The sequence below is a fragment of the Mizuhopecten yessoensis genome, unplaced genomic scaffold (genome assembly GCF_002113885.1).
Source record: "Mizuhopecten yessoensis strain PY_sf001 unplaced genomic scaffold, ASM211388v2 scaffold4403, whole genome shotgun sequence".
NCBI lineage: Eukaryota > Metazoa > Mollusca > Bivalvia > Pectinida > Pectinidae > Mizuhopecten > Mizuhopecten yessoensis.
Genome location: NW_018405529.1, coordinates 288,691 through 360,779, shown reverse-complemented (window position 1 = coordinate 360,779; position 72,089 = coordinate 288,691). Strand labels below are relative to the sequence as shown.

General features: G+C 34.9%; 3 protein-coding genes across 5 annotated transcripts; 1 reads left to right on the top strand and 2 right to left on the bottom strand.

Annotated features, from left to right (window-relative positions):
* Nucleotides 1-96: 96 nt before the first annotated feature.
* LOC110448962 lies at nucleotides 97-10,703 on the bottom strand. Its single transcript, XM_021495488.1, has 9 exons — nucleotides 10,393-10,703; nucleotides 5,681-5,801; nucleotides 5,118-5,218; nucleotides 4,048-4,189; nucleotides 3,864-3,958; nucleotides 3,478-3,583; nucleotides 3,094-3,178; nucleotides 1,748-1,943; nucleotides 97-1,527 (listed from the first exon to the last, which is right to left on the bottom strand). The coding sequence occupies exons 1-9, from the start codon at nucleotides 10,531-10,533 to the stop codon at nucleotides 1,420-1,422; spliced, it is 1,095 nt and encodes a 364-aa protein (XP_021351163.1). The 5' UTR covers nucleotides 10,534-10,703; the 3' UTR covers nucleotides 97-1,419.
* Nucleotides 10,704-12,301: 1,598 nt separating this feature from the next.
* LOC110448961 lies at nucleotides 12,302-46,039 on the bottom strand. 3 transcript variants are annotated; one of them, XM_021495485.1, is made up of 7 exons: nucleotides 45,887-46,039; nucleotides 27,776-28,388; nucleotides 17,472-17,692; nucleotides 17,108-17,196; nucleotides 16,105-16,222; nucleotides 15,685-15,810; nucleotides 12,302-15,454 (listed from the first exon to the last, which is right to left on the bottom strand). In XM_021495485.1, the coding sequence occupies exons 2-7, from the start codon at nucleotides 28,384-28,386 to the stop codon at nucleotides 15,327-15,329; spliced, it is 1,293 nt and encodes a 430-aa protein (XP_021351160.1). In that variant the 5' UTR covers nucleotides 28,387-28,388; nucleotides 45,887-46,039; the 3' UTR covers nucleotides 12,302-15,326. The 3 variants fall into 3 exon arrangements, with proteins under 3 accessions (XP_021351160.1, XP_021351161.1, XP_021351159.1); XM_021495486.1 differs by lacking the exon at nucleotides 45,887-46,039 and adding an exon at nucleotides 34,223-34,311; XM_021495484.1 differs by lacking the exon at nucleotides 45,887-46,039 and adding an exon at nucleotides 31,885-32,612.
* Nucleotides 46,040-46,358: 319 nt separating this feature from the next.
* Nucleotides 46,359-57,508, top strand: LOC110448960 (ubiquitin-associated domain-containing protein 1-like). The gene is made up of 10 exons (XM_021495483.1): nucleotides 46,359-46,695; nucleotides 49,037-49,095; nucleotides 49,396-49,506; nucleotides 49,703-49,805; nucleotides 52,073-52,181; nucleotides 53,034-53,139; nucleotides 53,351-53,467; nucleotides 54,518-54,604; nucleotides 54,915-55,053; nucleotides 56,258-57,508. Exons 1-10 carry the CDS (start codon nucleotides 46,440-46,442, stop codon nucleotides 56,794-56,796), a joined length of 1,626 nt encoding a protein of 541 aa, XP_021351158.1. The 5' UTR covers nucleotides 46,359-46,439; the 3' UTR covers nucleotides 56,797-57,508.
* The last annotated feature ends 14,581 nt before the right edge of the window (nucleotides 57,509-72,089 follow it).

The window sequence follows — 72,089 nt, the reverse complement described above, 5'->3', positions numbered from 1 at the left end:
GTATATTTATCTTGTTATCAGCAATTTCTGTGCAATCTAACCTTAATTTCTATAGTGTCTTGAAAGTTAAATAAAGACACAAGGACAATTTTTCCCCGTTTTGTAAATTTTATTTTTATCTAGGATAAATCATAATAATTCAAAAAGAAAAAGTGACAAATGGAGTTACTTAAGACAAATGGCATGGTACTTTGAATATTAATGAAACTGAACACACTAGCTCGGATCTTAACAAGCAAACGCTTTTGTTTAGGTCAATCTAACTGAGAAAAGGTAAGAATTAATAAATCAATATTAGTTCAATGCCATCCTTCGGACAGATGCTATTGTAAGCATTTTGAAATATCTTAAATTGCTATAACCGTCTGATATAAACATTTTAATTCATTTGAAATAAAATAAGAAATTTGGATTCCGTTTTATTCACTAGATATTTATGACATGCTTTGAATCACATGAATATAACAATGTTAACATCAATCGCTGAAGAAGAGTTATTGCAAGTGGGACCGGGCCTTGTGTTATATCAGATATGTCATAATTAAATAACAGATTCATCAAAAAGCAGATTCTCTGCATACAAAACTGTTAAGTGATGAAAAACAAATAAACAGTTTTGGTAACGAACATATTAACAATGTTCTAATGCTGATACGGCAAACAATCATAACAACATAGCGCATAACAAATTACATTTATATGTTAACTGGTAGCCCAGACATACTTACATTGATCAGGTACGTAATAGTTACATGATAGACTCATCAAGTAGCAGAGTCTATAAACGTTTAAGTGGTGAAAAAAAATACAATTCTACTTACGCACTTATTAATCAATGCTCTATGCTGAACTGGCAAATGATCATCACATCATAACGTAGAACGAACTACATTTATAAGTTATCTGATAGTTGAAGATTTTAACATCTGAGTGTAATTTACATTCTAAAAGTAGCTTCTCTATAGAATCAACGAACTGAAAAAAAACCACCCAACAATTTGCACCTGAAAACACCTTAACATTTTGAATACTGACTTGTCTTTTATCCGGTTTGACAATTGAAACTATACCGTTCAATCCATATCTGAATGCAAATTATGTTTCCTACTCACTTTCTTACTTTCAATATAAGAAACTATATCATAGGTCTGTGATTAGATAACTGAAATGATATGAGTAATGAATATTAGCATTAAATGGATAGCACTTACTGAAAACAACATGCTTTGGTATCTAAAAAGGTTACTCGCTAGTACACAAATGTCACTTTCCGGACTGAAAGCGAAGTATTTTAAATTCTGTATTTTAGTAACACAAAACCTAGCTTATATTTTCCGACTAATAGAACATAAGATAAAGATAATAATATCCTGCCTTCCGAGTATAGCTTCTGATTAGAGGATATTGTTTTAGGCGGGTTTACATGAAGGGTTTGAATGCCTCTGTGTGTTTGTTGTGGTTGACAATTTCCCAGCGTCCTATCCAGGGTCCAGTGATGGTGGTATCGAAAGGATCGTTGGCGTCCTCCTATAGTATTAGATAAAACAATTTACTGTACGATCAGCATTACTCTATTTTGTAGTTAGATATAAGATGTTCCGTTTAATCAAATGTCCATTCAACCAATTATGGTGACACTGAAGAAAGCAATATCTTGTATAGAAGGTGTATGCTTATCCTAGCGTAATAGACAATCAAAAGCTATATAAATGTAAAGCAACTTAAAATAGATACAATAGATAATTACCTGTCTGTAGTATCGTTTCTGCCATTGTTCTTTTCTGTCAAATGAGAAAAACTTCTCAAAGTCTGCCTTCATACTTGGGTCTTTGGCGGATCTCATTGGGACCCCTTCTCCCAGGCCATAGAATCCCCAATGTTCACTGGGGGACTGCCACCGAAAGTCACAACTCCACCGGATGTCGTTTGACATATTCTCCAAGCTTCCGTACGAAAGAAGTTGAAAAAATGTATTAACACGGCAACTTGTAGGCTATCTACTTTCATTGATGATGATATGATGATGATGATGGTGATGATGATGGTTGAGGATGAGTTCTAGATGAAGGTATTATTATCATGCTTTTCATGCTGATATGTCTACACAGTTGCTGTGTGATATATGAACAGTGCTATATAGAAAGCAAAAAGAAAACAATGCTTTATGTGTTGATATGCTGCAGAATCCCATGCTGACTAACAGTGAGCTTACTATATCAACATGGTATGGTTTTTAGTACGGGTATATTTTCAAATGATAGATCTCAGGATTTATTTTGCTTTGACATGTACAGTCAATTCATATATACAAACTTATTTGTGACTTGTATGTTTTTTGAAAAAAATAGATATGAAACGCGAGACTCAAGATGCGACTTATGATAGTTATTAAATGCTGACAATCTCTAATTAAAATATACAGGGTCATTTGATGTAATGAACCTCTTTCTTAGAAGTTTACTCAAATAGTTATGTTTCGAGAGTGATGAAACATGTGCTTGAGATTACAAGATTGTTGATAATGATATGTATATCTAACCTTACAATAAATCTTTGTATGTTTATTACTTTGTCACATGTCCTATCCTGGTCGTCAAGTTATTGTCAAACGTGACATTTCCGTCAGAAACACTTATGTACGTCTATGTTAACAACTGTCCATGTCCATGAACTTATAACCTCACCTTACAAACAACTATATATAGCAGAATGAACGGTATGCGTAGCCAAGGTAAACGTAACAAAACAACGTTAACGAACATCAAACAAAACTTAAAGGGATGAAAGTGATGAATGGATAAGTTATGAACATCCACTGCTCCAAGACATTTATCACGAGACATGTCTGTAAAACGATAAATACATAATATAAAAAATGAACAGTTTATAGACAATAAACAGGTGTAAAACTAGCATTGGCCAATACCAGGATATAAACATTAGCATTATAATGTCTTTGCCATTTGTTTAGCAATGTGTAATATCGTAGATTTTAATAAACATGATAAAATAGCTGTTACAATGGGTGATATTTTCAGAACTTAACCCTTTATAAACTAACGTTTGTTTACACGTTGTCTAGACATGATATACCTTCTGTGGGGTGTAAGGTTGTGGAACAGCAGGAATCCTCCATAATCTATAGGACATGTCTCCAGGTCTTTCTTCATGTCGACATCTGTGTTACGAACAAGCCGTATCGTGTACAGATTGACTAAACGATAGTTATTTGTCAAAACATCAACCATGTGAATTATACATAGTTTATGTATCATATTTTATCCTGTCTGATTCCATGCATGTAAAATTGCTAATATAATACATCTTACTAGATCATATAACCATTTCCTCTTTAATAACCGTTCATCATAAGTGCCCTTATCGGTTTAAGTCAGCTAACGTTTGTTTCTTTTCTTCCTCCGGCAGTTTGATTCGCCGAAAGACTTTTCTATTTCTTTCTACGACAGTTTGACTCACCTAAAGACTTTTCCATTTCCTCCTCCTCCAGCATGACATACCACGTGGGACCACGGCAGCACGTGTGGTTTGCGACCTTACCCTTCCTGTGTCCGTTCTTCACAACCTTGACAGTTAAAAAAACACGTTTTGATTGTTATTTTCCATTCAATATATTTAGGCAAAGCGTGCTTTACACAAGACAAATACCATTCATAAAACGTCTTAAATTATACAACATGAAGCCATTTTACTTTTAATTTTAAACGAATATCTGTCTTTACAGGAAACTGGTATTAAAATTAAAATCAATATGTGTTATCTAAATCATATAAAGTGTTATGTATAAATGACATTACTCAGGGGCGTTTTTGACGTGACATAGAAGGATAAACGTCATTATCTACCTGCATGCATCCGTTTCCAGGTATGGCATCCAGGAAAGGCACCCAGGCGGTAACTATCATGTGGTCGTACGACTCATTACTGAAATAGGCACTGTCTGAAAAATAAGGATTTAAAATCTACACAAAATGAAATTACAATATAAGAAACATGAAGGGTGTCTTCCACATAGACAGTCTAGCATACCTTGATGCCACGGAATGCTGACAGCGTCACTCTTAGGAGTTTTTGTCCTGAGGTTCCAAACTGGATGTCCAGCGATATCTGGCCCTAACAACTGTTCCATCACGTTTAGCATTCTATCGTTACTCCACACATCACAGAAGGCCTGTCAATAAAGGACGTGTTGTAATTGGTAGTTAATAAGGCCGGTCAATAAAGGACGTGTTGTAGTTGGTTGTTAGTAAGGCCTGTCGATAAAGAACGTGTTGTAATTGGTTGTTAGTAAGGCCTGTCAATAAAGGAGTGTTGTAATTGGTAGTTAGTAAGGACTGTTGATAAAGGACGTGTTGTAATTGGTTGTTAATAAGGCCTGTCAATAAAGGAGTGTTGTAATTGGTTGTTAGTAAGGCCTGTCGATAAAGGACATGTTGTAATTGGTTGTTAGTAAGGCCTGTCGATAAAGGACGTCTTGTTATTGGTTGTTAGTAAGGCCTGTCAATAAAGGACGTGTTGTTATTGGTTGTTAGTGAGGTCTGTCAATAAAGACTTGTTGTAATTAGTTGTAAGGGAGGCCTGTCAATAAGGACGTGTTGTTATTGGTTGTTAATAAGGCCTGTCAATAAAGGACGTGTTGTTATTGGTTGCTAGTAATGCCTGTCAATAAAGGACGTGTTGTAATTGGTTGTTAGTAAGGCCTGTCGATAAAGAACGTGTTGTAATTGGTTGTTAGGAAGGTAAGGCCTGTCAATAAGGACGTGTTGTAATTGGTTGTAAGTAAGGCCTGTCGATAAAGGACGTCTTGTTATTGGTTGTTAGTTAGGCCTGTCGATAAAGGAAGTGTTGTTATTGGTTGTTAGTGACGCCTGTCGATAAAGGACGTGTCGTAATTTGTTGTTTACATTTTTGTCTTATACATAATATTATATATAGGAGGCCTGTCGGTCAAGGACAGTTTTGTAATTGTTGGATGAAATTTACAATATTGTCTTCAATATATGTCAGAAAATGTCTGTTGATATGTTGACAATATTGTTAGGTTGGAAGTATTGTTTTCTGTGTATATCTGGGAGGGCTGTTGATGTAAGCTCACATACCTTTGGCATTTTCTGTGACTTGAACAAAAGAATGTTGGATCCTGCATGTTCTTTTTCTAGTTGAGTCAGTCTCTGGAACAAGCCGTAATCTTCATATTTATCTGCAAAAAAAATAAGAAAAAAATAAAATAAAACTATATTTGTATAAATGACCATAGGAATAACGCGTTTAGATATCATAACCTCCAAAACAGCGCTGGCTTTTTTTGTAAATGCTCATTTGTGATTGGTCTTATAAAGAAGTTAAACATTTTCCAATTGTCTTTCAAATTAAAATTATAATTATGGAATTACTAGTGCATACGTATAATTAATGCTTAAGTTAACACTGACATCTTAAAGACACATATATATTTTCTCTACTTCCAGGTACTCCAGCGCTGGATGGTAATATACTCGTATCGCTCGACATATTTAGTGCAGTAGAAACAAATTAATGTATGACCTAAACTTATCACCTAAGCATAAACATAAATGCATGGAGCTTTTTTAATATCAAACGTTTTGTTAATTGATGCAAAGTGCTCGCTGTTTTAAAATCCAGTTGAAGGATAAACGGCTACCTTCGATTTTGCCGGCGTCATAAAGTTTGTCGGCTAGCTGGTCCACCATGACAGAAATAGCATCGCGACACGGGTCCAGTTCCGTCTTCGTGTCGAAAAAGTCATTGACAGCCACATATCCCTGGAACAGGATCAGCATCTTATTTACATACCGCGTAAACAAAGCCTTTGATGGTCAGTAGTCCAACTACTGTCGCTACCAATACAGTTTGCTATATTCGTCGCTACCAATGCAGTTTCCTATATTCGTCGCTACCAATACAGTTTCCCAATTTCGTCGCTACCAATACAGTTTTCTATATTCGTCGCTACCAATACAGTTTGCTATTTTCGTCGCTACCAATGCAGTTTCCTATATTCGTCGCTACCAATACAGTTTCCTATATTCGTCGCTACCAATACAGTTTGCTATATTCGTCGCTACCAATACAGTTTCCTATATTCATCGCTACCAATTCAGTTTCCTATATTCGTCGCTACCAATACAGTTTGCTATATTCGTCGCTATCAATACAGTTTCCTATATTCATCGCTACCAATACATTTTCCTATATTCATTTTAACTGTTTGTCGATTTTACATATTTTTGTTTTTGAATCCATGCAAAGTGTCATAGAACCGATACATTCTATTTCAAATATTTTATACTTAATATGTAAATATCTTGTAAACAAAGAAAATAGCTGTTCGAAGAGATATGTCATGAAGAGAAACTTATAACAGTCGCCATATGTACTAATCTTCTTTTGCAGTATTAATGTTATAACGAGGGGCGCTCGTTCAATCTGATTAAAATCATCTGTTTGTGCCGCGTTCAGGGTCATGTTCAAGTGACCTTTAGATGAACCAATCAGAGGCGCGCTGGCAAAAGTTTGTCAGCGAATCGGAATATCATGTTTGATAGATAAATAGCGAGGGGTTTCGAACAGATTAGTTTTCCAAAACAAATATGGCGGCGGGAACTGACGTTTCTACGACGCCAAGGAAAACATACCCATTGGGTAATGATTGCCATGCAGTCTTTCTTCTCTAATAAAGCTTCGAATATCTGTTTCTGTTCAGGTTTCAGACGATCAATCTCAAATAACTTCAGAACTTTCGCATCATTCTCATCAATGTCCGCCATATTTGTTACAACTCCGAGCGCCCTTTTGAAAGAGGGTCTCTGATTGGTCAAAATTTAATGAGTATTTATAAATAAAAAGGTCACCTGAACGTGACCCTGACCGAGGCACACTCAGATGTTCAGGCGTAGTACGAAGTTAACGAAGCCATGTAACATATGATTTTAATCAGATTGGGTGCTCGTTTTACGAAAAACATTAGCACACTTTTATATAGTAAATGAACGTAAACCAGTGATAGTGTACGAAAATATGTCTAACCATTGTTGACCACACTTATAGTCAGTTCATTGTGATCCAGGTACTAAATTATCACACGCGTGGCCAGTTCACTGTGATCCAGGTACAAAAGTATCGCACGTGTTGCCAGTTAACCCGTGATAATACTTTTGTATAACAAGGACACACGTTTGATCATTGGTTTGGTTTTATTTAATTTAGCTTTCTATCAACAGTTAAGGTAATTTATAAAGGCATGCTGATCACCGGTGAACATATGATTGTGGTAAATTAAATACTATGGTGGGCGTCATGACGTAGCCTCGTGCAATAATGGCGGAAAGACCATACAACCATGCGTAAATATATATGTATTTTTATCATATTTTTCAATTTATTGTTGTAAAAGATCAAACTGATCCACCTAGATTGTAGATACATTGTAAAAAGAATGTTCTAAGTCCGTCTATATAGCTACTTTATTGACGAGGAAGACGGAAATACAACACAACAACGTCGTTTCATCCCGTTAGTATAGTTGCAATACTCTTCACAAATACAACCTAAGATCATATGTCGATAAGTACCAACGAGAGTTGTAATCCCCGGGAAAAGGGGATTGGAAACGTTTTGAAAATATTGCCTTAAGAACGAGGCTATCGAACGATGATGACTTTATTAGATTTAGACGAATTCATTCGACGTACCATCCCTATGTTCTGTGGGCTGCTTGCACATGTACGAAGCATATTAGACAAGTGTACTTCCTGTGTAATGTTTTGACCTGTGTTAATTCACATCAAATCCGACGGTGTACCTGTTGTCAGATAGACGTCCAAGACACGACCCGCCATATATGTGTGTCGTGTCAATCAACCAGGCCAATGAAAAGCCGCTTTTTGACTGATGCTTTACTTGAGTATGGATCACAGGTTTATTGTTATCTAAATGACAAGGAAGACGAGGACTTCTTGTGTGCACTGTTTGGTGCAGAGTCCCTAGTCCCAGACTTGCCAGACCACCCCACCAGAGACGATTTCAGACTTAAGTGTGCAGCCTTCATCAGGGAAGCTATGCAAATCTAGTAAAGCAATAACTGAGCAGGCACTGCTACTCATCTATTTGCTGAACCACAATTGTGTTTTCTTACCAATAATATATAAATTAATATAACATATATTGAACTGTGATGACATATGATGATCATTCGAAATCGTATGGTCTGAAAAAGCCTATTATGCTATTATCCTATCACTAATTATTGATCAATTAGTATGTGTTATAATAGTAACTGAGTATCGGCTAAAATACTAGCTGAATATTGGTGGTAGCGCATAACAGTGATATGTGCGTGCGTGTGTGAGGAAGGGTGCGTTCGTGTGTGTGTGAGAGAATGTGTGCGTGCGTTTGTGAGGTGTGTGTGCTTAAGTGTGTGAATGTGAGTGCGTGCGTGTGTGAGGAAGGGTGCGTTCGTGAGTGTGTGAGGATGTGTGCGTGCGTTTGTGAGGTGTGTGTGCTTAAGTGTGTGAGGTTGAGTGCGTGCGTATGTGAGGAAGTGTGTGGTGCTCATGTGTGTGTGTGTGCGTCTGTGTGTATTTGTGCGTGTGAGAGGATACGTGTGTACGTGCGTGCGTGCGTGTGTGCATGTGGGAGGGAGAGAATGTGTGTGAATGTTCACCTGAGATTTATATTCACTGAACAGAACCAAGGAAAGTGTTTTCCTCAGTGTCTACTGTTATTGAAAATGTGTGTATATATATATATCGTGTGTTTCAATGTCTACTGTTATTGTAAATGTGTATATATATAAATCATTTGTTTCAATGTCTACTGTTATTGTAAATGTGTAAATATATCAATCATGTGTTTCAATGTCTACTGTTATTGTAAATGTGTAAATATATCAATCATGTGTTTCAATGTCTACTGTTATTGTAAATGTGTAAATATATCAATCATGTGTTTCAATGTCTACTGTTATTGTAAATGTGTAAATATATCAATCATGTGTTTCAATGTCTACTGTTATTGTAAAAGAGTATATATATAAATCATGTGTTTCAATGTCTACTGTTATTGTAAATGTGTATATATATCAATCATGTGTTTCAATGTTTACATTATATGTTTATGTACAATTTATCTCCATATCGGGGAAAAATAAAGATTGATGAGAGTGTCTTTAAACGTTCTCATTTCCTTTATCGGTAAGATAAACACACATATTACCTCTAATATATATATATACCTAGATATATTATGGGTGTCTGGTATACAGTGTACAAGAAAATATGATGTGTAATTGATATAGTATACAGACTAGTTGTGTGTATATGATACGGTAGACAAGATCATAGAATGTGAATGGAGTGGTATTCTAGATAAAATAGCATGCGACTTGTACAATATACACGAAGACTAGTGTCAAGTTTGGTATGGGAAGCATCGATCTGCGTGATAATAAATGCAGATTCGTCAACATACACCGGAGCTATTTGTTATACGATACAATATCATTAACATTTATCTATTTCTCGAAACGAGACACCTGCGTTCTATATCCTCATCAGCTTAAAACTAATATTCAACAATTTTATTTCTATTTTAAAGAAAATGCTAGACACGACAATTAACGTAAAATCATAAAGTGTTTATATTGTTTACAGAACATGTATTAATGCATATAAAAACTATCCCTGTATAACATATAAATAGCATTATGCATGTGCACGTACACAGCTGATGGACTTGGGCACTGATCATGAGTAAAACCTGATGCAACGTGCCAACGCATAGGACTCTATACAGGTCCAGTACACTCTGCCGATTGATCTATATAGCTGTAAAGACCTATAATAGTTCTATTGACCTATCTGAAATAGGTCTTTTGAGCTATTTTCATGTGATTTTCTGTTTTAAGGAAAACGAAACAAAGTCGCTTTTAAAAGAAGATTTTATTATTAGGTTGATAACAAAAGACATTAAACATAAGTGTTCTTTTTCAAATATAACGATGTAAAAAATAAAGAAAATTTAACATTTATGAAAAATGAAAATAAACATCTAAATGTATGCTTTTTTTAGTCAACATTACCTTATTGTTTTATGCGGCTTTGCCTTAATTTAATGAAAATTGAAATCTGAGAAAATATAGCTCAATACAGCTATAATGTATAGGTGAGTATATAGCTATATAGGTCTTTATAACTATATAGCTCATTAATCGGCAGAGTGTACTGGAACTGCTATATGACAGTCCGTTAACAATAACAATAAAAATTGTTCAAGATGTAAGTATAAAGATTACCCATAAACACGAGCGTGTATATATGTACACGAGCAAACTATTTACAGGCGTAGTAAGTTTACCTCCTGGAAGAACTGTGTAACCTGGGCTTCAGTCAGCTGTCCGGGTTTTTTCTCTGTCGGTTGTGGAGGGATTGTGATGAAGGGGGCAGGATGAACTTCATCCACTTCCCCTGGGAACCTAGCCTTTATCTCGTCACTCATGCTCCTTCACACCACACGATGTTGTAATGGCTAACGGTCGATCTGGTGTTTATCTCAGGTCAAGTGATCAAGATGTGATGATATGCTCGTTACGATACTTTATCAGCTGATCATGATTGTGTTTACAAACAACTACCGCCTTATAATTCCGGTCGCAATCGCCTGAGTCATTGTAAGCCTATTGTGCGAGGGGCTGTTATTATTTTAGTGTTTGGGAGCAGTTCGTGTGGTACTTGGTCAGGGAGAAGTCCATGGTTATATAGACTCGAAGATATCACCGAAGATATTTAGATTAAATGATGAACTGATATATTTGTTATTTCAAATCATATGGAGCTGTTCATCATCATCAATCTCAAAAATCGAATACGATATGCAGTAGTTTTTGAACAGCTTACCATAATATAATGAGTCGACATAGAATACCATGCAGCTTTTATGTATAGTGTAGGTACTGCTATATATAACACGAATGTCAGGAAAAACGGGACAATGTGGAGAAACGGTCCAAGAAATACAAAGAAGTATTTGTTTGTATGCAATTTTCACCTATAATACTTTCATGTCAATTAATCAGTTTATCAGCTCTATAGTGGTTGATTATTATGGTAACATTACGAAAACAAAACTTTCTTAATTTACGTGCTGTGCGACGATATTAATTTCGATATGATTTTCAGAAATCTATTTTTTTAATCAGAACCTCCTTTGACTCCCCAACATTTGATCTATGTTTGATATTGATCGGTTACACCCCAGTATTAGCCAAAATACCGAAGTGTTCCTTTCTGGATACAGTTATATCTCTCTGCTTTCTTTTTATAGACCCACGTGTCGGAAATATACACTTTTTAAGGAAATAAAAAGTGGTTGGTATCAAATTATGAATATGAACAAAAACTTTTTGGAATTGATACTATGGTATAAAATACATTGATGATTAACTAAACATTGTCCCGTTTGTTTTGGGTACACTGACTGTAGTACAGGTGATGTATAATGCTATGATGTTTAATAAGAGTAATACGAGTGTTATGTAAAGTATGGTGGTATTTTACTGACATCGACTTTCGAGTTACCTATGTCGGTATAATTTCTGAAATGTGTCGACATAATCTGAGAAGATGTCAACATATTCTCAGTTTACCTCAGCATAACTATATGTATATATATCTTAGATATTGACTGCATTTTCCGAAATAATTTTGTCGAGATATTAGTCTGGTAAGTAGGTAACTGTGCTGTTTGTTGTGTTAATGACCGTGTGGGATATCGACTAGCCACATATATTGCTGGTTTACAAAACCTAAAATGAGGCTAAATCGTGCGGAAACCTACTTATTATAAGCTTTTAGTACATCAAGAGATTATTTCTTGGAAAACAAGTTTTGTTTTGCATAAATAATTGGCAAATCGATGTCACATCTGTCATCTGGCAGAACTATGCAATCAAACTTCAGCTATATAACATGTAATACAGGTCTATGATATAGGAGATTCATTCCGATAACCTTTATCTTTCTTGGCGAATCAACGCCTGTCGTCGTACTTAAATAAAGTTGCATTAATGCTGCCTCACTTCTTCATGTTTCCAATTCTTTTGAAAATATTTATTTGCAATAAAATATGTTTAAATCAAATCATGTTTCCTGGAGCGAAATGTTTGTGGCAACAGTAGGATAAATGGTAATAGGGCAAATAACCTACACAGAATTGATAGTTTGATAGATTTTATTTACCGCAAATAATTCAAAAGAGAACAAATTAATACTTTTCATATCACAGACTTTATTTGGACACGCCGTATACAAATAAGTTTATTTTCTATTCGTGTCACGTACTACACACATCGATAAACACATTTATGATACAATAGAAAGAAATCTCATTTCAATAAAACAAAACAATAAAATATACTTCATATACAAACATATATAACTGTACATAGTTTTGAAAGAATATGGTAGCAGGATTTATAAAACTTAGTCGATTAGTATTTTATAAAAAATAAATATACATTTATAATTATAACGATATCAACAAACACTCACTTTGATTGGAAAACAATAATAAAATGTTTATGCATTAAACATTGTACAATTATCTAGAGTACACACAAAGAAGAGTGACTCATTCTGTATGACATTTAATGATGTACATACCAGCTGTATGACATTTAATGATGTACATACCAGCTGTATGGTATTTAATGATGTACATACCAGCTGTATGGTATTTAATGATGTACATACCAGCTGACAGATAGCTGATGTTTCTTTTAGATATTCAACTAATATAGCGATAATATCCAAAGACCAACAACAAATTAGTTCATGAATAAATTCTCAGAGGAAAATTAAGATCCAGCAAACTTTTTAGTTCCTTTATAATAGGTTTGAACATACATGCGTAAATCATATTAAAATTATCTAAAACTAGTCTTTTGTGCATGTTTTCGTATTTATTTAACATTCTTGTCAATCTTGAAAATAATCGAACACTGCTCTAACTATATCAGAATCAGTTGTATGTCATTGTAAAAAAGTATTAAATTCATGGGTGAGAATTTCATCATAATGGTGCCAACACGCTGATCTATACTTATTGGTGTCAGAATATGTTTCATTTCAAATATATCGATAAATGGTTCAAAACAAGACTTTCAGATCTAATAAAACAGTTAAGTTAATAGGTAACATTAAGCATGAAAACTATTGTGAAGGTTTGAGTTTTAATTGAAATAAAAAAGAAAGATACTTTCACTCGAAACAAAAAACATACTGCAAATAAAAGTTGACAAAAGATTGATACAACAGACACAAATAACCATAGATAAATAATGTAATCTGATAGACACACTTTAGAAGATGGCAAAAAGATCATGACCGCAAATTGAAAATATGTCATTATAAATAAAATAAATCCACTATAGCAGTAAGTTACTTCATTAAATGATAGGCGCGGATTAATTGAACATTTTAATGCTATTTTATTTATTTTAAACTACGATGTTGAAATACTGTTCTGTTTAATCTTTAACAAACCTGATTTTATACATGTAGATAATTGATACGCACGGGTTTGGTGGGAATACAAATTGATCACATTTTAGCATGTTTTATACGCCAACTCTAAAAGGGTTTTCAGCAGTCTTATTTGAACTTTTATCTCAACGAAGGACTTCAATTCCAGATATTCTGATAACTGTGCCAAAATGGGGTCAGCCACTTGGCATGATCCTTGACAGGGGATACTTACCAGTACAGCACGACAGATATATTGTATTTACTTGTACTAGTGCCAGGCTGCATATGTATCTTATTCTAACTGACTTACCATGGGAGTCCATAGGTGAGAGTATGTAAATATAGATGTGATCATGGAAGGTGTCATTTGAAACGCAATTGTAGTCATACAACTGTAACAAAATTACATACACGACCGTTTTATGATAAGTGTTGGAAAATTAAAATTAAAAACCATATTATACAAGGTTGTTTAGTGTTACTTTAGTTAAATAGTTTGGTATGAAAGATTTGGGGAGTATATATTACGTCATGGCAGTGCTTGATATACTATAATTTCTGGCGACAGTATTTACAGAGTGAAATCTGGTTGTCTATAGATAGTTATATTGGCGTTACTGTGATTATCGTATATATATAGGACGTACTTAAACAGGTAATTATCTATTACACGTTATACATATGAGGGCTGTTTTCATATATTATTGTAGTATTTTTATAACCTATGTTGTCATTCGACTAAGACAGTATATGTAGCATTATTTTCCTATATTGTCATCAGACTAAGACAGTTTATATAGTATACATATTTTCCAAAGACTAAGAGAGTACATAAAGCATAATTTTCCTTTATGGTTATCGGACTAAGATATTATAATGATAAAGCGTTATGATAACATACGCTGCTTCAGATTAAGACAGTATATATAGTAAAATATTTTCCTACATTGTCGAAAGACTAAGAGAGTAAATAAAGCATAATTTTCCTTTATGGTTATCGGACTAAGATATTATAATGATAAAGTGTTATGATAACCTACGTTGCCTCAGATTAAGACAGTATATATAGTAAACTATTTTCCTACATTGTCCAAAAACTACGAAAGTACATATAGTGTTTAAATTTATGTTGTTCGCAAGTTAAATCATAAAGTATCACTATCGCATATGCATTGCACATTTTCACTATCGTTCAGAAATGTACAAAGAACATCAAAATCATTTTTGCTTTCAAGAGTATCTAACACGTTAACGATTGAATGTTTCTTTAACGGTAATAACTTTAAAACCATGTTAAACGTCCAACCCCATAAACACATTTTTCTACTTGAATACTGATAGGTCATCCATTATTAGCACTTCTACATTTCCACTGTATAACAGCTTTTGTACACAATAGATAAATGGATTAAAAAACAAAAACAAAACAAGAATACCTCCACATCTATACAAACAACGATACTTTAAAGATTCCACACATTGTTATATCATATTGCTTGTCGTTTCTGTCGTTTACTGAATCTTTGTCGATATTTCCTTGAATAATGCTCTCCCTTATTATACATGTTGGTGTTTTGATAACTAATCGCATGCGTAACAGGTTCTATTCCATCCAGAGCTTTTCAGCACACGATTTTCAATTCTCATGTTTAAATGAAAGTGTCCTTTTGATCTAACAGTCGTGTAACAACCCCGGTGAGGAACTTCCGAGTATAATAACGTTGAGAATTTCACACTTTATATTTATGACTGTATAATGTTGATCAGTTAAAATGCCGAATTTGGACCAAGCGAGTGGGATGCGTCCCGTCGAATACTTCTTATAGTAAAGGCCGGTCCGGAGGTCTTGTTTTGGGCGTAGACTGGGGTGTAGGCCGCAGGACCGGGTGTCTTTTCTGCAGATAAACAAAATTTTAAAATAATATCAAGAACAATATCAACCGTATGTTAACCAACGAGCTATATCACACATCAGAATTCGAAATTAATAAGCCCGACGTGTGGTACGAGATACTTCAATTTTACAAAGATCATGTTCACTACGGATAAATATGAAACAATCGAATTTTTCCACTGGTCGACGAATTTTAATGAAGTCGTATTCTCAGGATATTCTTGTAGTTACCTATGGAGGGCCAGAGTACGGTGCCTGAGCGTCGGAACTGGTGGCTATAGGATGGTCCCCGCTGGTGGACCAGTTTGTCGGCTGTATCCTTCTCGTACTCGTTAGGACTCGGCTCCTTAGAGGATCCTACAAAATAGGCGAGACATTGTTTTGTAAGGCATACGTTTGTAACTTTAAAAGTGTGTTAGCTATATGATAAATCATTGATTCATATAACGAACAGAGTTTTTTTCATTTCGACATTTATATCATAAATGTTTAAATATGTGTTGATATTTTTGTAGATATTTTTTCCTGTTTAACCTTACTCCTACCACAGCCTATTGCATTAGCTATTCTATTCGGTATCCGGCAGCAATGTAATGTATATATGAATTGTTTACACTGCAGCTGAGCTTATTCCAGGAAAGTATCACTTACCGGCTTTATTCATGGAAACCTCCTTCCTGACACCAATGGTGAAGGATGGCGCCTCTGTCATGGTTCTCTGGCGTGGCCCTAACAAGGACTTCTGTTTGTACAGGTTAGGAGTTGGCCACTGGAAGTTATATATATATTCGATAAGGTATGTATTACCTTTTCGCAGATAAATCTTAAAAATATCAACTTGTTAAAAACTGATATCGTCACTGAGGTGAACTCATACAGGATATGGTATTGGTAACACAACTTGAGTTGGAAGTATTTTAGACTTTGCTCTTATAAATTGTAACAAATAGACAATTTGATAGTTTCTCCTTGCGTATCATGTATGTTTCACTTGTAAGGGAGAATAAACAGATAGGTTCATAAGTTCTTCGCACTCTTAAAAAATCGGTATTCAGTCATATACATGAAAACTATTTAGTGTTTAAACCCAACTCAATATTTGTGTAATCAATGGTAATACAAAGCCTGTTATATTTTATGACAATTTCTAATTACAATTTCCCTTTTGTTTTTGTATTCTAAGATTGGTGCGGTTTTGGTCAAAATAGCCATCTGAGTTTTGAGATTCATAACTCATTTTCCAAAGCACGGCACGGACGGACACATACAAACATAGCGTTTGGAAAAAAGGCGACAAAATATGCGTGAGATTTAAATGAAAGATATGTACGTAATTTAAGTTGTTTTCAATGGATTTATTTTTCACATTTGTCTCATTCTGTTGCTCTTACCATAATGAGGTTAGAACAGAAGTATTTCGTTCATATTGTCCGTATCTAATAGAATGATGTGGGATGGACTGAGGTTTCATTTTAATATGATGTAGCTGTAGCTAATATGATCAGCAAATATGGTGTAGCTGGCAGCTATGACATTTTAATCTAAGAAATATTGTCTTTGTAAGGACATGCTATCAAAATAAATATTTTTTCAATCAGTACATAGTTGCAACTGAAAAACTACACATGTGAGGTGCTTGTGGTGTCTGACTTACACTGGTGTCGTTGAAGAAGTCGGTCTTCGTCTGCCAGATATGAGGACTCTGGAACCATGGCTTCTCCCATGATGTCCGGGCCCCTCCCGCTGTAATATATAGTCATATAGGTCACGTGGTCTCTTGTCAATTCAAAAAGATATCCGTTGGCAGTAAAGAATATCGGAACGTAATAGTGTATTTGAAACTAGTATTCTGGTGTAATTTCAGGCTGAAGACATTAATTGAACGTAGTATATAATTATTGTGGTTAATGTCACACATAAATTTAAAAAAAATCGTCTTATTTTCAACAACATTAAACTCAGTCCATAATGTATTATGTAAGAGTTGTAGGTAGTGTTATATATATAAACATAATTACCTTTTTCAGGAGCACATTTTGCCCTAAATGTCCAAGAGGGAGCGTTGGTCTCCCCAAGGGGTTTGTTGCAGGGAGAGTAGGAGCACGGCCCTGGACCCTCCATGTCCACCCTCAGAGGGGGTCGAGCATTGTTTGCCACGTCCCATCCTATCACCTTGGTGGGCTTCTTTGGTTCCTCGTAGTACAGACTTGAACCCTGGCCCCGTGATGCTGGCTTAGTCCTGGGAAAAAAACATAAAATAAATAATCATGAATAGTTGGGACATGTTGTTAGATTCATAACATCATTGTCTTTCACACGTACGAACATTGCAGTGATTGTCCAGGTTATCATTCACATGTACGAACATTGCAGAGATTGTCCAGGTTATCACCAACGTTCTCTGATTTACAACGTCATCATTTCCCAAAGTCCAGATACAGTTAAGGGCTATGTTGCCTTGATCGACAAATGGAAAAAATAATATATTACCTAACATTTAATATACCAGGCTTTGTTTATGAATCAATTTGTTTGATTGATGAAAATGACACAATGTCCTCCAGTAGCCAAGATGTGAAGTGTAGCCTTGTGTATATTGCGTCACATTTCTTGCACGATATGTGAAATATGCAATTCACATTTCCTCAATTTTTGATGTGGTCACATAGCTGTATTCTCGTGATAGTTTTCAAAACATGCAGGAGACCTGCTGTACCCCTGGCGATATCTGTACATGGTCCCGAAGTCGGTGGTGGTGGTGGTGGTGGTGGTGGTGGGGGCAAGGAAAGCAATTTGGACAGGGAGGGGAAACAACTCTTCCTGGTGACAAGTGGAGGGGGCAAATTTTCAGGGGACCAGGGAAATAGTGCACCTCTTCTTGTGTGGACTGTGGNTGGCATACACCTTTCTAGTCGGATTTTCACGAGGGGTGGCGGGATAAAACTATAAGTGCTGCTTCCTATGTCTACGACATGTTTGTTTTGCGGCGTCTTGGTGGACATAGAGAATAGTTCTACTCCCACTTCTCCAGTGACAGAGAGGCAGTACGCTTCCCTTTTTCAAATAATAATAATAATTCGAGGTTTTTTAAAACCGCTTTATCACAACCTAGTTCGTAGGTCGTCTCAAAGCGATTCACAAATAATTATCCGTGGTTAATATCCCTGGGGAGCATACAGCCGGTGCTGCCATTTCGGCGCTCACAGCTAGCATTCTACAATTCTAGCACTGCTCAACCACGTAATCATTTACAGCTTAGTAGACTGGACCAAGCGGAGTAAAGTATCTTGCTCAAAGATACAACACAGTGCCGTGCCGTGCCGTGACTCGAACCCGCAACCCTTCGGGCACGAGCCCGGCTTCCTACCACTATACTGCCGTGCCTCCTATGGCACAACTATCTCACTTCCAATAAGTACATACAAATTGTAACTATAAACATAGTTGAATGTTCCGACACATGCATGTTTCCTGACGATCATTTCAAGCATCATTGTTTGATGATGAAACAACAATACACCTGTGTAATTCAAATTTGAACTGGTTTCCATGGTAACTGATAAAATACATTGATAAATCATCCAATACACTAATTGTCCAAGAATATACAAACCTACTTATTTGATCAGTAACATGGGCCTATAATACCTTACATATCTCACAAAGTACGTAAGTGTACATATCTAGTACATTTAAAAAAAGTTTATACCTACAGAACTAGGTCGTTTGTTCATAACAACAGTAGGTGTGTACGGTTACCTTGTTATCTGCTGTAATGGAGGGATTCCCACGAAACTCCTCTGTCGGTGGGGCGACACTCCAATGATAGCGAAGTATCCTTTTCCATTCACAACCTCAAATTTAGGCATTTGATTAAGGGTTTTAGACATTTTGTGTTGTCCCTAAAACACCTTCTTATTCTGTTTGTGCACCACGTATTATACTTTATATCGAGTAGACTTATCGTATACATACATTCTTTAAGATTTCCTTATTAAATCTTGGTCGGCTGCGATCGATTCCTCAAGCCTAAGTAGTAATGTTATTAATATATCCCTGAACTTGAATGAGAATTAATTTTAATCGGATTTCAGACATGGAATCACTTTTGCAAAGCACTGTTAGACACAACTTAAGATTTGAAAACATTTAAAGGTAGTTAACGCGATGTCGTAAACACATCGTGTACCGTATGTCGAATAGGCCGGGACAATACGTTCGAATCTTAAAGGAAATACTCAAGTTATTCATTTCGGCAAAATTATAAAAGTGAATTAAATTGTTTAGACAAGCTAACAAAACTTTGAGAAAAGAAATGTGTATAAGCTGGTAATGTATTAGTATACCATACTAGAATATGTATCCTGATTGGCAATACAGATATACTCCACAAACAGACATTTAAAAACCCTTTACCCTGTGTAGAGCCCCAACAATGACCGGGTCACGGTCAGTTTACTTTACTTATTCTAAAGTTTACCTTTACAAACAGATGGGTAAGTCCTTATAAGAAAGTCAGTAAAATGTCACCGGCTGTAACAGTTGACTATTTTTCCTTCTTTCAAAATATGTATTATACAAATTATGTGTTTAAAGGGACATAATCCCGAATATGTTGTGTTTTTAACATGGTTATAATTATGCATGAATGAACGATAAATGGATTTTGGCGATTTTTTTTTAAAATTTCGGTTTTATTGATAGCTTTATGAGATTGATGTGTTTTAAATGCGCTGGTCTTAACGGCGTATTTTCTCGATTAACAGGAAAAACATTTTTGAAGTTCTTTATAGTAAAGAATTAAAACCAAATGATTCATATTCCCACAAATACATGTACATGTACCTCACTATAAAAAATAATAGGTTAATATTATTTAGTGTCCACATGCATTTAGGTTATTATCGCTATACTTCTGTTGTATAATTTAGGGTTTGTCAAAACGTTTTCAACAGCATGAAATCTGATCTAATTTAGCTTTAATTCTATAATATATAGTGGTCTGATGGTTATGTAGTACTCAAGAGTACCTGTACTTACAAAAGCAGTACAACACTTTAGCTAATCATACGCTACACTATCAATAGAGTTAGATAAAAAAAAGAAATGCATACATTAATCAGGGATAATTTCCTTTTAACCTTGTCGTGGAAAATAAAATATAATAAATTCGGTTATAAAATCTAGTATGCTTATCAATAAAAAGTAACGAGACACGCAAATATCGATTTTAGGGCTAAAATTGCCTAGCCATGTTTTTAAATGTCACTACACCGATTCATTTATAAGATCAATTTATGTATATGAGAGACCACCACTAAAGAACACAATTTGAACTCATTCTATAGAAATTGACAACATCACGATCTGATGAGATATGAAAAAGAAAGACAATTTTTACAACAGAAATCGAGGTCATATAAAAAGGAAAGACATCATGAATTCTGTATTACATTTATATATTCGACGTTCCCAACATTACTGTATTTGGGGAAACCATGAACCAGATTTACAAATGATGAAATTAACTTTGAGCAATTTTGAACTTTCGACCAACAATCATATGCAATATTCCGTTTAATTTTAACAAGGCGGATAAAAAAACCTCATTTGCAGAATATGAGCACATTAGCATATTGGAGATTTGTTTCCTGTTGTATTTATTAATGAACTGAACGCATACGTATTATCAAACCAATTTACGAGTACGACTATAAAACAGTGTCAGTATGCTGCGTAAAGCTGTTGGTATACGAAACTTCCGTATTATGTTTGTGAGTTCGACGAATCATGGCCCTTGTCCATGTGCATGTTTTCTACTGTTTCAGGATTACAAAAACGGAGACGTAGCAATTTCCTTCAGTAAATAAGGCGTTAGGGCGCGTCACTATTGGTTATCTATAACACAATGAAATCAGGACATGTAAGGTATACCATGTAGTGATAAACTCATTTCGTCTTTCTGTACACCTCGAAATCTCGAAACATGCTGGTAAATCGAGTTTCTATGCATCATAAAACATTCAATAAATATGAATTGTTACATAAACACTGTTTTAAGAAGATTTAAGTCTAACAAACATGCATGCGAGATTAGCCAGTGTAGAAATGGTTAACGACTTTTTTTATCAGTAATATACCGGTTTACGACACTTGTCCATCTGATTGAGCCCAGGGAGTAACGCTGATAAAATAGAATAATAACTGTAGTTTTATTGCTAATAGGGCTGGACAAACATTCGAATATTGCTCGGCACTACGATTCAGACATATTGATTACTTGCTAACGGTTGAAACAGTTTAATGGTATTCATATTGCTTTTTATTTAAATGTATACCTTTCTTTTTAAGGGCGCATGTTCAGTAAGCCATATAAGCAGTATTGCTGCTAACCAGGGTGTTAAATTACACTTATGTCAGTATATAATATATCAAACAGGAGGAGACATTATATTAAGCCCCCCTCTCCCCCCAATAAAAAAATAGATGAAGAAAAAAAGTAAATAAACAAAAAAAAAAGGAACGAAAAATCTTCAACATACAAGGATGTTAGCGGGGAAGCTGCAACAGGACTGCAGCAGGAACCAAATAAACGCCAAACCAAATGAAAACACCATGAACCTCACAAAAAATAAAAAATGGAGGTATAACGGTGTCTTTCACCCAAAGTAGCATCCGCCATGATGTCTTGTTTCTAATAAAATACCATTCGAGTATACTAAAATCAGTCTCCTGAGTAAACGCCATATGATCAGAAGAGGCTGGTATACTACTACTAACGAAATGAAAGCCGCAACAAACGTAAAATTAAAGTCACCACATTTTTTTATTCGTTTGTAGCAATTTAGCTTTATTGTCGTATGGAAGGTAAATACCGTAAGCATATACTAATGTCAAAGAGGCGTCTGTAGTGTTTTATATCGCTTTCCAGAAATAAATGAAACGTATGTAGTTTAGGAAGTTTTAGTACTCCATGACAAAACTTACTTTAATGCGATATTGAAAGATCGGGGCCTCTGATCACTTACTGTCCTTATAAATAAGATATGATATCAGATTCATAAGAACATATCTGCTACATGTAGCAATGTGATGTTTAACAGAATAGATATCTAATGCATGTCGTGTGGCACCAATCATAATTTCTTCTGTCCAGGTAATTCGCAAAAGATATTAGACAAAACTCCTGAAGGAGGAAATGATGTAGTGGCTCTTGTTGTAAGCAATTACTAGTATTTATTTAATATGAATTTTATTGTACAACTTCGGTATTGTTAAGCTTAATACATAATATCAAAGTTTAGATTATAATGTTAAAAATCAATACATAGAAAATAAATACAATTTAATTACATATCTGACGTAAGTTGTAATGAAATGACGAATCTAAAAACACTATATATCATTAGTATTTCATTAGAGCCAAGCCTTCTGTAGAATGTATTATACGGACCAGAGTAGACAGCTTATTAAACATACAATACACATGAACGATATGATGGACGCTGGCCTCTCATACGTGACCATGTTCATTGAATTACTGATAGATAAAAACATGTCTATACCACGCGTAATGCTATTGTGAGTATGCACAGCCACTGTAAGGTGTGTTACGCTAGGTAAGGTTGACCTGTCGGTCCAACACTAGCTACCTGTCACACAGACAGCGTACTTAAAACAAGGTATATTATAGTAGCTCAGTCGTCTCTTTTGTGTGTATTGTCTATAACATAAGTGTGTAGTTCCAAACTTCAAGATGCATTGTCCACGAGGACATACAATCGCCATTGGTGCCAATAATGTTATGCTCGAACCAAAGTCACATTTTCCTATCTAAAATATAACGTACCCAATAAAAGGTTCCGAAATTCTATTTTACTGACATTTAGTGTTGCCCGATATCTCTATAATACGTATTGGTTTATCTCTTAATACAACATTTTGCTTCAATTATCTTTGAATACAACATACGAAGAATATTGCTAGTAAATCTCCATTTAAATGTTATAATTCCTCTTGCACAATGATAACTTGACGATATAATTGTACCCAATCATGGGATTATAGTATGGACCATAATAACAAATTCTTTCTCTTTGTATATAAGTTTGCGTGTGGCCGAAAGTAGGAGTCATTCCTTACGTTCTACGTCTGCATACATGTTGCGATGGCGACTCTTTCGCATGTTATACATTTACACACAGCTACATATATAATCATCGGGTCTAATCTATTAATGCAAATGATTAATTGAAGGCTCTCATGAGTTTTCTTTTGTTTTACTTTTATATTAAAAAAATGTCCCGCTCATTTACTAAGAAAATATTAACCGTGATGTCAACACCTTTAAGCTCATATTCTCCAATATGTCATACAAAACACCTACCTCCCATGGTATTGCCAAATGCCGGGCTTTATTGACGGTTCTAACAGAGGAAACATTGAGCCAAACCATGGAGATGTTTCGTCAAGGCGAGAAAACTGCCTCTAGTCCTTTTGGTGCAGTACACGTGACTACCTCTCAGCATTAGAATATGTATTCGTTATCTCCCCACAGCACCTCGTCGTTATCTCTCCTACTCCCAACACGTAATATTCCAGGTGTCGTCAACATGTACAGTAAAACACTAGCGGTAACAATTTTGATAGAGTTAACAGGTCTTATCCTGGTTTTATCAGTATTGAAATTGCAGTGTTCATAAGAGTACTGGTGAACGATACATCAAGCTATGTCAGGTAGACAATGAATCATACAAAGTCACCACTGACAAAGTAGATAACATAAAAAAAACCAGTTGAAACAGGTGCTTCCGGCGTTTTCGTCGTGTTGTGATTCCTTTTCGAACAAATTTCCGTTTTCCTTTTAAAAATATATACTCCACCTTATGTTAGAGTGAAACCTGCTCACTGCACGTTATGTAGTAAATTGTTTTCTCAAGACGTCCAATTTAGTGTTAAGCAATTCCCTGTGATACGATTAAATAAAAAGTTACGTTTGTACACAAAACAACACACCGGCAGCCCTTCGCGGTTGCCAGCACGGTTTCTCTTGATAAGCAGTATGCTGATGCGTTTGCAAACAAAATGATCGTCAATTAAACGTTGGACAAACATATAGACAGGCTGTACACCTGAGTGTAAATACCTGTCGGCGTATAAGTTAAAGCTTTATCTACAGTAGATATTGATCAGACCTGCGCTTGTATGGCATGGTGATAATCTACCCCCTGGAAACCGCGGAGCTACCCAGACAAGAACACATAAAATAATTAACTTATATTTTATGCGATAGAGTTACTAATCGTTATAAAGCATTTTAAATGGAGGGTTCTTGTCTTCACGAAGCGTGTACTATGGTGTATGTGTAATTGATAAATACACGTTTAAGCTTGCCAAAAGTAGATTTTAATTTCTCCCCAATAATGAATATTACGTGATATGGTAGACATTTAAACCCAAATATATAATACAAGCATTCTATCTATTTAAAATTAAAGAAATAAAATTGCATTAATGAATGGACAGTTAACTCCGTGTGAGTTGAAAACAAGATAATTAGTTTATATCTCGCGTTTGTGTGTACATATATCTTGCTGTCGCTTTGTTCCAGGGAAGTCTAACGTAGAATGGAGACGCATTGTACACATGCTGGCACAGTATTGTTAAAGGGCTACACTGACATAATTTAGTCAGTTACAACCCGGGACTAATTAGGCGCATATCTAGTTTGTATAGTTATCTTAAAGGTACACTAGATGGGTGTTTACAGACGACAACTATACTGTACCGACAAATGCTATATCACCTATGCCAGCATTGCTAATCAGAAAACAATTAAACGGAGGGGTAAATCGCACGTTAACAAACTACTGGGACAAAAGGAAGACATTAACAGGATGTGGGGAAAAGGACAACGAATAACAAATGAAAACGTTAATGAGATGGCGAAGGACAATCCTTGGAATACTAAACGTGTAAGAGACTCTATGCTGGTGAAACACACAGTAATTTGCCTTGTTATACAATGACTCAGTCTGTCGATACTGTTAATGGGCGGCAGCATTTATCAGCGATTGCAGTCATCCGAATGCCAGGGAAAACAGAGGCAGTTGTAGAAAAGTAAACCTTATAACAACATACATGACTTTATAAATGCATCGTAAGTACACAGCAAGACCTCAGTACCGATAAAAGTAATAATGATCATCTACATAAAGCAAACTATAGCTGGTATAACTTTACATATCGACCTTTATATGTCATGTCGCCAGCAATATGTGAACTTAAGCATTCATGTTCAGAAGATGCTTTATAACTTAACACCGTAATGGTATATTACCTTGACACCTTGATACAATTCAGCAAAACCACCTGGACAAGTATGTACTTTGTTATATGAATATGTAAAACCACCTAGACAAGTAAGCATGTGTTTTATTATATGAATATGTAGAACCACCTGGACAAGTGAGCATGTGATTTGTTATATGTATATGTAAAACCACCTAGACAAGTAAGCATGTGATTTGTTATATGAATATGTAAAACCACCTAGACAAGTAAGCATGTGTTTAATATTTAGATATGCCATAATTTCCCATTTAATTGTGTTTAAACATATATTTCAATGGTTGGTGCAATTTTCCATTCATATAATAACAGCCAAAGAAATATGAAACCTCGACAGATTCCCATATTTCCTACATGTTAATTATTTAGCTGTGACAATGATCCGTACAGACCTGAACTGTCAGACGAAACGATGATATTTTCAATTTTCTTTAGAATCCCTGTCTGAAATTTAATATAAAGAAACAACCTTTTCATGGTATACATGTACTTAATGAAGTTGAAGGAGGTGTTTTAGCTCGTGTCAGAGTCAAGGATTTTAAACTGATCTAAGGGGAACAACAAGGAGTAATTCATAATGCACTTTTTAAATGAATGTTACACGTCTTGTCATTTTTCTAAAGTAATGAGCTTTTTAATTAAGGACATACGTGGTTTTATTCTTATGAAGTTAATGGTGTTTTAATAAGGTTATACGTTGTTCTATTTTTATGGAGTAATAGCGTTTTGTTAAAATATTATTCATGTTTATATTTGTTTTAAGCAATAAGCCTTTTTATAAATGTTATACAAGTTGCTTTTCTTTGTAGAACCAGTAGCATGCAAAGAAAATACTCTATTTGGTAATTCCAATAAGACATTATGATGTTGTAAAGAGCACATATTTTAATTGTGTATCACAAGTAAGAAGTGCTATATCTTTCTTAATACTTTATATTATAATCCATTCACGTGGGATCAACAATGTAGAAGTTACTTCCCTTTGTACATTATCATAAGAACAGGTTTTACGGTAAAATCGCCCATTAATAATCGATATAATATAATATGTTTGGGTGTAATACGATATATATATATGGATTTTATGTATCTGGATTTGCGACAAGATGAAATACAGGTAGAAATTTTGAAAGTTTAAATGTTGTCAAAGTTTGTCAATTATAACAATTGATTGATTAATAACGTCTAAATACTTCAGCGAAATATGTTACTCAGAGCAAAAAGTTGGAAAACGATTTATGTCAACAGCGAAAAAGGTGGAGAGGAAAGTATGAAAGAAGTGATGGGCGTAAATGTATTTTAAGTCTCTGTTATGGCATTCTGTTATGATACATCAAGCCTGATCAGAATAAGGGTCAATGCAATAACATGTTGAGTGGTAAGTAATAATCTGAACACAGAAAATTGCTTCAAAAATGTTTGAAAACATTTCTGAATAAATAGTTTGGAAAAGACCATTTGAAATGTATTTAAGTGCACTTGTATGATAAGATATGTATTTGAAAACACAGAAGCCATAATCTATATGACCCCTCAAAATTCATTTGACAGGAGAAAAACAATTAAATCATTGAAATAGCTTGATATAACGCTTGAATAATTAACTGAATGTGAAGAGTCCTTGGGTAACCAAAGTAGGATTAGTTCTATTTACACATTTACCAGGTTATCTTTAAAACAACTCTATAATTGCGAAAGCAATTTCCGACGATAGAGGACATTTTTAAACACTGCGATGATAAATATCGAATACAAAAAATATCACCACAAAATAAACATTCTTTACTTTCAGACTGGAATCGAAATGTAAAATTATTTTGGATACCCGGTATAGAAAAAAAACCCTTCTGTTTTCAAATACTTATTACCCTTTGTTCCAACTTTGCATTTCATGTAAGTAAAACATGGAATGTGTTTTACAATTCCTTTCAAATATGTTACACTGTAAACAATTCTCCGTTTGTGGGCTTACCTTGCCGAGAAAGTGACCGTGGCTAGTCTTATCAGCTTGGCTGGGACTCGACGAGTACGACTGTTCTGGTGCATTCGCTTGGAGGGAGAAGGGAGCGGGTCGATGTGACCTTGACCAGGTACCATCACGTGGTATTTCGTACTTCCGCCTGAGTTCCGTGTATAGTCGGAGAATGCTCGTGAGGCTGGTGTGTTGTTTGGCGGCTGTTTCCGTTCAACCTGGACCGACATAGGCGACTTAATTCTGCCCATCTTATCATTACCTACATCAGAATCCCGGTCATCACGAGACCTAGAATCCGGAATCGTGATTTCCGAACCTGGACGCGTGGACCTTCCCTCTGTTCGATCATCTGGATAATCATTTTTTTTACTTTTTCGAACGATCGGGGGTTTCCCGATGACTCCTTTTTCTGTTTTTACAATTGCTTCGGGAATCATCGGCGTTGTCACATGAATAGCCGTAGCATTTTTGATTTGAAGGACACCATGTTTACCAAACTTGGCTTCCTTCACCTGAATTCCTTTTAGATCATTGATATCGACATCGATGGGTGATTTTGACTCGATGTCGGCCCCAAGGTCAGGGGGTTTCTCCACCAAAGTCGCCATACCTGGAATCATAAAAAAGATTAACGTTGTATCACTGCTGTAAGATAAAATTGGTGCCAATGGAGCACACTGACAAACCCGTTTGTAGAATCGATTAACGTTAAGTAGCGCATAAGAAAGTGATAAATTACTATGAATACTTGTTGTTTTAATCAATTGTTAGCTTAAACTAGTGTGTTCAAATAGTAATAGTATGACGGTATTATGTTTCACTATATACCAATGACGTTAAGCCTTAACTAACACTACGTTATAAGAGACAACATGATGTGTATGCAACACCAAATAAAAGAAAACGTTGTAATAGTTTGTATATGGTCAAACACAATAATAATGCAAATAGTTCTCTTGTTCAACAAATCATCGTAACATATGTGATTCGGTAATTCTCTTGTTATAAGGGAGTAAATACAAACTATATCTCCGAGAGGGTATCAAGCCGGTTAAAATTTAGGGCACGTACTGATAAAATTGGAATATATACGAGTTATCTCTCTTTTTATAGAAAAAAACGTATCCCACCTTAACATGCAGCCGACACAAAAGTAAGCAAGTGACATCTAGTACTCTTAATAGCTTAGGAGAGCTCATCTCATCTGTTATGAACTAGTACTCTTAATAACTTAGGAGAGCTCATCTCACCTGTTATGAACTAGTGCTCTTAATAGCTTAGGAGAGCTCATCTCATCTGTTATAAACTAATACCCTTAATAGCTTAGGAGAGCTCATCTCATCTGTTATGAACTAGTACCCTTAATAGCTTAGGAGAGCTCATCTCATCTGTTATGAACTAGTGCTCTTAATAGCTTAGGAGAGCTCATCTCATCTGTTATAAACTAATACCCTTAATAGCTTAGGAGAGCTCATCTCATCTGTTATGAACTAGTACCCTTAATAGCTTAGGAGAGCTCATCTCATCTGTTATAAACTAGTGTTCTTTATAGCTTAGGAGAGCTCATCTCATCTGTTATAAACTAGTACTCTTAATAGCTTAGGAGAGCTCATCTCATCTGTTATGAACTAGTACTCTTAATAACTTAGGAGAGCTCATCTCACCTGTTATGAACTAGTGCTCTTAATAGCTTAGGAGAGCTCATCTCATCTGTTATGCACTAGTTCCCTTAATAGCTTAGGAGAGCTCATCTCATCTGTTATGAACTAGTACCCGTAAAAGCTTAGGAGAGCTCATCACATCTGTTATGAAAGACGTAAAGGGAGCAATGACTGCAGTTCCTTTGGTTGAAATAAGGCAGTCCTACAACACTTCTGTTATTTGAATTAGTTTGCAAATTATGCGCAGCGCCAGGTAGCTTAAGGAAATTAAAACATTGGACAATCAGTTTGTAGACATATTTATGATGCAAATCATCACGAGACGTTATGAATATATAACGTCAATCACAAAGTGCATAATTCACATCTTACATCCGTAAACTCCAGTATTATTGTTTACTATATCCGGGTATTAATATGTAGGGCTATGTACTCATATTTTAAGGAGGAAACAAGATAAAAGAATTTACGTTGCATATTTAAACCATTAAACATAAGCAGTGTAGTGCGCTTTCTCCACCAAACATCAAGTATCAGTAGCATTAGAACTATTAGTATCAGTATCAGTAGTATTAGAACTATAAGTATCAGTATCAGTAGTATTAGAACTATTAGTATCAGTAGTATTAGAACTATTAGTATCAGTAGTATTAGAACTATTAGTATCAGTATCAGATGTATTAGAACTATTAGTATCAGTAGTATTAGAACTATTAGTATCAGTATCAGTAGTATTAGAACTATTAGTATCAGTATCAGTAGTATTAGAACTATTAGTATCAGTAGTATTAGAACTATTAGTATCAGTATCAGTAGTATTAGAACTATTAGTATCAGTAGTATTAGAACTATTAGTATCAGTATCAGTAGTATTAGAACTATTAGTATCAGTAGTATTAGAACTATTAGTATCAGTATCAGTAGTATTAGAACTATTAGTATCAGTATCAGTAGTATTATAACTATTAGTATCAATATCAGTAGTATTATAACAATTAGTATCAGTATCGGTAGTATTAGAACTATTAGTATCAGTAGTATTAAAACTATTAGTATCAGTATCAGTAGTATTAGAACTATTAGTATCAGTTGTATTAGAACTATTAGTATCAGTATCAATAGTATTAGAACTATTAATATCAGTAGCAGTAGTATTAGAACTATTAGTTTCAGTAGTATTAGAACTATATGTATCAGTATCAGAAGTATTATAACTTGTTAAACAGGATTGCATGACTGAATACTTTTGTATCACAGCATTTCTAAATATTGTGGGTAAAGATGTATGACTGTGAAATCTGCACGAATGCTTCTGTAGTAAGGGTTAAATATTGACATGAACAATTATAATACAAGGTAAAAAAAGGCGAACAAAGAATAATATTGTATATAGGAATATTAATTTTAAAATATGCTGCATTATATCATAGCATGACGTTTGTCCTAATATTCAGAATTGAATTAAAATATCCTAAGTGCACAACCGTTTTTAAACTTAAGGATTTTCCTAATACTTAAATGAAGTGTTCCAATATGATAGAAGGAATTTCCATGAGAAAAGGAACGTCCTTGAAACTATGACGATTAGGATTATAATATATATGGGTAGTAGTTGTTTTTTTATAAATGTTTCTATGATTAAAAATGTACATGAAACATTATTCCTGAACGCACAAATACAGCTGAGTTTATCTTGAAGCACGAAGATACACAATATTAATTCTACACGCACTTCTGATGTTTAGAGGCAACTTTGTCCATATTTCGCCTCAATGCTCTATCTATGAAGTCGCAAAACCCAAGGTATAAACATTAGTTCCTTTACATTCGCCGTTACCTTAACTTTGTCATTGTTTTTTAACTTGATGAAACACAAATTGAAACGAGCTGACCACTTTAATATCAAGACTTAACTGTTTGCATATACTATTGTAGTAAAATCTATATACATTTCGACATTTAAGAATAAAGCATTTTTCAAGTATATATATATAGGCATGTATTGAAGCGTTACATCTAGAAAGTGTCATTATCTAAAGAACTGTTTGATAAGAAATATTTACAATATACTTTAGATATGGATATTTGCTATCGTTCATATCACGAACAAAAAACGTGACAACGATCATGAGAAAGACGCTGCAGGTATTAACTAAGATGAATCCACTTACTATATGCATTGTAAACCTATATACCTTCATTTACGACGTAAATGAATATTAGAAATGTTAGAATTTTTATACTTAAAACAAAATCTAGTTTGCAAGAAAGTAAGCAGCCAAGTCATGTATTAATTATGAAAAGATAACTTTGCTTTCTACTCGCGTGATTTGTTCTGATGATACCTACAAAGGTATCTAAATTGACATTTGTTCTGATGATACCTACAAAGGTATCTAAATTGTCATTGGTACTTCGGTACCAACGTAACAAATCATGGTTTACCGTGTTTTCTTTGAATTTTTCTCTGTTTGTGTCTCACAGAATTCCATACAGTGGCCGACATCATATTTTCTAACAGTTCCTGTTTCCTAACAATGTTAATGTCAGTCTCCCTCCGGGTGACAGCAAAAGTGATACAAACTTGGTTTACAACGCTTAAAATACCGCTCGGTGACTTCGAACTTGAAACCTCCTAGACAAGATCCCATTGACGTAAAACACATAATACAGAATCGTACATCATTCAGGTGCATTTCGAACATGTTTAAAATCACTATTTAGATGCACGTCTGTCACATGCTGTCACCTGGTCAAAGCAAGCATCAAGTGTCAAACATTTATTGTTTATAGATGAAGGTTACAGTCGCCTCCAATCATGCTATATTGTTCTTTAGACCTTTCGATTGCGAATTTCCGTGCGAAGTTTACAGATTCCATCAACATGCATGAACACCATCGTTGAGCATTAGGCTGTTGCTTTAATTTTGAATGCTGCGCTTGAATGAGTCAGCTATATATCCACTTTACCAACACTTATGTAGACATGTCCATTCGTTGTTGTTACTGTTTACCTAAACAACAAGTATTACAACATTTACATACACAGAGAGGCCTAGACCTCGTCTCACTGCTAATGTCTGCCAGTCTTTCACAAACTAATTGGAATTTCCTCTTACAATCCCGAGCCATTCAAATGGCAAACCATTATTACTGTGTATGAATGACAATTCCCTGCGATTCTTCACAATTAGAACCGAAAGTAATAATCTCATAACAAATAAACGTGTTTGAATGGCAGGTAATTATACGGAGTTCATTATCAGGTTCATTGGAAATAAATTCAGTGAAGCCTTCCCGTGCCTGGTTAACCCAGCGTACTCGTATAGCGATAAATGGGAGTTTACGGGAGCTAATGGCATAACAAACATATACATATATTTACACAGAGTATACTATATATTTTTATGATGATATGAGATTATTGTGAGTTCAATAAATATTTACACACACCTACTTTTGTATTGCTGTTTTGTACACAGAATATTCCCAAATTTTGCTGTTTCTTTGGTGACTAAGCTGACAAAGTTTTAGCATACCTATCCGTCTGTTATCTAGTTCAGTAACAATGTATTAGCGGAAATTCATTGTGTTTTAGAAAGGAATTATCTGCCTCCATTGTCATTTCAAAAACACATACTTGCATATCGATATATCACAAATCAAAATAAAGGTGATTACAACCTAGTACTTGGTCAGCAACGACAAGAAACTGCACAACTCAGAATGAAAAATAAAAATAAGAAATTTTCATTAATCATAATACTAATGAAGATAACGCCTGTTATAGAAATCAAGTCTCCTTCTGTTTGGTAACTTTAATTACATATTGCACTAGGAGGTATCGTCAATATTTTTTTCATTATGCTAACCGTCCACAATTGTGACATTGGTGTATACAGTTATGTAACTACACCATGGTTACGGTCACGTGGTTATACACCGAGATCCCGAGATGGACAAGATATGACGTCACTGATTTTGATCAGCCGAGGTCTCGTTTTCGATCGTTTTCAGATATGTTTTCCTGTCTTTTGTGTTTAGATTTTAAACTCCCGTTAGTATAGTGAATAGATATACACAAATCCAAGGTTGTGAATACCTGACACACCCTATTGATTGCTTCTGGTTGATTTGAGTGTGTCAACAAAGTAAACGTTACCTAGATAATCCTACACGTGCTGTTTTATAAACATATTGAATAATGCCAAAGGGGGTTTACGCGTGTTATCTGCATTTCAACGACTTCAACTGAGTCGAATTGCTTAAGAAATATCAATGCTTTTTTCGTAGAAGACATTTGAGCGATAGCATTTGGGTCTGGGCTCCGGATTTCACTTTTAAAGAAAAACATGATCAAGAAGCCACATCGATATCACTACGATGCCGTCCCAATGGGTATGGTTAGGTAACGTACGGGTGTGTTGTGAAATAAATGTGTAATATTTTGATGAACATTAATCTCATGAGCATTCATTACCATATTATAAGACTACACTCATTATTCATACTAGCACATAACCCCTTCAGGATCTCTGTACTAATGTAACTTTACATCGGAGACTGCTTTTCCAGCATGCCTATAGCTTTGATAAATAATTTCTGAATAAACATATCTTTGTGGGACTTTTATAAAATTAAAACAAGATAGTTCAAACAAAAGTAAAAAGGATATTTGCCCAATTGTTCAACAGTTATATCCAAATTAAAAGGGGACTATTGCATTTACACACACACACACACACACAAAAGGAAAAAAGGAAAATCCTTGAAATTTACTTACAGTTGGACAGGGATCCTAAAATGCGTCATTCACCCCTTTTGACTTTTATGACTGGTGTGAATTTCCTGTTTACAATAAGGATATACTACTCATATATATCGTATTCGTGACAGCCCTAATTCATGTCTACAACCTGTTGACTGTTTCTCTGACCTTCGTGTTGATGGATGGAGTAATTCCGAACCATGGTGCTTTCCTAATGTGATCAACACCAATCCTTTCACATCTCAATGCCATCCTGTTATAAGTTTGAAGCTCTTTCATTAACTTTACCCTCCACACAAAGTTGTTGTATATCCTACACCTAAAGGGTTTGTTTGCCCTTTCTACGCAAATCGGCCCGAGGTTTGACATCTATGACACGTTGTCAATGTAAATTGCCCAAATGAAAACACACGACACGTCCTTATGGGACTTATTATGAGTGTCAGCGTTTCATTACAAAATAGTCGAGATGATGTGAATAATGGACTTAGTTTTCATGACATTTCCGAAAGACAAATATGCTATTTTTCTATAAAGTCATATTATGTGCAGATTGTGTGTCATGACATCTGCATCAACTACTAACACTTGGATTTACAGATAGCCTATATAATGCCAATCGGATTTACACATTGCCTAAATCACGACACACAGATTACCGCATAACCTTACTCACGACACACATATTGCCGCATTGTCTTAATCACGACACACATATTGCCGCATTGTCTTAATCACGACACACAGATTACCGCATTACCTTACTCACGACACACATATTGCCGCATTGTCTTAATCACGACACACATATTGCCGCATTACCTTACTCACGACACACATATTGCCGCATTGTCTTAATCACGACACACAAATTACCGCATTACCTTAATCACGACACACAGATTACCGCATTACCTTAATCAGGACACTTATTTCGCCACATTGCCAATTGCATGACCATCAGGTTGCTAAATTGCCTGCCTATAGCATGACACTCGGACTGCCACATTGCCTATAGCATGACACTCGGAATGCCACATTGCCTATAGCATGACACTCGGACTGCCACATTGCCTATAGCATGACACTCGGACTGCCACTTTGCATATAGCATGACACCCGGACTGCCACATTGCCTATAGCATGACACCCGGACTGCCACATTGCCTATATCATGACACCCGGACTGCCATATTGACTATATCATGGCACTCGGAATGCCACATTGCCTATATCATGACACCCGGACTGTCACATTGCCTATATTATGGCACTCGGACTGCCACATTGCCTATAGCATGACACCCGGACTGCCACATTGCCTATATCATGACACTCGGACTGCCATATTGACTATAGCATGACACTCGGACTGCAACATTGCCTATACGTGGAGCGCCATATTGCCTATATCTTGACACTCGGGCTGCCACATTGCTTATACTGTTAACATTCAATTGGCACATTGTTTACTTTAAGACGCTAGGTTGTAATTTTTGCACATTGCCTTGTTCATGACACTTCGATCGACACATTGCCTCTATCATATAACATCATTCGGATTGACACATTGCTTATATCATTTCATAACATTCAAATAACCACGTTCTATGTTAAGATTATAACTGTGCTCATGCCTATCGATAACTCTTGTTGAGTTTGAATGTATTTATGGAAGCATAGCAAACCAAAACGTTGGGGTTGTACGGCCCTGTGTACCGACATAAGGGTGATATTTTGCTAAGTCAATGATAACATAACAACTTGTCAGCAAACACCAACACAGTAGACATGATCAGTGTAGGCTAATAATGTGATATGGCGAAGAGAGTTAAAAGCTTCTATTGATTCACTTCAGTGTTCTGTATTTACACTTAGGATTCCATACTTTACTATACCTGTCACAGAAAACTTGCATTGTTTAAAACAGGTCAGGGTATAAACGGAGAAGGTATTCAAACAAAACTTCAATAAGTATTATACTAAGAGGTAGCACGATTTGTTTCATTATAAATTAACTGTCCATGTCTTTGATATGGCTAAGATTTGACGTTGTAAAATAATGAAATTGCATTGTTTGTTATTGAGTGATGTGTTTTATGTTTTAATTTACAATGAACTTCTGTACAAATAGCACTGTTTGATATACACGTATGCAGCAGTACATCATAGTTTATTTCAATATATAAATGCATTCGCTGTGCAAGTGAGCACATTTGATCACCTTGTGTGGCCTCGGTATTGGTTTTACTGGCCCTATTTCTATAACAGTTTGGCCATGACACATGTTTGCTAACTAATTACAAAGAAGTCTAACAGGTAAGAATGTATTGAGTTTGATTCTTGTATCATGTACCTATAGTTACACAACTGGCATAACTAGAAGATGACACACACACAGTTGTAATTACGTATAAAACGTGATCGGTAAATCTACGTTGTTATATATAAATATATATATATATTCAGGCTCTTCAAACCTGAAGAGCCCTGTGAAGGGTGAAAGCAGCTAGTTTTTTAGTCGGTCGTTAATTTTATTTTTTCTATATTTACTTCCTTCACATGGACATTTAATCACTTTTTATTATATATATATATATATATATAAACCAAATGTACCTGGTACATGGTAATATCATGCAAAAACATGCTATACGTTGCATACTTGAATATACTTAAGTTTAATCACACAGATGTATACATACAGCCTATATATCTGTATACGGTTCGTACGTGTGTCGGGTATATAATACGGCGTAGACTTGTACTAATGTGCTAATTAAAGTCACTATGTAGTTGAACCAACCATATAATACTCCCCTATTATATCCTGTCAGAGAACACGAGGTTTGGGTTGTACCGGTAGAACAGACACGTTAGCTTGTTTACACGTCAATAGCATTCCACAAACATGGTAAGCTTGCAACAAATAAAAATAATTCAATCTGATCCATAATTGTTCGGGCTAAGCATAGTCGTGTTTTGTATACTTATTTAATTAATAGCATAGGTAAGTCGATTCAGCTTAACTTGTAGAATAAAAATGGATTTTTTTTTTGAAAGATTATCATTTATGATTTATCATTTATTTTGTTTATCACTTCAAGCTTACTAGCATGGCAATGTGTCTAATCCCAATGTTAAATAGCCTGTTTTGCACGTAATACATCTATTGAAACTAAAAATCAATATTGACATTTTATTTTCAGCTCACCAATTGCAAAATGTTATGAATGCAAAGCCATATTGACAAAACAATTGTGAAAACGTATCTCCTTCTACCGGTATAATGTTTGAAGTGTAAATGATTGTCGTGCTAAACCACTGTAGATTTCGACGTCCTTAAACAAGCAATGCGACATTATAATTTATACCAATATCATTTCAATGTAAAACTTTTTTTCTGTATGACAGAATATGTCATACAGACAAAATGTTTTACATTTTAAATGATATTTTAAAACTTCCGTACTAGAGAAATAATCAGTTGATAAAATGTACACGTACTAACCAACCATAAAGAGATAACGGGTCATGATTCCTCGTCACTTAATATTACATATCTGATGACAAAGATTGATATATCTGTATTGTATTGTTTATGCCACATGGCAGCATTTGTGTCATCGAATTCTCATCAGTACAAACTAAACTCCCTCGCAGAAATATATTAATATATTGTCCTGCTGACAGTATGTATCAGTGCTACATAGCCCTATATATATAGCAAGCAAATGACTCGTTCAACAAGCAACAGAACATATAAGAATCTTGAAAACACATTAAGGAAACAACATTTGAACAAACAGCTGGTATGCACCTCGAACTAACAGTTACAATAAGGTATTTATCATAATGTAAACTACAACAAATTAATATCCAGATTAACATCAGACACAAATACACTAAAGGTGTTGCCTTGTGTTAAAAGCTTTAATGTAAAATAAACTCAAACAACAATTGGTATCAAATTCACATAAACAAATGTGGATTATTTTCTGCAAATACTAGTGGTTTTTAAGGCAAAACATAAAACAATGGTCCGCTAACAACTGAATCGCAAGGTCAGAGGAATGATGAATTGTTTTCTTTAATCAAATTAACATCAATAATCAAACATTTGGAAATCTGATAAAAACGATCTACCATACCCCTCTTCACTCTGTAGCAGCCAATGTAAAGATACTAAGTGTATTACACAGGGTATTCACCACAGCTAACATGTACACACATACAAAAATCACAATAAACCTTATCAGACAAATGGTAAAATGAATGCTCACACATATCATTGTCTTGATAGCACTGCTGCATGACTATAGAATAGTACATAACAGTGTGTCTGAAACAACTCTCTGTTTCGTTAATTGTTTCCCATCGCTTCACAAATAAAGGAAAATAAGAAATTTTCAGAAGAAAGGACTTGTTAAGAAAAAAAATAAGCTCAATAAGTTTATTATTCTGGCTAGGCAATTGCGTCGGCCTTAACACATATCCATTCAGTCTGGGTTGTTATATACATGTATGCACTAAAAATATGGGATAACTACAGCAAGTCAATCAAGGGAGGCTGAAAAAACAATTACTAGTAATACGGAGTAAGAAAGCACATATGTTAATCTAACTAAGTAGACATAACATATTGTCGTTTCGTCCATCCTGGATTTGTCAAAAGTAAACGGTTAGCCGAATGAAAACAAACACAACTAGTATGTTCCAAAGCATATAACATGTAGAATCGGCCAAAATAGGGAATGGTGTCCAGGGGACCCTTTATAATGTAACAGATTTAAAACAAACCACTACGGCATATCATTATATTTTTAATTACGGATTTCATGCAAACAGTGATTAATTAACCTCAACTACAACGTTACAATCGACTTATAGTCCATCAAAGGATATACACTCTTATAGCTATTAAAAGTGGTTTCCGAAAAGACCAAGGACAGTGAAAATGATTGAAGCCATCCTGGGCTCCCATCTATGATCACGTAAGCCAGGTTTAATATGATATGCACTGCTACCCGCACCTTAAACACACGTGCTTTTCTATTTTGATAAGCGAGGATTTTGATGTGCGAGGGAAGTAAAAATCAATACAAAATTAATGTTGGTATACATACTTTAACCATTGACGTATTTATCAACTTTCTTACAATTCAAATATGTCAATAAAAATAATATGTATATTTAAATATGTATATTTGATCATTTGAATACGATGTTAGACAGAGGTCCATGTCACTTGACGATTTAAATTTCATGATGCAAATACGTTCAAATTCTGAACTCATTTTAAAATGTTAATATACTTTATAGACCACATTATGAGAAATTCGATTTTAAAATCGTACTAAAGACTAGTTGTTAGAAGAAAAAAAATGCGTCGTGCATGTAGTCAAAAAGCTTTAAAATAAAATGAAATGCAACATACATACTTTTAATTTCACACTTCGCTTGTTGGTTATACATGTAACACGTAATTTAGATGATAAAAATCAAAGTAATACATTTGACAATGTTGTAAATTGCAACCGAAGCCTCTATTGCCCATCATAAATGTAAATAACTGCTTGTTTATGTAAGTGTGGCATCAACTAAAAGAACCATGTAAATGTGCTGGTGTAAAATAGGGACATTCTACCAGAGGGTTCATAATTTTATGTCTGGAACTCGAGTTTCAGGTCTATGTTCTCAAATAATGATCGCAAGAGTGGAAAGTCCCTTACCCATTCCACGATGAATGGTTATATTCATTTTCCTTCGTTGTTTTTACATATTCGTTGAAAATATTAAATGATGAAGGCTTAACATCATTGAATTACTATCAAGTAATTCTAGATAGTAACATCAGGTGACGAAGACAGAAGTATACCACTTGTCTGTCTTACTAGGGATGGCTATGTTGTACACAGACAGTTATTGCGAAAAGGAACAAACTTAATTTACGTGAATATTTGTCATTAAAAATGTCAAATGCAAATATTCTCCAACCAATGATAAATGTGTTTAATGGTTGAAAAGGTAGCTAGACCTGCTTCTGAAATGACCAGATAGGGTTTGTCAGTCTCAGTTTTAAATGATGTGAAATACTTGGCAAAACTCATTTAAAAGCCTTAATTTATTACTATTTTGAATTTTTCATGAAGGTGTGTTTTTAAAAATAACTTTAAATCGTGGATGTTTACGTCTCCATGCATAACTATTAAAACGATTAATATAACAGCATAATTTAATTCTATTTACTATTCATGGTTTTATATTCTTGAAAAGATAATGATCTTATATGAATATTGAACCAGCGAAAAATATACCATTTTTATAGTATTGTACGTCAGTCTATATTTTTAGGCTATGATATCCCATCTCTACCAATAAACATGTTTTGAATTTGGATATAAGCATACTTGTATGGATGAGTTAATGATCGGGGTAATTGTATTTTGTTGTTTCAATCAATGGTGTATGTATCGCTATCTGGCCCGGTCTGACGGTCATTGGAGTAGGGTTACCTGCCAGACAATGGTTCCCGGGGTGGGTGCATGATTTACAGTGGCCAGATGGTCGCCTTAACAGACGTATCAACTCAATACCATGAGGCTATATCTGTCTATTAAGGAACGTGGGACAATTCTTAAACCATAATGGATGATTGCCAATCTAAGGTATATTAAACCTGATCCGATTAATTGAGTGATTTTTTGTATTCCTGTTTAGCGATGTATTGATACTGAGGGGAATGTTGCACTTTACATATGTAGGACATATGCTGTAGTTCTTCAACATAAAGTGGTGTATACACTAAGTGACGGAATATAATTCAACAGATAATCATGTACACACCAAGTGACGGGATATAGGTCAACAGATAGTCCGGAACACATGTGAAAACACCTAGTGACGGGATATAGTATAACAGATAGTACTACTATACACACATGAACACGCCCAGTGACGGGATATAGTTCAATAGATAGTACTATTCTATGGCAAGCCAAGTTGTCATTTAGTCATGGAGCAATGTTGATCCAGTACTTAACCAAATTATATAAGATATCTTATTTCATTATAAAAGATATCTTTTATACTTTATGAGATATCTTATATAATAAATGAGATATCTTATATATTTTATAAGATATCTTATATTCTTTTGTTTATAAGATATATTATATAAGATATCTCAAAAAAGATATAAGATATCTTATAAACAAAATTAAATGCGATATCTTATATAATTCGGTTATAAGATATCTTATAAAAAAACGAGATTTGAATTTGAGATAATAAACCCTCCCCCACAGAGCTCGGAACCTATCGGTAACCGAGGGGGTCGAGAGGATTTGATCGAAAATGCCAGCCGATGACAATGGGACCAGTTATCAAATTGAAACTACATATGATTATGGCAAGCCAAGTTGTCATTTATTCATGGAGCAATGTTGATCCAGTACTTAACCAAATTATCGCCGACGAAAACGGATGTGACCTTACAACGGGAGCAGTCATTTTTAAACATTTCTTCTTTGTCGGTCTCGCGAGAGTCTCGTTCTTATAAGATATCTCATAAACTTTTCTTTATAAGATATCTTAAATATTAAATAGAATATCTTATATCTTTTATGCGATTTCTTATATAATATATAAGATATCTTATAAAGAAAATTAATTGAGATATCTTATAAAAGATATAAGATATTTTATATAATTTATAAGATATCTTATAAAGAAAAGTTTATGAGATATCATTTAAAGAACGAGACTCTCGAAATGTTTGAAAATGACTGCTCCCGTTGTAAGGTCAAATCCGTTTTAAAAATCTTAAAAATCTTATAAAGAAAAGTTTATGAGATATCTTATATCTTTTATATGATATCTTATATATATTATATAAAATATCTTATATCTTTTATAAGATATCTTATAAAAGATATAAGATATCTCATAAACTTTAAATAAGATATCTTAACTGTTTATAAGATATCTTATATGTTTATAAGATATCTTATATAATATATAAGATATCTTATATAATTTGTATCAACATATTGCTCCATGAATTAATGACAACTTGGCTTGCCATACTATACACACATGAACATGTCCAATGACGGGATATAGTATAACAGATACAAGTGTAATACTATACACACATGAACACGCCCAGTGACGGGATATAGTATAACAGATAGTACTATACACACATGAACACGCCCAGTGACGGGATATAGTATAACAGATACAAGTGTAATACTATACACACATGAACATGCCCAGTGACGGGATATAGTATAACAGATAGTACTATACAAACGTGAACACACCCAGTGACGGGATATAGTATAACAGATAGTACGGGATAAAGTTCAACATATAGTACTATACACACGTGAACACATCCAGTGACGGAGTATAGTATAACAGATAGTACTTTACACACGTGAACACGCCCAGTGACGGGATATAGTATAACAGATAGTACTATACACACGTGGACACACCCAGTGACGGGATATACAAATGTAGTATAACAGATAGTACTATACACACGTGAACACGGGGTTTAGTATTTTTTGTGAGTAAAATATGGTTATGGAAAGGCATTCTGTGTTGTGTTTAATCTATGATGACAAACAGTGTGTTTTATCCTGGGAAAGTGGTTAGGTTTAAATAGCTACTCGATCGATGTAAATATCAGATTATGTGTATGCCGTATTACGTCAAAGCCGTTGTACAAGACTAAGGATTATGTCGAAGTTACAAGGTAGAATACCAGATTACAAGTGATAAGAGACGTTTTATCACCAACTTATATCGCCTTACTTCCTTTTTATCAATAGACTGGCAATAAGTAACTTGGCGTGATTTTAACGACATTAAGAGGAAGTGAAAAAATGGCAACTATTGCGATAGCGGTTACACCTACAAATGCCGCACACATAAATATCGGTGATTTCTGGATCAATTTAAATAGAAGTCGAGATAAAAATCGTGTAAGACACGCTCACCATATACCATCGTTCCATGGTGTCCTTTTCAATCCCTTCACTAGTCACTTTGGCCATGAAAATGTGACTCTCGATAAATGAACGTGATTCATCTGTATCTAATTGACAATAAACATGAGTCAACCGTATCATCCATTATGACCATTGAAGGACTTGGCTAGGTATTTGCTATCTGTCCTGGTAGAATCTTCGATAAATACAGCCTCTTAGGAAATCAAAGACATGTCAGCCAAGAGAGGGGTATGGTTCGTTCGTCCTCATGAGTAAGCCAACGGCGTGAAAAATAATATTGCCACTGAACTCACCATTGATATTGTCTACATAGAATTCGATTATCCTCACGATTTATCCATAGCAACTTTCACATTTGCCTCTGTATTGTTTTCACGAAATATGCCCCAAAATATTTAGCCATCACGTATTTACGTCATTAACTACCGTATGAGTTTTATGGTTGAAAATCAATCCTATCTCCTTTCAGAACCAAGAAATATGAATGTATATGAAGACAAATGCAGAACAAACAACCATACACTTAGCACTTCGGGTCAAAACATAGAAATTGTGTTTGTTTTTATTTTAGAATTGCAGTTGGCGATTTAATCCACTTTAATCTGATCTAATCTAGCATGCTCTCGTTTGCCCAATGGCTTGAGTAGTCTTCCATGAAATCCGTTAGTTTCTTGAAATTAACATTCCAATTGGAAAAGTTTCCATTTCATTTCATGCAATAATGGTTTCTCAAGAGTTGTGATAAGGTCTGTAACCGTAGCATGGTATTCGGTTGGAGTATTGTTATGTCGAAGTCCTTGACTACGATCGTGTCTCCTTTGATGGGTAAACAAAGACATTATATCTGTATGACAACTTTCAGGACTTCTTCTGTCGGAATCTATACTTTCATTATAACCATTTGGCGCTATATGTACAGTGCCAAGCAGTCTTACGCAGTGTTCCTCTCATTGCCTGCGGTACTAGGTACACATGTAATGATTTCTGTTAAGGTTATAAGTTTCTGTGTAATTAGGGCAGTCTTAGACGGAATAGACAGGTCAGAGACTCAGAGGTTGAATTGGCGATATAAATATGGTTCACTGCCGAACGATGACAATACTGTCCTCAGCAGAGGCACTCGCCAAGTGATTAAAAACAAGAGCTACTGAAGTGAAAACAAAACCGGAATTCGAAATCAAAATTGATGAAATTGCAGAAAGTATGAGCAAAAGGAGGATTTAAACGAAATCCGGTCTTGTTCCGGAATGGTAAGCACCTTCTACTGCGATGATGATACCATATATGTAAATCTAGGTCAGATCCAAGCGATGTCGCGTTCTCCAATTGATACTGAGGTAGGGACAATGAAACCACTAGGAACAAAAATTAGCTTAATAAAAAACGTCGATATCCATATGGCACAGGGAAACCATTAAAGTCCCCAATATGATGGCGACCGTAAACATTGCCTTTATAGTCTACATCAATTGACGTCTCTCGGAATCCATTTTGCAATTAAAATTAAAACCTTTTCCTGACCAGCCTGTCCTCAAACATCAGAGCGTCCACTTATATTTATTGGTAAATTGATACTGAATAATTTATATGTCTGAAGCTTTCTCGTACAAATACATACTAAACTGATTGTTACCATGGCAGTTCGACTATTGAGATAATATAATTTATTAGATGAGAATCATCCCCTTTATATAGAACCACTGTTTATTTGTTAAACGGGTCATTATGTGTTGATATTATATATTAATTATTTTTGTAATGTACTATCGTTGATAGGTAAACGTGATGTCTGGCTTCATTGTATGTTAACTTTATCTACAGTGGTCACCGCTGACTAATGATACGCATACATATATGGGCGATCGTTAATATTCAGTACGTATTTAACTGACTTCTATAGTCGTATTATAGATTTGTTTCTCCCTTATTTATTAACTCTACACAGTAAACTTTAAAGTCAGATTTCAAATCTTATAATCCATATATTTAAAGACAGCTTACACATGACTAAAAATACGTTTATTTTTTTCCCTTGCTCCATAGGTATCGCTAATATTTATGATTAAGGAATTAAATTCTGGAATTTTTAAATCCTCTTGACTGGTCAACATTGCGTTAATTTGACAAGCTATTTTCATACATTCCAATTGAAATGCGCACAATGCTCAAAACACAAATAAATTATACAGCTAATTTACTGTTCTATTTTAGCTTAAGTGTTATTTCAGACTACAGTTTAATGGGTTTGTATATAAATTATCGTTAACATATCATAGCTATAGATAAAAGATAATAAAATGACGTGAATGTTCTGTGTATATTTGAGATTATGTACAGAATATGTCTTTCTCGACCAACTCTAGCATGCTACATATATCTAATACTTTATATAGATTCACTAATTTATATTGAATATTTCAATGAAGTGCAATCTTAACCACTTACATTATACTGTGTGTCTTGACTTGATAAATAGTGAAGTAAATAAATGTATATAAATATATATCGTTTATATTTAACCCGGGTATGTCACGGTACTTAATACACTACAGAAGTTGGTGCGCTGTCAATGACTATCAAATTAATATAGTAAAAAATAACTTATGTTATAAAAATGATTTAAAATAAGACAAATGATCAGTAGAGTATTACTTACCGTCTGTTTTGGATTATTCCATGTAAAATCTCTATGTAAACGACATATAATCACATGCTATGTGCTTGGGTTTAAGTTAGCCACTCTGCTACCTGTGCATGGCACCCGAGTGGCACACCGCCATGTTTGTTACCAATGAAGCGTATGGTCACTAAGGTCGTTTAAATAATCGTCTGAACACTATACCTTTATATCAAGCTAACTCAAATTAAACTTAAATTCGTGTTTATGTCCCCCATTGTACACATGCAAAGGGAACGAGGTTTCTTCAACATGTTTTATTCTCAGTTCAAGTATTCAATGGCAGAAACTGATTAGTTTCGTGAAATTGCTTTGCATTGAAAGGATATATATATATATCTTCATGGATCGATGAACACAATTAAAATCAAGAGTTTTTTCCCTTCCATTTAGATAGTTGGAAAAATCGCCAATAGGTGGCGTTCTAAAGCGTTTTAATGATTCCGATCTTTAACAGTTCGGAACAACCTCGGGTAGCGGAGAAAAGACTAGAAATTCCATATTTGTCATTTCGCACAGAGAAAACAACTTTATGTTTGTCTCTGAGACCAGCATCCTCCCTCCTACAGGGATGAGGGTGCGGGTATTGGACATGGAGGGTCAGGAATTCATAATTGACCTGAATCCAGACTCGAAAATTGACGATGTAAAAATAAGATCATTAGGTCATTTTCTGAACCCAGCCGACAGTATGAAAAGTTCTCTTTACCACAAGATTCTTCTGGTTCGTACAGGAAAAGTTCTTAGCGACGAAAAGACATTGTCACAAGAAGGAGTAACAGATAATGGTAGTATGAAATATTAGCATGAATGTCCATAAACTGTAGTGCAACTGTTTTCGTTTTGTAAACAAATTGACGGAGTAGACACGAGCATGATGTATCTTGACTTCAAAGTGACAAAGGTTGTTTTTGAAAACAAGGATACACTTTCGTTACGTTTCTCTTGTTAATCAGTTAATTGACAGCTTGCTAAGCATATTTTCATTTGAAGATATATTAGATCTTCATTTTATTAGGATTGGATTATTTCCATTTATCAGTTTATATCTCCAATTATTCAATGGTTTTTTAAACAATAAAAAATATGTCAGAAGATGTCCAGAGAGAGTGGCTGATATAATTTCCTAACCAATCAGAAACATTGGATGTACAGTACCATGCAACTTAATTCAAAATGTGTGGCTATTTTCACAGCAGCCTGATTTCCAAAAATAGGAAATGAATATTTGCAAGCTGCATGCGACCATGTAACAATTTGCATCCTCATCCTGCAAGGAGTGATAGCATCCTATGGTTGCTCCGACTTCAGGTTGTCATAACTTTGAAACGTGCTGTTTTGGAATCTTTGCTATCCTTATGTTTAGTTTTGGGACTGTTAGCCTCTGCACCTGTTAGCCAATTAATGCATTTATGGAACAAGGGTGAACAGGTAAAAGGGTGAATGGACTTATTTTTGGGACACACAAGACCTGGAACCAGCATATATCTTTGCCTCTTTAATTCCATCACTGAAACACACAGGGGTGTACATTTGATATTAAGAGTACTAACCCACTGGAAGATTTTGATAAATTTTTCTAGCCCTTCCAATATTTTCATGGTAAATTATCACTAGCCTAGAAACTAAATAAACTATCCCTGGGCATGAGCTTGAGGCTTAGCTAATACTTGTGGGATTGAACATCCCAAATTGACTATAGTATGCATCATATTAAACATGGGTTTGTTGTGGTTTCTGTAACAGTATGATATCATGGTGGATAAGTAGCAGCAGTTTTTATTTATTTCGATATTTATATGAATAAACCAACTCATTATTTGAATCCAGAAAAAGAACCCTCCAATCTGTTTTACAAGTTTACCAATAACTTAGGTCCATCTGTTCAGTGTTAACTTTATTCTTTTAACAAAATCTTCGCAATAACCAATTGGCCCAGGCTAATGATATTTGGCCAGAAGCATACTAGGATGAAGGGCTACAAAATGTCTTCAAATGAATGACTTTCGCCCATATTCAAGGTCACAGGTCAAATATGTTAAAATCTTTTTAAAGAAGTTCTGAATAACCAAAAGGTCTGTGGTAATGATTGGCTAGTAACATGCTGGCATGAAAGGCTATCAAGATTGTCAAGTGAATGATCTTCACCCATAGTTTAGGTCACAGGGGTCAAATATATCAAAACATTAAACAACTTCTCCTAAATAAAGCTTGGCTGGGACAATGATATTTAGCCAGTAGCATGCTGGAATGTAAGGTTTAAAAATTTCGTTCAAAATAAGGACCTTGAATCATATGCAAGGCCACAGGAGTCAAATATGTTAAAATCTGTAATCTACTTCTTCTGATTAACCATTATGCAAAGGGTGGTGATATGTGACCAGTAGCATGCTTAGATGAAGAGCTATATATATATATATATATATATCAAGTTTGTTCATTTGAATGACCTTGACACCTTCTATTTCACATCTGGTCAATTGTAAAAGTCATCAAGTTGCAAGTTATGGATGAAAGGCTATAAAGTGTTCAAAGTAATATGTCCTTGTTTGACTTCCAAGGTGACAGGCCAGGGGTCAGATGTGTTTAAATCTTTTGGCAGGTTCTTTTGAATGACTTTGAGTAAAGACACTGATATTTTTGCCAGTAGCTTTATTTTAGTCCACTTTTAAAGTAGCAAGTGTGAGATTAATACCTGGTGAGCGATGCAGGCCCATTGAGCCTCTTGTAATATTCTTGTCTGAATGTAATCACATGCTCAGGGCAATCTTTTAGAGTTGTATTCATTGTGGTCTATCATTATGTAAACTAGTATTTAAGTTGTAAACTTTGGTAAACTACTGCCGCTCATATGGTGTGTAAGTTATATCCTCCCGTTCATACTTGCATAAAAATTCGAAAAATCGAGATTCAACCCCTATGTAACATTAGGTTTAATATTGTAAAAAAAATGAGACTTATACTTATTCATATCTATATAATATACAGGTATATTTGAATCCTATTCAATTCGAAGTATTTATAGCAAATTATTTAAAATCATAATTTGTTTAACTTTGACGGTAAATTGTTTTTCTAATAATTGGATAATTAAACAGAACAATATTGAATTTCAATATTTCATTGCAGATGAGCTGATTATACTGAAGAAGAGACTAGTACCATCAAGATATGAAAGCAAAGATCCGGTATGAGTCGGTGATAGTGGCTTATCTTGAAATTTGATAATACACTGAAATTTTAATACGCTAAAATAAAAGTACTTTAACAATATATATATAATCAGTATATAATGCAATACAGATAAGTTGTCTTGCAATTTATCACAATACAGGTTAGCTGTGTGGCAATACATCACATTACATATTTTTCTGTACAAGTCCACCAGGCCATTATATGTATAACAGAAAGAATTATTAATTATCTTTATACAAATAAAAAACTGAGGTATTCATTACCAACTCTAGTGAATGTTTTTATTTTATTAGCTACAGAAAGATGAAGGTAAAAAGATCACCATGGATACTATTAAAGAGGTGACATGCCGTCTTCCAGTAGCGAAAGCACCAAAGGCTCCTGAAACTCCACCAAACTTGGACGTAAGTTATAAATTAAAGGCTACATTATTGTATGTTTGGATTGAGATCAATGTAATGCAATAAGTTCATTTGTCAGACAAGCTTCAATCATAGATTTGCTAAATGTTTGCAGCATCAGTTATTTGATGAAATATGTAGCTTACTAGATAACAGAAATGAATTAATATATTTGGTGTCAAATTATGTTTTATTTCAGTTTCAGACAGAACTAAGGAAGATCTTAGTCTCACTAATAGAGGCTTCCCAAAAGATTCTTTGTCTTAATCCAGAGGCATCAAAGATATTTAAACAAGCTGAAGGTACTAAAATGTATTGTTTCTCTAGCCTTTTCATTGGAAATCATTATTATAAGGCTTAACCAGATTTCAATTTCCTGTTATGCAGTTTTCTCCCATGCCATGAAAATTTAGAATTGATAATGCCATTGTTGTTTTTAGCTCACCTGGTCCGAAGGACCATAGTGAGCTTATGCCGTGGCGCAGCATCCGTCGTCAGTTTTTTCTTTAAAACCCTTTTCTTCCTAAACGCTAAAGAGGATTTCAACCAAATTTAGTCGTAAGCATCACTAGGGGAGGGCAATCATTTCTTAAATAAATGAGGTTGGTTTGACTCCTGGGGGCGAGGCCCTTAGCTAAATTTGCTTTACAACACATCTCCTCCTAAACAGTAGGGAGGATTTCAACCAAATTTAGTCTGAAGCATCAGTAGGAAAGGGCAATCATTTCTTAAATAAATGAGGTTGGTTCGACCCCTGAGGCCAGGGGGGCGGGGCCCTGAAGAGGAACTTAGCTAAATTTGCTTAAAAACACATCTCCTCCTAAACACCAGAGAGGAGTTCAACCAGATTTAGTCTGAAGCATCAGTAGAGATCGGCAATAATTTCTTAAATAAATGAAGTCGGTTCGACCCCTGAGGCCAGGGGGGCGGGGCCATGAACGGAACCTTAGCTAAATTTGTTTTAAAACGCATCTCCTCCTAAACGCCAGAGAGGATTTCAACCAAATTTAGTCTGAAGCATCACTAGGGGAGGGCAATCATTTCTTAAATAAATGAGGTTGGTTCAACCCCTGAGGTCAGGGGGGGGTGGGGGCAGGGCCCTGAAGGGGAACTTAGCTTAATTTGCTTTAAAGCGCATCTCCTCCTAAATGTCAGAGAAGATTTCAACCAAATTGCTCTGAAACTTCATTGGGGGAGGGCAATCATTTCCTAAATAAATGAGACTGGTTCGACCCCTAGGGCTAGGAAGACCGGGCCCCAAAGAGGAAAATTATCTAATATTAGCTTTAAGACGCTAATATCCCCTAATTGCCTGAGTGGATTGTACAAAATTTGGTCAAAAACATTATTGAGGAAGATAAAAACACTTCTTAATTGAATGAGGTTGATTTGACCCCTGCGGTCCTAAGAAATGGTACAGCTAGATTATCATATTCTATGGTGTAGTTTTCATAAATTGTTAAAAAATGGTTTCTAGGTTTATAAAAGCTTATAGTTGAATGAAAATTAAAGTATTGTCTAATTACACCCTGTAATATGACATATTACTTATTTCAAAATCTGTTAACATAGCAACTCAATGGAGGCCTCTGATTAGTTGAAAGTCAGATATTGTGGTCCCAGTTGGGTTAGAACATAGATCTTGTCTGGTTTTGAGGCAATTTCATATAAAGATGTACTAATGCATTCAGTTGTAATGACTAAAATATAAAACCAGGTGAGCGATACAGGTCCAATGGACCTCTTGCTAAAATATATTCAAGCAACAGGAAGTATATACATGTATAGAATTTTATTCTACAATTCATTGTAATTTTTTAACAGAGGAGAAAGAATTTGAATAGCATTATGATAAGAAAATATAAGAGCTGGATGCCTTTCTGTTAAAATAACCTTTTTAACATGCTATCCATGTAGTGAAGCAAAAAGGAAATGTTCAATTCTGTATAGATACAAACTGCCTTTTATCACTAAGGCAACATTAGTTCAATACATTTCATGTAATTATACAGATGTAGTAAATTGAATTTTCTTTTTCCGGAAAAAGTGATTTATCTGTTTTTCTCAGCCTTGGCTCTTAGGATATGATTATTTGTACATGTAGTTGTAAGTATCTGTTTGATGTATAGTTATTATTGTGATCACTGATAAATTCATCTAAAAAGTTGCATACAGATTCCTTTTAAGTTGTGTAATTTATATGACTTTGGTGGGAATTGGAGTCCACATATTTAGCAGGTCAGCAATGTAATAGACAGTGCCAGAGTTACGAATTCAACTCTATGCAGAATGTCATGTTTTAAATAGACTGTATGAATAACACTAAAGGAAATCAAATATGTATACAGTGTCAAGGTGTGCTGATCATTCAAAAAAACATTTGTTTTAGATTGATAACTTTAAATCAAAGTGTATAATTAATCTTACCATGGTTTTTATATTAAATTGTTTTCTTATTCTCTTGTGCTATTAAAGTTGACAGTGTAATATATTCTGCATTTCTTATTTAGATTAATATCTTATATATATATTACATGCTAATTGAAAGAGCCATTTTCAACCTCCACAGATATGTTGAAAGAATCAACAGAGCCTAAGATTGATCAGGTTTCATTGCGAAAACTCACGGAAATGGGATTTCCTGAAGGAAGAGCAAAGAAAGCTTTAGTGTTGAATAAGTGAGTTGGTAAACCTAAAGATACTTTGAAATGTTTATATAGTTTTATAAATGTGACATACTCCCAATCAACACTAATTCTTTTTCTAGAAGAATAGCAGATATGTACTGAGAAGGCAGATTAAGTATAAACCATACACAGTAATACCTGGTGGTGATTTTTGTTCTATTAAAAATAAATTAGATTGATTGACAAATTCTTGAATTGCTGTTCTGATTACTATTCAGTAAACATCTAATTAAACATTTGGTTTTTGATATTGCATTAATCTATTCAAATTTTTATCCACAAAGAACCATGTCCATCAGTTCAGGTTCAAAAACTCTATAGCCTGATGTTTTAAACTGATAATAAACACCCCTAGGATGTCATTATCTTAAACTGATATTTAAACACCCCCAGGATGTCATTATCTTACATTGATAACACACACACCTTTCAGGATGTCATTATCTTACATTGATAACACACACACCTCTCAGAATGTTATTATCTTACATTGATAATAAACACCCCCAGGATGTCATTATCTTACATTGATAACACACACACCTTTAGAGTGTCATTATCTTACATTGATAACACACACACCTTTCAGAATGTCATTATCTTACATTGATATATATAACACACACCTTTCAGAATGTCATTATCTTACATTGATATATATAACACACACCTTTCAGAATGTCATTATCTTACATTGATAACACACACACCTTTCAGGATGTCATTATCTTACATTGATATATAACACACACACACCTTTCAGAATGTCATTATCTTACATTGATAACACACACACCTTTCAGGATGTCATTATCTTACATTGATAACACACACACCTTTCAGAATGTCAGTGACAGAGTCCATGGAGTGGTTGATACAGCACGAGTCTGATCCTAATATTGATGAACCTGTCCCTGGCACTGAAGAGGTGCAGGAACCAGAGGACCAGGTTAGAGCACTTTTCCAGAGTTATCCTCCATCTTTCATAGTAGTTTTTATGTATAATGTTAAAAATTGTCTTTTATGTCAATGGAACAGAAATTGAAGAAACATCATACAAAGGCTTTAAAAAGGTCCCGAAATGGAGGCAAACTCAATCACCCCTTTTTTCAGCTAGTGTTGTGTCTGTTTTGACTTCTGTTGTTGATATTTTTGTGTAGACTGAAGGAGCTGTTGGAGGTGTGGAGGATAATGATGAGGGTCAGTCACCTCAGGTCACTAACATACTCAAGTCACTACGGGCATTCAGGAAAAGAGAGTTCAAAGCAAACCCAAGGGCTAGTATCATGGAACTATCATTTCTTTGTGATCAGCTGAAATTTATCTTCAAGTGTTGCAAATTTACAGCCGCTAGTAAAGATGTTAACAGGCTACAAATAATTACAAGTTTGCATTTATGTCAAGATGAAAATTATGGAATGGAGATGTGCATGCATACGTTTGACAACAATCAAATTCCTTGTTTAGTGTAGAGAGGGAGAATGAGTGGCTGGGTAACTGTCAGACAGTCCATTCATTATATATAATGGAACTGAGGGCCCAAAGTGGCTGATACTAATTAATTTAAGGAATAGACAGTTTCTAGGGCATTAACCCACGGAAAAAACACAAAAAAATTAAAATGTCATCAACACTAAAGTCTATTAATTTCTAGAAAGTAAAGGAATTGTTTTTATTAGTGTGCTTCATTATGACAATCACAAGTAATTGCAACATGATACTACTGATGAAACTAATTAAAACAAATCTTTATAAAACTGAATTTCTTGTGAAAATGTGAAATTATTCAAGCAATTTTTAATAAAAGTTTAAAATCGAATCAGGGGAAGTAACTACATTTATATAAGAGATTAAAAAGTTACAAAAAGTTATCTCCCATCCTTCAATCGTTAACACAAATCACTAAAAAATCACACATTAAAATGTTTGGAAAATAAATCTGGAATCCTTACCATGTCATTTAGCAGTGAATATTCTTATGAAATGAAGTTATAGGGTATACTGGAATCATGTTATTTTTTCTATCAATCGATGGAATCTTGTATGAATAACTCCTATTGTTCTTATTCCAATTTCACGAAATTTTAATACTGTAGTCACCACACTCTGAAGTTCTGTAGTTGTGCTTCCTTTTTTAACTCAGCTTCTTTAATGATGAAAAGTGTGCTCCATTTACAAAAGTATTGCCAAATCTGTTTAGGGGTTATAGCACCAAACAAGCTAAATATAGGTAGTAAATGTTGATCAATCTTAGCATTATTTCTGTAAAATTGTTTCATAACTAATAAAATATGTGTATCTGTGAATAGATGTATATCTCGTTACAGGCCCTCCAGAACCTAGTAGAGATGGGATTCCCAGAGAAGGATGCCATTGATGCTCTGAGAGTGGGCAGAAACGACCAGGACGCCGCCGTAAGTGGTCCAGGAACATGTAAACTATAATGTCCTAGACCTATTAACTTAACAATGGTTTCACACAAACATTATAGCAGTTTATTTCATGAAATGTTATTGAAAAAATGAAGTACATTATTTTAACTATAATCTTATAAATTCAGAGACAAAAAAATCAAAGGAATAAGCTTAATTTCATGAATGTATTTTAGTTTTGTTAAATATAAATACTTTACACATGCAGATAAATTTTAAACTACAACATATTTTAATTCAAAATAAAATGACAGTTTGTTTATACTTAACAATGATTGTGATGAATTTTCAGTGTGACTGGTTGCTAGGCGACAGGAAAACAAAGCCTGAAGAAATGGAGGAAGGAATTGATACCAATAGCTCCATCTACAAAGCCATCATGGCCAATCCAACGGTACAACTAGGACTCAACAACCCCCGTTGTCTACTAGGTCAGAGGCTACAACTGTTCTGTTGAATAACTTATTAAATTATCATGTGAATGAGGAAGTAGGAACTACTTTTCTTAGCTCACCTGGTCCGAAAGACCATGGTGAGCTTATGCCATACCACAGCGTCCGTCCGTCATCCGTCCGTCAACTTTTCCTTTAAAACACTACTATTCATGAACGCCTGAGCAGATTTTGACCAAATTTGGTCAATAGCATCCTTGGGAGAAGGGGAACAAATATTGTTCAACTGGTGAGTCTGGCCCTCCTGGGGGCTGGGGGACGGGGCCCAATAGGGGAAATATAGCAAATTCTTTAAAATCCTTCTTCTTCTGTAGGAATAAAAGGATTTGTTCCAAATTTAGTCTGAAGCATCCTTGGGAGAAGGGGAACCAATTTTGTATAAACCATGGGTGTGGCCCCCCAGGGGCCTGAGGGGCGGGGCCCGATAGGGGAAACATAGCAAATTCTTTAAAATCCTTCTTCTTCTGTAGGAATAAAAGGATTTAATCCATATTTGGTGTGGCGCATCATCTTTGGGTAAAGGGGAACCAATTTTGTATAAACGGTGGGTCTGGCCCCCCTGGGGGCTAAGGGGCAGGGCCCAATAGGGGAAATATAGCAAATTCTTTAAAATCCTTCTTCTTCTGTAGGAATAAAAGGATTTGTTCCATATTTGTTCTGAAGCATTCTTGGGTCAAGGGGACTCAATTTTGTATAATTGGTGGGTATGACCCCCGGTTGCATAGGGGTGGGGCTCTGTTTGAAGTTTGTTCTCGCTATATCTCAAGTACTGGATGGATCTTTCTGAAATTTCATACAGCACCTACTTCATACCAATTATTTTAAACATATTCAGGTGAGCGATACAGGCCCTCTGGGCTTCTTGTATTGAATATATTTCTATTAAAACATCATGCAATAAATATTCTTTCAGGTGTGAACTCAAAACAGTGAACAGGTCTTAAATTAATTGAAAATATGTGGATTGACAGAAGACTTTTCACTGTGCCTTGTTAATATTGTATAGACAAATTGTGTACCATTGGTGTACTTCAGTTTTGCATGTTTATTTATCAGATGTTCTTAAGGCATAATTTAGATAAAGTCACATTATACCTGTTTATTCAATTATCAGATTTAGAGATAAAATCATACCATACAGTATGTATCTGTATGTATAATCATCTCCTTGTTTGTTTTCCAGCATTTTTACAGATGTTGGAGAGTCCTTTTATGACACAGCAGTGGCTGAATGATCCAGAGACTGGGCCTCTATTAGTACAAATATCTCGTATTTATCACTCGGAGAAACACTCAGGTACACAATCAGACTCGGCCACCAAAACCACGGAAACTATGACATTGTCCTCATCTATTTCATCATCAGGATCATCTGACTCCTCTTTTGCCAGCACGTCAACGCAAATCCTTTCATCTCAGCATAATAGAACATCCCAAGAGTCCCTCTCCATTGCCAACAGCCAAATGTCAAGGTCGGAGAGTGATCCTATTGGAACAAGGTCACGGTTACCAGACAATGACACTGTCGATTCAAGGTCAAGGTTACCTGAAGATGCTTCATCTGTTTCTTTAGGAAATTCCCCCATGGAGGGAGGTAGTGAAAATGATCTAAGACCATCAGTTGCTAGGCAACAACGTGATGCAGGGTCATCTCCAGTTACAATGTCAAGGTCTTCATCGTCAGGAAAGGTAAAAGGTGACAATAAGCCTAAAGGAAGGTGACATCCTGACTTTGATGCAAATTAATGACATTTTAGTATTTATGATTTATATAAGATTCACAGCACTATTATTATTTTTCATTACCTAAAACAATTTCCATTCTTTAACCTGATTCTTACTAAAAATAAGACAATGTTAATCTAATTCAAAATGCCATACTTCCTTAGTCTGTCTTAATGATTCCATTATACTTAGGACTGTGTTAGTACACTGTAGTATCAAATGTCAAAAGACATTTTAAAAATGAATTTGAAGAGCTTGAATTCAGTATGAAACATATCCTCTGAAAATGATTATATATTTTTCATGTAATTGAAAATAATCAACCTTGTGACATAATGCAGACTATTGTTACAAAATGTCAAGCTTGTATTCATAAAGCTATATCCCAATTATCAGGCAGACATTTTTTGAAGTTAAAAACACAGCATAATTTCTTGACAGGGTACATTTTTTTGTCTGTAAAAAAACTTCATATCGGTATGTAAGAAATTAACTTTTAAATACATAGTGTTCTATGTGGTATAAATGCTGGTACACACGTAGTGTTATGTGTTGGTATAAAAGCTGGTAAACATGTAGTGTTGTGTGTATGATAAAAGCGGGCTTATATGTAGTGTAATGTGTTGCATAAATGCTGGTATACATGTAGTTGTATGTGGTATAAATGCTGGTATACATGTAGTGTTATAAGTGGTATAAATGCTGGTATACATGTAGTGTTATAAGTGGTATACAATGCTGATATACATGTAGTTATATGTGGTATAAATGCTGGTATACATGTAGTGTTATAAGTGGTATAAATGCTGGTATACATGTAGTGTTATAAGTGGTATACAATGCTGATATACATGTAGTTATATGTGGTATAAATGCTGGTATACATGAAGTGTTGTTTGTAGTATAAATGCTGGTATACATGTAGTTATATGTGGTATAAATGCTGGTATACATGAAGTTATATGTGTAGCGTACATTCTATAGTAAATTAAGTGTTGGATAAGTGCAGTTATGCTTGAAATGAATTCAGTTGTTTCTGAGTGCTAACACTGTTTGATAATAGTTTAAATAATGAACAGTGAATTTGAATGATTGAACAATTGACGTTATATAAATTAAAGTGAACATTATTTTATACTCAAAACTTTTATTTAAAGTTAAGATTGATTTGTCCAGAGCTATTCCAGTTAAAACAATCCCCAATTACAGAAGGCAAAATATGATAAATTCTATAATCGATTATTGTTTGAAAACAAGATTATATTATAGGCAATAAGAATTGAATTAAGATATAATGTTAAGAAAATTGATTTTCTTGGGGTGGTGAGGGAGAGGTAGAGGGACAGAAGGCACATTTTTGTATACATTATAAGTGCCTCCCTTGCAGCCCCCTCCCCTTTATAATTGTATCAGGAATAGCCCTTATGGAGGATATTATTGATGTGTTTTGTATTGTTTCAATACATACTCCTACATCTTATGTGTTCAAGTACATAATAATGATATATATACTGGTAGGTTGTCAGAAAAGAATGATAAAGTGCTATAATTACTAAAATATGTCTGAATGTGAGGCTGTGTTTCTGTGTTAGGTTTGTTTGAAAAAGTCGTTAAAAAGAGACAGTAAATCTATACAATCTTCATGTTTTGTGTATGGTACAACTTTAAACATTCATCTAATTTACATGTTACTGAAATAGTATTAACAAACTGCCTAGTTCCATCTGTAATGTTTACGCCGATACCAACCATGTTAAACCCAGTAGTTAAACTCCTAATGTTGATCCTGTAACTAAAAGTTGGCACCAATATATTAGTATATTAAATATGTCATTTTAAGGTTAATATATACATGTGCATTTGTAATATGATGAAAATATTAAAATATACATTTAATACCCTTTCGCTCACCTTGCTTGAAAACTTGCCTTTTTATGTCATTTGTCAATTATTTCACATACTTCTAATCAATTTTTTTCAGAAACATGTCACAATTATGGTCAGGATTTTCTTTTTTTTCAATTTATTTGACAAAGCTGTGACAAAGCCTTCAAAGTTTTGTTAATGGGATAATGTTTTTGAAATCTTAATTCTAGAGAGAACAAAGTTGCTGGACTTTGATCAAAGTAAAACATACATTAGAATAGATGTCTTTACCCTAAAGCTGACCTAAGTCTCATTTGTATTGTCATAAAGGAAAAACAACAATAAACATAGCTTCACTTGGTGGTACATCATTGTCGAACCCTTATGTTATGACCAATTATGGTAATTTTACCTATGTTAGCAAAACTTACACTTGCAAGATACATCTGTCTTTTGTAGATCCTAAATGTTAGATTATAAGAGTCCAGAATATACATTTATAGGGTCGTGGAAATTCTTCCTTAGCGTGTAGATTTTGGGTAAAAATGGAGGCTTTTGGTAGTTCTGTCGCCAGATTACATACACAAGGGCTGTTAAATTACTTTAAACTACACCACTGGTATACCATACTTTTACCGCTCTTTACAAAGTTGTTCTTAGCTGATTTGCACGTTGTCTAGAAAACCTTTTTTTACATTAGCAATGTCATTGTCAATTTTTGGCAAATACCCAAGTAAGTGTAGAGAGAAACTGTATGTATGGTACCTACAGTGGTACCTACAGTTTCTCTCTACACTTACTTGGGTATTTGCCAAAAATTGACAATGACATTGCTAATGTAAAAAAAGGTTTTCTAGACAAGTACAAATCAGGTAAGAACAACTTTGTAAAGAGCCGGAAAAGTATGGCATACCAGTGGTGTAGTTTAAAGTAATTTAACAGCATGTAACTTAAATGATTGTTAACTTCCGTGAATTGATGCTGGTTGCCAACTTTGTTTTGGGTGTAGATTTTCTTCCAACGTATATACCAATTACATTATGCCAGTACTGTAACCTTTCTTTTTGGAACAACAGCGAATATGGCACTGAACATTTTGAACTCAAACTAACTGTTTTGATTCACTTCCTAGTCAGGTTTGCAAATATTCAACCTTTGTGGAATTCATAAGACTTATAACGGCTTCACTTATGTATGTGACATAGAAATGTCAACTCGAGAGTATTCTTTTCAGGTTTAGCAAGAGATACTGACGGTGTGCTAAACCTAAAAAATCCTATCCCAATGGATGAGATTTCTTGACTACATCACGCTGAAGTGATTATTTTTCACCCACATTTCCTGTCATAAAAATACTCCCGACATTTAATGCGAGCTTTATGCACCGCGTCACCCTTATTGACGCTTGAAATTTTGTATAAAATTGATGAGGTGGTTTTGCGATATGGTTAAGCTTAAGCTGCATGACGCAATCTTATTGTGAATTGGTGAGGTTTTACATGAATGTAGGCGTTGGTGAGCAGCCTTTCCCTAGGTAGATGAAAACACATTTATCTTTCCCTAGAAATAACGGGAAAGTATCCGTGATGTGTGGGAGAATGAGTTTTCTCTAATCCTGGACAAGATGTAGCCATACTTTTTCCACAATGTTGCACATTTTATTTATGCTTCGGGATATCCCCTGCATAATTACTATAACGAGAAACCATCTATTACATAAGAGGAATTGAGCAAAGTGTGGTAATGAATATTGAGAGTGTAATCACAGGTGAGTTTTTGACACCCACATAACACAACTATTTGTTAACGTATTAGATAGGTGTAATGTAATCACAGGTAAAACGATGGTCAATGTAATGTAAGTACTGCTGCTCCAGGCCAATTGACGTCCTGTGTAATAAAACTGCTCTTTTACTTCTATGCAGTACTGTCATTTTTTCACTGGTCAAACGCAAGTCTATGTAATATAGCCCTCCCAATACTGATCAAGTATTGTATACTGTTATGTTATCTCGGGCAAAATGACGTTTCATAAAACGCAGCTCTTCTTTTACTGATTACATAATCGTAATACAATCACAGGTCAAATGTCGGCCCGTGTACCCGGTACCTGCCTTTACCAAAGGAAAAGAGTACAGAAACTGTATACTTTACTAATTGAGAACTGCACGTTTCACTGATGGAGTGCTCTATAATTTACTGGTAGAGCATATCCTACACAATGTACTTTAAACTCAGTGTTATGTTTAGTAACAATGAGAATTTACGGTTTTACCACTGCTGCTGATTTTTCATGTACTCCGATAATATTACGAACCTACAATGCAACAATTTTAAAATCGTAAATTATTACTTATTGACATTTTTTTTGTTTTCCATGTTAATTAGCACTGACGTTATGGGGTCCGTTATTGCGTGGTAAACAAGTCCGGTTTAGAGTGGATAATAGTGGGTTGGTACATGTATATGTAATTAACACACTGTTAATACAAAATGAACGATACACGATATTAAAATCATTTTAACTTGATGTTTGTCTTCCCCTCCCCAGTAGAGTATGTGATGATACCTCCTCACCTCTGTGTACAGTGCCACTTCCTCGTACGATTTGTACGACAAGTAGTACCACTACGCTGTGTTCCGTAGCCATACTAGTAATATATAGATAAAATCTGAGATTGAAGTTGTCCCCAAGATGATAGCGATCGGACGATTATCCACTCTTCAGTTAATACCGAGTGATACATTATAATTATATTGATGTTATCAATAATAAAAATAAAAAAAAACACATTTTAAGAAAAACAATGTAATTTTAGATTTATCAACAAATATGTTATCGAATAAATGTGTGTAATTGTTAAATGAATTAGTAATACATATATTTTTTGAGTTAATGTGTATGTGATTCCGTTGAAGTTTTATTTAGGTTAACTAACAATCTGTATTAAATGTGTTATTATAAATAAGTAAGTTCATCAGACTCCTTTGTCCATTTTCAAAAAAGACTTGAATACGGAAGAGATTAAAAAAAAATAACTTCCCGGGAACATTTTCTTGAAAGATCTGCAAAATTTCCTAGCAGATTAATTTTCATTCATGATGGAAAAAGAGTTATTTTAAAACTTGAAAGTGATGCTGTTTTGAATTTTAGCGCACAATCAAGCTATATATTTTGAGATGTTAGTAACTTTTGTATAGGCTTGTAAGGTTTGCACTACTGTCCAAGTGATGTTATGAATGATCTTCTCCATAATACTGTTCAACTGTTCCTTCTATCTGGTTATGCTATTATAACACCGTGTTATTTATTTGTTTAGATTTTATTCATAATGTTTTGACGTAAATATTTCATAAAGGTACATATTGAATACGAAATGTGCGTATGAGCAAAAATAGAAGTTGTCCTCCGCAATTTAGAGTGATACAGTATAACACATTTACAAAGAACACAAACGAGAGTCTAGGACCGGCTCTTGACTCGGCACACATCCTCTAATTTGAGATATTTGTGTTTTCTTTTTCGTCCACCATTTTGATCTTCAAAAGCTAGTCCTCCACCCTGTTTTAGATGTTTTTGCTGTCATTGAAAACACTTTCCCGTTAAAAATCCTGGATGCGCGCCATAAACATATATACCTGTACATAATAAACTGTATTTACAATGTAGTACAGCATATCAGCTCCCTTTTAACGTTTTCATTCAAGGGTATTTTCTACTTTACGAGCCTCTAAAGAGAACATTTTTTGTTGCATATATGGTCGAGTTATATGAAATGATTTTTTTTTTATCAAAATGAAATGAAACTGCTACCTTTTGTCTTTGCTGTGATTGTTTTGTGGTCGCTCTAATTGGTGATTTCATCACATTTACCTTTGTAACATTACGATCATTTATGCAAAGGTGTTTTTAACACTGAATAGTGGTTTTGAAATTTGATAAAATAATTTGTTACAATGAATAATTCTGTTAATTTATAGTTTAAACAATAAACGCCTAATTATGAATACTTATATAATGACTTATTTGCGTCACACAGGGTACTGTATAAGTGTTATACAGTGATACAAACCTACGATAGGACTTTTGTATTTGATTTTAGCAAGGTTGCCATAATATAAGAATGTTAACTGTATTTTATTATCAAACCACATTTAGGTGTGCAGCAATGACTCTTTATTCACACATGATCATACCGGAAAGTTCAATCATTCATGTATAGAATGCTTCCGCAAGGATTCTAGCAATTTACCAAATGTTTGAGAGGTATGTTTCTATGCAAATAAAGGTATTTGATGAAGCAACAACGATTTATTGTTACTTTAGCTTGCGTAAAGATTTATGTATAAACTGCAATTGTTTTATCAGGAAGGAACGCTAGACCTGTTATCTCCCTTGCCATGCTGTTGTAAATAGCCACAATGCTGTATATATTATACTGGCTTATAGGGTTTGAATCTTGATAATACAACTTATAACTTTCACTTTGGAACATCAGTTTGGTTTCCTTAGACATCAGGTTATATTTCACTGTTGTAAATAGGCACAATGCTGTATATATTATACTGGCTTATAGGGTTTGAATCTTGATAATACAACTAATAACTTTCACTTTGGAACATCAGTTTGGTTTCCTAAGACATCAGGTTATATTTCACTGTTGTAAAATAGAAAGTGTTACCATTATGTGTTCCAGTATCAAAAAAACCTTTTCACTTTCCCGTACTACATGTAAAATGAAATTCAAACGATAAGTACCAGGATACTAACAAAACATGTTTTATATTTTGGAATAGAACTTTAAAATAGTCACAAGTACGAAGCTTTTAGTCGAATACATTTAAACCTGTCGTGTTATTACAAGGAAACATGCATTTACCTGTGCATTTCCTGCCCACGTATGATATATATGTTCTGTATACGATTAAAGATATATCGTATGACCCGTCTTAATAGGATGGAATTTTTGGGCGTATCAAAACCAAGTACATTTCCCCATGAATAGTGAGTTTGTATGGTATAGAGACACACGTGGGCAGCCTGTAAAGGCTACATGTATAAATTAATGTAGAAGTGGAAATTTTTGCAGTCTGGAAATGTTCCCATTTTTTGACTTAAGTTATTTATCGATAGACACTGTAGATTACTGAATATACAGATTTCAGATCTGTAGAGAACGCGAAATTCCTGCACCGCAAACACCCGAGTCCCTCGCCCTGTACAGTGAATTACGATACAACCTACTTAGTACAATTTCCACTAGTCTTTTGCAAAGTTCGATGCTAGGTAAAATTTACAATCAAGGTTCTGCAATCTGTAAACGTGATTATCTCCTTTGAAGAAATGCTCTAATTTTCATGAAACTTGTTTCATATACTTTCTACTTTAGTCCATTGCTCTGCAACATTTGGGATTTAATGAGGCTGCTGCGATCTAATTCAGGGGCGTTTCTAGGATATTTGAAAGAGGGGGCGTAGAATGTAATCTTTCGCCGAGCGGAGCGAGAAATTTTTGGATCTTTTTTTGGCTACAAAACATAAAATAATTGTGAAATGCACTAATGTAACGGTTCCTGACTTGGAGCATGTATATTTTATAGTTAAAGTGGGGGCGTACGCCCATTACGCCCTCACCTGGACCCGCCCCTGATCTAATTGGCTTATGTATGATTAAGAATGATAACATTTCAATGAAACTTGTCTAGTATGTTTTCTTACATGTTCCCTTCCTCAACGTTAACACTGAGCCAACTTCTGAAATAGGAGGACAATGCGATGCTGAATAGTTGATGGTTACCGGTTGGAAATTATCGAATCTGTGATCCGATCAATATAATACATAAGAAAAAAGATTACATTTTATTCCTTCACCACTGGTAAAATTGCGACCAGCCTTCAGTACACTTAATTGATGAAGGCAACACATTCAATTCCGTTGAATTCTTTTAGATGCAAAACGTCAGAAAAACATGATGATAAAGCTAAAAAGTATATAAAAAAAGATAACCAAGTCAAATCCAAGTAATGTTACGTCATCACATTGAGAACTCAAGGCACACTAATGAGTAAAACCCTCTACCTTAATATCACACAAAGACAAAACCCTCTATTTTCATATCACACAAAGACAAAACCCTCTACCTTCATATCACAGAAAGACAAAACCCTCTACCTTCATATCACACGAAGATAAAACCCTCTACCTTCATATCACACAAAGACAAACCCCTTTACCTTCATATCACACGAAGATAAAACCCTCTACCTTCATATCACACAAAGATAAAACCCTCTACCTTCATATCACACACAGACAAAACCCTTTACCTTCATATCACCCAAAGACAAAACCCTCTACCTTCATATCACAGAAAGACAAAACCCTCTACCTTCATATCACAGAAAGACAAAACCCTCTACCTTCATATCACAGAAAGACAAAACCCTCTACCTTCATATCACCCAAAGACAAAACCCTCTACCTTCATATCACACCAAGACAAAACCCTCTACCTTCATATCACACCAAGACAAAACCCTCTACCTTCATATCACACGAAGACAAAACCCTCTACCTTCATATCACAGAAAGACAAAACCCTCTACCTTCATATCACACGAAGACAAAACCCTCTACCTTCATATCACACAAAGACATTGCCATGGCAATGAGATCATTAACCTTGTCCATAGTCTTCATCAGCCTGCATCTTTGGTAACCCTGTGCTGTATTTTGTCCGTCAGCAGTCGACATCCATCACGGAAGTAATGATATTCGGGGCAAGCTCTTGAATACTAAATCAGCTGCGACGTAAAACACCGTAAGTAGGGTAGCAGGGATATTACTATCAAGATAAGAAAAGGAAAGAGGAAAGCGCCTAAAGTAGAAGAGTCTGTAGTGTTTTTGATTTTAAGCTTTTTATTTTTTTCAGTAAAGACAGCACATTACTAATATATCTGAATGTGAAATGTTAACACTGCTAGTTATTGTTAACAGTCCTGATATGCTCATCAATAAATTCGGCTTCGTATGAAAACAGGCAAATAGGCCTGAAGAGGGGCACACTGTCTGCCCATAGGGATGCCTACGATCTGCTGGCCACTGAATTCAACAATGCTTTCAACATTAGTGGTATTCGGAACGATTGTATCACAGAAGCGTGATTAGCTAGTAGGGTTGGTTGGTAGGCTTTCCTTGCTTATCGATTAAGCCTAGTTCTTGTGATAGTTTTGCAGACAAAGATTAAGTTATTAGATGCTCTGTCTTCAGATACTATAACATACTTTATTCGCAGACCTGTGAGTGTAGTCTTGACTTTGGGGCAAGAAATACAGACTTGCGTTTTGCTTTCATTTTACATTTCAATCATCTAATTCTTTTTAGAAAGATGGACGTGATAGGTTTGGCCCACTCTGAAGGTGAATACAATTCAGCGTGTTCTCGTTTTGCCAATTGTCATTGTAATTGTTCGAAATGCATCGCAAGATGTGTTTTATATGGAAGCCATCTGTAGAAAATGGCTTAATTATTCAATTATAATACAGACATTTATGTGGCGCATAAAATTATCTTTTAGAAGGATATTCCTTTGTCTGTCAGTATTCAATTGTGTAGTCGCTCTAAGATCATCACAAATATACACTTGTATTACCTTTTACAATATACACCTGTATTACCTTTTACAATATACACCTGTATTACCTTTTACAATACCTGTATTACCTTTTACAATATATACCTGTATTACCTTTTACAATATACACATGTATTACCTTTTACAATATACACCTGTATTACCTTTTACAATATACACATGTATTACCTTTTACAATATACACCTGTATTACATTTTACAATATACACCTGTATTACCTTTTACAATATACACATGTATTATCTTTTACAATATACACATGTATTACCTTTTACAATATACACCTGTATTACCTTTTACGATTGTCCTTTACATTATTAACACTTTCCATGCTATTATAAGAACTAATTACCTCCTCAATTTCATTACGTTAGTTACAAATGTAGTTACTCTCCATTTAATTGCTTGCCATATTCACTCTTTCCACATTAGTGTGTGACCTTGTTAAATCCATCATGTGTGACCTAGCTTGCTGCATGGTGTGTGACCTAGTTAATTGTATGGTGTGTGACCTATTTTACTGCATGGTGTATGGCCTAGTTAACTACATGGTGTATGACCTAGTTAACTGCATGGTGTTTGACCTCGTATACTGCATGGTGTGTGACCTATTTAACTACATGTTGTGTAACCACTCCAACTGCATGGTGTTTGATCCAGTTAACTGCATGGTGTGTGATATAGTTAATTGCATGGTGTATGATATAGTTAACTCAATGGTGTATGACCTAGTCACAACTATTCATGTCACGGTGTGTCCTATCAAACCTGCTCAATTCTCACTTTTAATCCTGCATGCTTGTTACATTGCATTATCTCATTTTTTTATTGTAAAACTGTAATCGATCCTTTGTCGATACATTTCCTAACACCTGCCGATAAATACACGCCGGCATGCTACACTTGTGGTATGTTTGGTTCATTATAGTGAAAGCTCCCGTCTCTCGGTGTACAAGCTACCATGTACACGGGACGTCACAAAGCCAATAGTCAATAAAAAAAACCCAGAAATAAGCAATGCTGTAGATAAGGGCTCGTCTGAATGTTTAATGTCGTAAACATGGGATTCGCATGCAAATTATTCGATGACAAACTTTCCAATAAGACTTATGAATATTGATGTGTGTAGATTGACGATATCATCAAACTGAACACAGGGGGCCACCTTGTCCATAGTCAGACTGAGCTGTTAATTGAACATGATTAAGGTATTGGTTTCGGAATTATTTATATCGCATTGTCGGAAGACTAAATGATGCGCGTGAGATACTTAGATTCAGCGCTGACTCGTTAAGGAAAGATTAAGTACTTAATTAAAAATGTCCATTATTTTTGGAACTTAGTCTTATTGTAAAAATATCATGGGATGGTGCTTTACCTGCTACATTCAATTGTACGCGTTATATTGGCCATTTTGTCTGTAGAAGCAGGGACAGGTATGCCGGTAGTATTCCCGCCCAGACCGCGATACGTCAGCAAAGGCAATGCCATTATCGCAGGATTAGGAACCAGTTTATTGTAGGGCAGGGTTTCATTACTCTATTGGAGGCTACCATTAACAATACGACACTAAAAAGTATAGTCAACTTGATCATATCTACTTCTGGTAGCATTGTGAATCGTTTGATTTAAAATTATGAAATAAAGAAATATATTTTCTTTTTGTATCGAACTAATACTTAACATACCAAGTTGTCAAAAGAAGTTTTAAGCGTATTTTATTCTTTCTCTCGTTTTTGTCATTTTGATCCGAGCTTCTTCCTAAAGTCTTCCCTAGATTTTACATTCCAAATCTTCTCTTGCAACTTGGATATATATTTATCGTTGACGGCAGGAAATTTTGACATAAAACTGTAATAAATCTTCCATTTCTATAGAAAAATCGTTCTCGGAAGAAACGCATTTGCATAATACGGATATAATGAAATAATCTATTGCTATTTTATTGTGAGAACTCACGTGATCTAGGGCTTTCACATATTACCAGATACACTAGCGGGATGGCCGTCTGACAAATAAATCGAAGGTCCAATTGACATGTACCGAAATAACATCTTTTATGGTGTGTGTGTTTTTTTTTTATATGAATGCAAGTTCCTGTCCTGTACAACTTGAAATCTGTATTTTTTCAAACTTGCGAAAATGTACGATGTTGAAGTTATTTAGTATGTCATATACAGTTTAAACTAGAAATCATATATAGCAGTAGTATCCAATTGCCAGTACTCTTTTTTAGATATTGCAGGTATGGCGTGACATGATGTAAACTCGTTATCGATGTGAAAGTATTCGATTGTGGCCCATGCAGCACCCGTTACAGTTTGACAGATCTGAAATTCGTGTTACCGCTGAGTTTGTGCATTCTGAAAGCTACAGTTTGTATGCGCTTCGTTGAACGGTTTGGTATAGTACATTGACGAACACAAAGTTTAATTGACATGTTTATATAGTCGATATGTAATGTAGTAAAGAGTACTTTATTCAAATCGATGGTTGTACCGCTGATATTCGTTCCGCTCGATATATAATTATGTGATTTAATCGATGTTAAAATGATGTTTGATGCTTTAAAACCCTTTCTATTGGATGTCTACTATCAATGCCTTGATCCCATACACAAACCAGACATCTGCATACATTACAACTTGAAATAAAATCAGTTACGTATTCAGCTTGTTTATCTGGAATCAGCATTCTTATCGAATATGCAATTTATTGGATACTTCAAGTGTCCCCCGATATGCGCCAAACATAACGTGAACGCAAAATTAGACAGTGATCGATGAAATGTACCCTAGTCTTTAAATCAATCTCCCACACGTGCAATGTGCACAACACACATTCACAATACGTTCCAAACATACGTGAGATCATGTAAAGTACATTTGACTATGGGAACTCAGGAGCCCACTTCAGTACTCTACGGAAACGCGTGAAGGACACGATGCCATGAAGGAGAAGGGGACCACACACTAATACAGTTTCCATAGAATCTACAGTGATGGCGATTTAGAGATATGTCTGATTGGCGTGTATGTTTTTTAAATGAATAAATAAATAAATAACTGCATTGATCATTATGGGCTTGATCAATATGGTTTGAACGAAGTTGAACTTTTGACTTTCTGAAGCTGTCATTCTGTCGAGGTTTTACACAGCGTTTCGTGTGATACATATGACAATTGCTTGGACAAGTGACCTTCTCAAGCTTTGGTTATATAGTGATCTCCGTGTAACAAACGTCACTCTTTGCTCGGTGTCTAGATGAAGGTTTCCATTTGTTAAATCCAACTGCCGGACATAAGAATTCCATCCGTCGGCGATCTAGCGAGGGACTAAATGACAACTCGTGAATATGAAACATTGGTCATATGAATTACTCAATTTGAGGTGGAATATTAAAACTTATTGTCAAAGTTGTAGAAAAAAACAAAATGCATTTTCAAATGTTGTATTTTTGTTTGGATACAAAAATGTGACCATCTTGCAAATTTCTTCAACTGAGAATAAAAAACTTTGCTTGAGGTGTATTCTTTTATTAGTCCTTGTATGTAATCTAAGTAAAGCAATTATATTTAATAAGTCTTAATTTGATAAAAGTACGTTTGTTCATGTGTTTTGGTTCAAATTGCGCAACCTTACTTTAACTATTAAACGTCAGATATTTTTATCGTGCATGCACCTAACCTTGACCGGAACCTCATCACCGATGAGTCCTAGAAGGACGAAACAACTCTCTGATGCAGTGTAATTCATTTCTGGTGTACCGTATCTTCTATATTACCTACTGTTAAAGGTGCAGTCACACGTTAGTGTGTAGGTTACGTTAATCAGTCACATGTTAGTGAGTAGGTTACGTTAATCAGTCACATGTTAGTGGGAAGGTTACGTTATTCAGTCACATGCTAGTGTGTAGGTTACGTTAATCAGTCACATGTTAGTGTGTAGGTTACGTCTATCAGTCACATGCTAGTGAGTAGGTTACGTTAATCAGTCACATGTCAGTGTGTAGGTTACGTTAATCAGTCACAGGTTAGTGTGTAGGTTACGTCTATCAGGCACATGCTAGTGAGTAGGTTACGTTAATTAGTCACATGTTAGTGTGTAGGTTACGTTAATCAGTCACATGTTAGTGGGTAGGTTACGTTAATCAGTCACATGTAAGTTGATAGGTTACGTTAATCAGTCACATGTTAGTGTGTAGGTTACGTTAAACAGTCACATGTTAGTGTGTAGGTTACGTTAATCAGGCACATGTTAGTGAGTAGGTTACGTTAATCAGTCAAATGTTAGTGAGTAGGTTACGTTAATCGATCAGATGTTAGTGAGTAGGTTACGTTAATCAGTAACATGTTAGTGGGTAGGTTACGATAATCAGTCACATGTTAGTGAGTAGGTTACGTTAATCTGTCACATGTTAGTGAGTAGGTTACGTTAATCAGTAACATGCTAGTGAGTAGGTTTCGTTAATCAGTCACATGTTAGTGAGTAGGTTACGTTAATCAGTCACATGCTAGTGTGTAGGTTACGTTAATCAGTCACATGTTAGTGGATAGGTTACGTTAATCAGTCACATGTTAGTTCGTAGGTTACGTAATTCAGTCACATGTTAGTGAGTAGGTTGGGTTAATCAGTCACATGTTAGTGGGTAGGTTACGTTAATCAGTCACATGTAAGTGGGTAGGTTACGTTAATCAGTAACATGTTAGTGGGTAGGTTACGATAATCAGTCACATGTTAGTGAGTAGGTTACGTTAATCAGTCACATGTTAGTGAGTAGGTTACGTTTATCAGTCACATGTTAGTGGGTTGGTTACGTTAATCAGTCACATGTCAGTGTGTAGGTTACGTTAATCAGTCACATGTTAGTGGGTAGGTTACCTTAATCAGTTACATGCTAGTGTGTAGGTTACGTTAATCAGTCACATGTAAGTGTGTAGGTTACGTTAATCAGTCACATGTTAGTGAATAGGTTACATTAATCAGTCACATGTTAGTGGGTAGGTTACGTTAATCAGTCACATGTAAGTGGGTAGGTTACGTTAATCAGTAACATGTTAGTGGGTAGGTTACGTTAATCAGTCACATGTTAGTGTGTAGGATACGTTAATCAGTCACATGTTAGTCGGTAGGTTACGTTAATCAGTCACATGTTAGTCGGGAGGTTACGTTAATCAGTCACATGTTAGTGTGTAGGTTACTTTAATCAGTCACATGTTAGTGGGTAGGTTACGTTAATCAGTCACATGTTAGTCGGTAGGTTACGTTAATCAGTCACATGTTAGTGGGGAGGTTACCTTAATCAGTTACATGCTAGTGTGTAGGTTACGTTAATCAGTCATCTGTTAGTGTGTAGGTTACGTTAATCAGTCACATGTAAGTTTGTAGGTTACGTTATTCGGTCACATGTTAGTGAGTAGGTTACGTTAATCGGTCACATGTTAGTGATTAGGTTACGTTAATCAGTCACATGTTAGTGATTAGGTTACATTAATCAGTCACATGTTAGTGGGTAGGTTACCTTAATCAGTTACATGCTAGTGTGTAGGTTACGCTAATCAGTCACATGTAAGTGTGTAGGTTACGTTAATCAGTCACATGTTAGTGTGTAGGTTACGTTAAACAGTCACATGTTAGTGAGTAGGTTACGTTAAACAGTCATATGTTAGTGTGTAGGTTACGTTAAACAGTCACATGCTAGTGTGTAGGTTACGTTAATCAGTCATATGTAATTGTGTAGGTTACGTTAATCAGTCACATGCTAGTGAG

Excerpts from the sequence above, each read along its gene's own strand:
- LOC110448961 (XM_021495484.1), bottom strand. The coding sequence starts at position 31,948 with ATGATGTCGGCCACTGTATGGAATTCTGTGAGACACAAACAGAGAAAA. Across the intron at positions 17,197-17,471 it reads AAAATGTGCTCCTGAAAAAG|CGGGAGGGGCCCGGACATCA; the intron begins GTAATTATGTTT and ends TATATATTACAG. Across the intron at positions 15,455-15,684 it reads CGTACTCTGGCCCTCCATAG|AAAAGACACCCGGTCCTGCG; the intron begins GTAACTACAAGA and ends GTTTATCTGCAG.
- LOC110448962 (XM_021495488.1), bottom strand. The coding sequence starts at position 10,533 with ATGAGTGACGAGATAAAGGCTAGGTTCCCAGGGGAAGTGGATGAAGTT. Across the intron at positions 5,219-5,680 it reads TGACGCCGGCAAAATCGAAG|ATAAATATGAAGATTACGGC; the intron begins GTAGCCGTTTAT and ends TTTTTTTTGCAG. Across the intron at positions 3,584-3,863 it reads CTGGAAACGGATGCATGCAG|GTTGTGAAGAACGGACACAG; the intron begins GTAGATAATGAC and ends TTAACTGTCAAG.
- LOC110448960 (XM_021495483.1), top strand. The coding sequence starts at position 46,440 with ATGTTTGTCTCTGAGACCAGCATCCTCCCTCCTACAGGGATGAGGGTG. Across the intron at positions 49,806-52,072 it reads GATATTTAAACAAGCTGAAG|ATATGTTGAAAGAATCAACA; the intron begins GTACTAAAATGT and ends CAACCTCCACAG. Across the intron at positions 52,182-53,033 it reads AAAGCTTTAGTGTTGAATAA|AATGTCAGTGACAGAGTCCA; the intron begins GTGAGTTGGTAA and ends CACACCTTTCAG.